The 60,948-nt window shown below is 38.6% G+C and overlaps 3 protein-coding genes and 1 long non-coding RNA gene across 6 annotated transcripts; all 4 read left to right on the top strand.

The window, feature by feature from the left end:
* The first annotated feature begins 5,600 nt into the window (after positions 1 to 5,600).
* Positions 5,601 to 20,684, top strand: ptchd1 (patched domain containing 1). Its single transcript, XM_053612015.1, has 3 exons — positions 5,601 to 6,462; positions 8,769 to 9,435; positions 17,552 to 20,684. Exons 1-3 carry the CDS (start codon positions 6,115 to 6,117, stop codon positions 19,201 to 19,203), a joined length of 2,667 nt encoding a protein of 888 aa, XP_053467990.1. The 5' UTR covers positions 5,601 to 6,114; the 3' UTR covers positions 19,204 to 20,684.
* Positions 20,685 to 23,859: 3,175 nt separating this feature from the next.
* LOC128599890 (integumentary mucin C.1-like) lies at positions 23,860 to 32,931 on the top strand. The gene is made up of 5 exons (XM_053611921.1): positions 23,860 to 23,928; positions 25,571 to 25,674; positions 29,185 to 29,772; positions 29,847 to 29,909; positions 30,427 to 32,931. Exons 2-5 carry the CDS (start codon positions 25,614 to 25,616, stop codon positions 31,497 to 31,499), a joined length of 1,785 nt encoding a protein of 594 aa, XP_053467896.1. The 5' UTR covers positions 23,860 to 23,928; positions 25,571 to 25,613; the 3' UTR covers positions 31,500 to 32,931.
* Positions 32,932 to 33,787: 856 nt separating this feature from the next.
* On the top strand, positions 33,788 to 40,699 carry LOC128599891 (uncharacterized). Its single transcript, XR_008384481.1, has 6 exons — positions 33,788 to 34,052; positions 34,660 to 34,707; positions 38,266 to 38,394; positions 38,568 to 38,684; positions 39,141 to 39,164; positions 39,750 to 40,699. It is a non-coding gene; the product is annotated as an uncharacterized LOC128599891 (long non-coding RNA).
* Positions 40,700 to 43,624: 2,925 nt separating this feature from the next.
* On the top strand, positions 43,625 to 58,580 carry LOC128599681 (adhesion G-protein coupled receptor G4-like). 3 transcript variants are annotated; one of them, XM_053611554.1, is made up of 6 exons: positions 43,625 to 43,932; positions 47,556 to 47,653; positions 54,740 to 55,321; positions 56,231 to 56,296; positions 57,178 to 57,219; positions 57,443 to 58,169. In XM_053611554.1, exons 1-6 carry the CDS (start codon positions 43,910 to 43,912, stop codon positions 57,454 to 57,456), a joined length of 825 nt encoding a protein of 274 aa, XP_053467529.1. In that variant the 5' UTR covers positions 43,625 to 43,909; the 3' UTR covers positions 57,457 to 58,169. The 3 variants fall into 3 exon arrangements, with proteins under 3 accessions (XP_053467529.1, XP_053467532.1, XP_053467531.1); XM_053611557.1 differs by lacking the exons at positions 43,625 to 43,932; positions 47,556 to 47,653 and adding an exon at positions 47,660 to 48,311 and having other exon boundaries at positions 58,080 to 58,580; XM_053611556.1 differs by lacking the exons at positions 43,625 to 43,932; positions 47,556 to 47,653 and adding an exon at positions 53,509 to 54,272 and having other exon boundaries at positions 54,373 to 55,321; positions 58,080 to 58,580.
* The last annotated feature ends 2,368 nt before the right edge of the window (positions 58,581 to 60,948 follow it).

Below are 60,948 nucleotides of genomic sequence, written 5' to 3'. Positions count from 1 at the left end.
TCTCTCTCACACACACACACACATTCTCTCTCTTTTAAAAAACACAGCTTGTCATTTTACCAAGAAACTGGAAAGTGTAAACTCCTCTGTCCTGAAGACTTTCCTGTGCTGGGAAGCTATGCAAAGCACACCCAAGATTATTTCCATGAATTAAATTCAATATTATTAAATATACAATTAAATAAATGCCTTCTAGCAAAAAAACATCGCCACAATAACAACTACACATTATTCTTTCTTAAACAACACCACATTGTTAAAAATCTGTTTACTGTTAGTCTTAGATTATGCGGAGCGTCCCCCGTACCATACAAGTCCCTGTGAGTGAGCTGTTACTATAGAAACAGTAACGTATTAGAACGAGCACATTAATATAAATATAAACTGTCGTTCATGTTACAGTTAGAATGACTGAGCGATCTGTAATGTCATATAAAAATAATGAACACCTTCTATCCAATCAGATTTGAGAATTCAGCTGGGACGAGGTATAAATATATAACTTTTAAACTAAACTTTAGAACCAAAGTAGCGATGTCACTGGTCACCTGGGATATCTGTTTTTAATCAAAATGGAGGATTATTTCAAAATGGCTGACTCATGAAGGGAATTTCTATCTTGCAAAAATGTCAAATCAATAACTATAGATGTTTATGTATTTTTAAAAAGTAAATGTAAGGTACAGGGCTTTTAAAAAAGTTGTTGACATCTAAAGTACCAAATAACAGATAACAAAGATTATCAAAAAAAAATAAAAATAAAAATAAAAAATAAATAAAACAGGGAATGTATCAGTTTACCCTTCATCCTTTTGAATTACCTCCAGTCCTCACACTGACCTTTTCACACAGGAAGTACTTCAAAAACACACTGGCAACACCAATATTTTGGGACAGACATTTTTTAGGATGTTTTATAGTATGTAATTTCCTCATTATTCATTATATATATAAAAGATCATTGTTCCAAACTATTTCATGATTTTGCCTGTAATTAAAGATTAAATAAAGATAAATCATAAAAATAAATATTTATTTTCTGTATTAAGACAGATACAGCTTATTTTACACTAACACCAAGTACACAAAATATATTTTTAAAACTAAAAGCAGATAATTTATATAACTGATTTAATTACGTTACTTCAACATCATATTCCCTTAAAATGTACCATAAAAAAAAATATTAAAAAAAAAAAAAATATATATATATATATATATATATATATATATATATATATATATATATATCTGTTATGTTTTGCCCCGGAGATATTGGCCCGGAGATATTGGCCCAGAGGAAGGTTGATAGGTATAGTAGAGCGGTAGAAAGGAAAATGACTGAAAAAGAAAGAAAAAAGAAAGAAAATATCATTGTTAAATGATTATTAGTGAGGAAAGGAACCTGTAGAACGTTGTTTTTTTTTTTAAACTATATTTCCGGGGACGTTCCACAACATTAAATGTAACTATAAATGGATAAAAGGATGACGTGTTGCTATTTGCTGAATAAGAAATTGTAATTGTTGGTAAATTGCTGTGGTATAAGAGGAATAAAACATGCTGGGACGTTCATCACGCCACTTCATCACTCAGTATTCAGTGTTTTATTTATTATATAGACTCTGTACCATGTATTAAGTATTAATAGAATAATTAATTTACCTAAACAATTGAGCCCTGCATGTAAGCTACATGGACCTCAGAATGAATATTACACTTTAAAATGTACACTTAAATGCATTTAGATATATAGGGAAAAAAATAAAGGTCGTTTTTCCCTGACACCTGAAAATATTTTTCTGAACATACTGACAGAAAACTTCATCCACGTTATTCTCATTGAGTTATCATAAGGAATGAAATCAGGAATGATAGAAATCATAGGAATCACAACCACAAAACAAAAGACCAAAGAAAATTGCACTTCCATTGAAATCCTAGCACCTGAAACTTGTAGGTAACCATGGGAACCATATTTTTTTTTGTCAGTTTGCTGGACTGGCATGGAGAAGCACGTGCTGCAGAAAAGCAGAGGAAATGGTTACCATGACTATAGCTCTGTGTAAGTCTGGTCATATACACGGGTCAAAGGTCAGGGAGAGAAAGCGGGGGGGGGGGGGGGGGGGGTTGGGGTTGGAGAGCGATCCTATTGGACCTGATAGTGCCTGATTGCACACTGATGACAAAAGCACTCTTCCATTATTAAATGTGTGTTTACGGATAGAACAGGAGTGTGTGGAGTGTGTAGAGAGGAAGGACGGCAGTGCGGCTCTCGTCTCTAACGTCACTTTAGTCGTTAGCCACGCATGGCTGAGTTTCCTCGCTCCCACCAGCACTACGGGCTCCCGTACGCTAATAAAGGTCCTGTACTCCGGAGTCCAACTGCCTACCAGCCGAGCCATTAAACTCGCACCGTGGGATCTCGAAATGTTTAACCATTTAACCTGATCTCAATACATGACTCTCAATACTAAGGTGGTATCACTAAAATCAAGGTTGCTTGGGAGGGTGAATTGGGGTTGAGCTTACATGAAGCCTGGTGGGACGTCGCCCTTAACAAGATCCACACAAGCTCATCTTGTGCTCGTCTCTCTTTGATACAGTTCAAGGTATTGCACAGGATTAATTTCTCCAAAACGCGTCTGTCACAGATTTATCCCGCTGTCACTGACAGATGTGATAAATGTCATGCCTCTCCCTGCAACCTAACACACATGTTCTATTATTATTGCCCATTATTATTCTCCTTCTGGCAGAAGTATTTTGATAGCATCTCAAAAATACTGTCTGTTACTGTTAAACCCTCTCCCCATATTGCCATATTTGGGTATCCGGAGGATTATGACAGGTACAACTCGAACCAATTAGATCTCTTGGCGTTCACCTATATGTTAGCAAGACGGCACCTTCTTTTCCATTGGAAATCCATAAAGCCTCCCTCCAGCACTCAGTGGCTCAGGGATGTAATGTCTTTTCTAAAATTGGAAAAGATTAGGTACTCTCTGGGTGCCAACTCCGATGAGTTTTACAGGAAGTGGCAGCCTTTCTTAACCTTCTTCAAATCTCTGCCATTTTTGTCTTCTGATTGAGGGAACCCCCCTTTTATTTATTTAAATTTTATTTAGTTTATTTATTTATTTTACTTTTTATTTAGTTATTTCTATTTATTATTATTATTATTATTATTATTATTATTTTCTTTTAGTTTTCATTGAGTATGTACGGATGTATGATTGTGTGTTCTAATCTGTACACAAAACAAGTATGGCTCTCAATTTGTTGATTCACTGAGATATACGAAATAATGTCTGTAACTTTTTTTTCTCCTTTTATAAATGTGGTTCTCAGTGTACTGAAGTTTTTTTTCCCCAATGTGCCATATCTTTCAATAGAAATATTTTTTTAAAAAAATAAATAAATAAAAGTCCAGGTGGTTCTTTTAGGAGATGGTCAATATTTGAACACAAAGTAAGTGAATCAGGCGTCTACCAGATTTAGCCCAATTAATAAATTATGTCCAGTAATCGGACGGGAAGGAAGGTACGATCCAGAGCTCGGGTTCCTGCAACGTAGAGTCCTCAATCCACCAGTCAGCATGTTTTTAAGCAGCGCGAGGAAACTGGAGAAGAACATGTGGAGAACATGTGCAGAAACACTGCACAGACAGGATGGAACCCTGGAGCTGTGAGGAGGCAGCAGTTCTCACTGTACTGCCTGTACGTACTGTAGGAGCTGATTTCTTTAAAAGAAAGAAACTTCCTTAAAGAAGCTAAAAGGATTTGAGTAGAGGACAATATCACGGTTACGTCACTGATCATTTCTAACTCCATACAAGTGGAGAAATTTTGAGGAATTTCGCAAAAAGACACAGCTTTAAAAGTAGCAGTCACATAGGATGCAGATAAAAAGGCGCTCACTGTTTCTTTTTCTTTTTTTAAAGCAAACATCAACAAAAATGAGGATATCATAGACAATGTAAACAATATAAACCAATCAACAACAAATAAAGACCAAGGAGCTTAAGTAATTAAGGAATGAATGAATGGTTAGCTCGGTGGTACAGCAGGTAGCTTTACCACCGTGCAGCTCCAGAGTTCCCAGTTCGAGCCTGAGCTCCGGTTACTGTCCATGTGGAGTTTCACATTTTCTCCTAGTGTCTGTGTGGGTTTCCTCTGGGTTCTCCGGTATCCTCCCAACTCCCTAAAGCATTCCAATAGCTGTATTGGCAATTCTAAAGTGCCCCCTAGGTGTGAAAGAGTATATGAATGTGTGTGTGTGTGTGTGCGTGTGTGTGTGTGTGTGTGTGTGTACAAAAATAAAGGTTCTTCATTGGTTCTTTACAGTACCATTTTTCATTGTATAGGCTTCTTGAGTTGAGTTATATGGTTCTTTGGAAATTAAAGACTTTCTTTATGTTTCATTATTCGTTCTTCAGAGCAGTGCATTGGTTCTTCAAGGTATCGTCCCTTAACAGGTTAAAGTGAACCCTATAAAGTTCTTTCTGGGGCTGAAAAACATTCTCCTGGCACCAGTCTTAAGAAGGTTCCTTAAAGCAGTGACGAAGGTTTTTTTAGAGAACTTAAGATAGCATGCTTCCTTGTGGCACTGCTGTGAAGAACCATTTGTGGGTTTTTTTTTTAAAGCAACCATAAATAGATGGTTCTCTAAAAGAACTTAACCATTAAAAGGGTTCTCCTATGGTATCAGGCTTGGTTCTAATTGGAACCTTTATTTTTAAGAGCGAAGGGCTGAATACCAAACTGAGAGTATTGCACTATGCCAATGGAGGAAGATTGGAAATGGATGAATGGGTTCTTGGAAATCTTACTTTTCCTTCTCACTGCGGTGGTACCATCAAAGTCCAGTTATGTATCTTCAGTTATTTTAAAGATGCACCCTTGATGGTTCCACCCCACTGACAAGGAAAAATACAGTTTGGTGTCTTTATTTCCCGAGTGTATATTACACCTACCTGTTGGAAATGAAGCACTTAGTTGCTAAGCTCCTCTCCTGAATCTACTGATGAGAGAGAGAGAGAGAGAGAGAGAGAGAGAGAGAATGCGCGCGCACTCGTTATATCCGTGCACGAGCCACGTAAAGGCGGAGACAGCCTGCTTCACCTCTCCTCTTCATTATGAACTTCTCAGTCAATTCGCCATCGATGCAGTGCCACATACGCATCCGCATCCGCTCGTGCTGAAGCCGAGTCTAGCAAACCGGGATCCACGAGGGCTGAGATCCAAACAAGCGATTATGTAGGCTACAGAGCGGACATGCCCAGACCACCACCACCACCACCATCATCATCATCATCATCACCGCCTCCTCCTCCTCCTGTTCTTGTTCCTGCTGCTGCTGCTGCTGCTGCTTGGTCCCGGTGTGTGTTCACCTTCAGCGCGACACACCGAGCGGATGCCGAGGATCAGCGAGACATGATGGAAAATAGCCTCACACACCTGGAGGAAATACGCACCCCATTTCGGATTAAAAATACAACTCTTAGCATTTTGCACCTGCGCGGTTTATGAATACGCAGCGTTCACAAATTTAAGATAGGAACTTTAAGGTCTGCTAGCTTACCTCTGATTAAAAAGGGGAAAGATTGACGGCCTGAGGACGGAGGCGTGTGTGTCTCATTTCGTTTAGGATGCATCGGAGATGACGCGCAGTTTCCAAGACGCATAAGTTTCTGTTGTAAAGCGCCTGCATGCCGCATAGACGCCGGCTCAGCGTGTTTCTCCCTGATGGTGTGTGTGTGTGTGTGTGTGCGCGCGTGTGTGTGTGTGTGTGTGTAACAGGGGTGTGTTACAGCTGCATATTGCGTAACTACAATCCCAAGACTTTTTCCTTGGTCTTCTCAGCCTCCTAGCTTCACGCCACTGGATGCTCACGTGCACGAGCAAGGCATTCATATACAGATTAACATCATATCGCTGCTCCATCCGGACTAATAGCTGGTACGTCATTCATTGCAGAGACCCTGGTGTCAAACCACAAGTTGATGCTGGGGACCCCTGATTATGTTGATGATGATGAAGATGATGATGATGATGGTGCACACGTGCTCGAAGAGGCCCGCCGCCCTCATGCCTTCTCCGCTCGCGCGCTAGGATGTTGCGGCAAGTGGTGCGCGAGGGGCTGCGGGCGTCCTTCTACAAGCTGGGCCACTTCGTCGCCAACCACCCGGTGTTCTTCGCCTCGGCGCCCGTGCTCCTCTCGGTGCTGCTCGGCGCCAGTTTCAGCAGGTACCGTGTGGAGGAGGAAGTGGAGCGCCTGCTGGCCCCCAAACACAGTCTGGCGAAGATCGAGGGCAACCTGGTGGACAGCCTGTTCCCCGTCAACCGCTCCAAACACACCCTCTACTCAGACCTGCAGACACCCGGCAGGTACGGGCGTGTGATCGTGACCTCGCGCAGGGGCAGCGTGCTCGAGCCTCACAACGTTGACCTCGTCCTGAAGGTAAGGAGGTTGTGGAAGTTTTGTGAGATGATCTGTGTGTTCCTTGGTCCACTGGTTCTCAGAGTGGGGACAGAAATCAGACATTAACTCTTTTATTTTTTTATTTTTTTTTGCCGAGTTCTTCTTTAACGTGTCACCTAAATTAATCCAAACCTCACCAACGCAAAAACGAGTAGGTCTTTAAATCATTTCAACTTGGACCTCATTTATTCTCTTGGTGAAAATTTCAGGAATAAAAAGCTCCATGGTGCCAATAAATAGCCCAAATAACGGGACAAATATTTGAATAGATGGATTATGTTTATAAAATAAGTCTGTAGAATTTATTGTACAGTTAAAGGGATCCCTGGCTGCAAAAAGTTCCCAATCCCGGAGAACCCCCTGTCCTTCACATTTGAACGCTTTCCTGCAGAATAACTAACTATTGTTTTGATAATCCATTACCCCCCCCCCCCCCCCCCATTAATCAATCTATTAGTTGGATTATTTAAAAATGTATGTATATATTCCAAATACCAAAAAGTGTTTATTAAGGATTAAGTAAGTTAAGTCTGTCGGTTACTCACTACAATATAATATTACTGACATTATCAGAACATCTGTCATGTCATGAGGACATCCTCTACTGCTTACTGTCTGCTGAACACACATTTTCAAATCAGACAAAAACTAATGTAGGGTTCTGCACAACTATACATCCATGTGACCAATTGAACAGTGGAGTGAATCGCTGGGAAAGGTGAAATCTTACCTGCATTTCAAGCGCTGATTTGTTTGATTCTGAAGATTTGTTCAAATTCAGAACAAAAAACCGACCGTCGTACTAACTGAGACAATCTGATGCTAAATTCACGTTCCTCGCCTTTGTGTTCCCGCGAGGCGAGTCATTTTCAGTGTGTGGAATCGACTCGGAAAGGTTCGGTGTTGACGCTTTAGTTTTTAGTGCTTGGAATCAGGGAATTGACTCTCGGCCTCTGTGACCTGATGGAAAAATAGAGTTTGTGTTAAGAATGTTAAACGCTGTGGTGTTTATCACTGGATAGAAAACCCATTGTAATGACTCAGAACGGACTAAAATAGTTTTGAAATGTGTGACACGGATTGGCACCCTGTCCAGGGTGTACCCCGCCTTGTGCCCGATGTTCCCTGGGATAGGCTCCAGGTGCCCCGTGACCCTGAAAATGATAAGCGGTATAGAAGATGGATGGATGGATGGATGGACGTGTGACACGGCATGATGTAGTGTAGTGTGTGATGTAGCGTGTGCTTCGTGCCGTCGACATACCACTCTGTAATTAAATTTGTTTCCAAATATTTGTATTGATTAGTCGAAAGAGCTGTTGCAGAACTGAAAAAAAGAAAAACAACAACAACAGAGAAATACGTGTAAAGGAAAGTCACATATATTCCGTGCACATGTTTTCATAACATTCCTTTTTTTTTCCTTGTATGGTGAGTAAAAGAAAAAGAAATAAAAGCCACTTTAAAAGGTTTGGATCCGTTCCAACGTGTAGTAATAATTTTGTTTGTTTGTGGTCCCTGCGCTATGTGTATTTAATCAAATGAATTTTAAACAGGAAGTAAAAGTGAATGTCCTTGGAGCTGTGCCATGCTTCCCTGTTGCCTAGCAACGGCGACCCTGCGGGTCTCGACGGTTGTATGCGAACGCTTTTAGGACTTGATATAATCGCACACTCTCACAGCCTCAACACCAGCAATTTCTCTGTCGGCCGAACAGCAATCTTTTTAATTGCCTTTGTGGACAGCTGGGCAACATGTGCCTCTTTGTGTTCAGCAGTTGGAAACACATCTGTTACACACGGTCCGCCTCTAATTACACGTTATATCACGGGCATGGAAAATCCTCGCTTCTGATTGGCTGGCTGGTGTACATTAAGTAAGGACTAAAACACTGTGTGTAGTGCTGTTATAGTGACTGAATTAGTGTTAGCATTGCAAAGTTGATTATTTTCATATAACAGCACGTCTCAGGTGTCACACGTTTTATTCCTCTAACACGACGGTAATTTGCAGACGATTACAATTTTTTATTCATGAAAAGATTGACACGTCATACTTTTCATCCATTTATAGTTACAGTGCATTTACTGTTGTGGTGAAACAAGTCAGATCTTGTTCTCCTGGTCTGAAGTTCTTGTTCTGGCTTACGTTATAGCAGCTATAAAGAATCGTTCCGTCACCACCAGCCTGTCTTTATTCTCTCTCTCGAAGTTAATAAAAAATGTATAAAATGTATGTTGAGATAAAATTTGGTGGTGTATGTGATTGTGTATCCTTCTCATCAGCTTCACAGTGCCATCACCCACATCCAGGTTCCGATGCTGGGCTTCAACTACACCTTTGCTCACCTCTGCCTGCTGGACGATAGCAAGAACTGCATCATAGACGACATCCTGCGAATGCTGGAGGAGATGCGAACAGCCCGCGTCTCGAACCGGACCGTTCCGCTGCTGCGCTACCCTATCACACGACTCAAGGATGGGCGAGAGGCTTACGTCGGACACCAGCTCGGCGGGGTGCAGACGGTGGGCAGTGGTCGAGAAGGTGTCCGCGCTGCCCGTGCTCTCCAGCTCACCTACTACTTGCAGGTCGCCAGTGCGCTGAATGAGGTGGTGGCGACTCGCTGGGAGCTGCTGTTCTGCCGTGAGTTGGAGAGCTTCAGCGCAGCACACCCCGAGCTCGGGCTGTACCCGTTCACCTCGTCCTCGCTGCAGCGGGACTTTCAGAGGACAAGTCGCGTATCCGAACGCCCACTGCTCTTCAGCCTGGCTGCATGCCTCTCGCTCGCTGTTCTTTGCTCTTCTATGAGAGACTGCGTACGCACCAAACCCTGGTTGGGAATCCTGGCGTTGGTCACCGTCAGCCTCGCGACTCTCACCTCCGCCGGGATCTTTAACCTCACTGGAGGAAAATACAACTCCACGTACCTTGGCATTCCTTTCATCATGCTGGGTAATACACCATCACGATCACTAACCATCCTTCCATTCTTATAATACACTAGCTATGATTACATGTACATGCTATTAAATTAAGACTGAATAAGTAACACTGGGGCTTTCAAACTGACCCCATGTGGAGTTTAAATTATTTAGAAATGGGGTCGTGAGAGAAACTCTTTTGATTTATTCAAATTCTAATTATGATGGATTTTGCATGCTACTATTACGATTTAGGTCTTTTTCATATCTTTACACGATTCACTAGAATAGGAATTCAGCAATTTAATAAAATGGCTAAATTTCTCCATCAATCTACCTTCATTAGTTCCCCAGCAACTCTGAGCATCTATGAAAATGAACAAGACGTTTATTCGACATGGATTTGCACACGTGACCGTTAGTAAAGAGGAGAACCCAAACTGCCGAGACCTGGGGTCACTGAAAACTTATATAGTCCAAGTTTTGGGAACCCCTGAAGTGGTGTGTCATGTTTAAAGCCCTCTGGTGGCTTGGAGGCAAATAGCAATCTCTCTTTCCCTCCTTCTCTGTCTAAACATATTCCTCATGTATTTTTATTTCATGTTAATTTCAGGCCCAGAAAAATATCAACAAAATCCTAATATATGAAAACTATCCAGATTGATTCCACAGCAGTATTTCAAATCACAGTTTGTCTTTAAAAGTTTTTTTTTTTTTTTTACAACATTCTCAGAACAAAAGGGTACTAAACTGTACCTGTCCTTGTTGCTGGAGTGGTACCCATATTCTTGTACCCTCATCTTGGTACCCATACTATGTCTAAAAAGGAAAAAATTTAAAGCTTTCTTTTAAAGGCTAAAGATAGTACTAAAGGTATAAAAGGTGTACTTTTGATGGTACCACCAGAGTGACACGGAATGGTACCGTTAATACCCATTTTTTGTGAGAGTGTACAGTTTTAAACAATACAAAAAGCACCTTTAAATCACATGCAGTGAAACTAAATGGGGAAAGTGAGCACTCCTATTAAACAATCATCACCACTTGTAGAGCTGCTTTTGTAATCTCATTAAACATTAAAATCCAGATCAAAGATGCAGCACAGAGCATCAGTGCACTCTCAGCGGGATCGTACGCTCCCATTTTCTATTCAGTTCATCCTTTAGGAACTGAATAAAACCAAACCATGAGATTCTCTCGGAAAAATCCAGACCGACAAACACGCGAACAAATCAATGTACGTTGACAGATCGCCTCCATCTTTATCCGTTCTCTTGCTCCTGCTATTGTTCTCTATCGTTCACACACTCTGTAATTAGTGCCATGTGTAGGAGGGGGTTTCTGGTAACTAGAGCACTCGGTGGAAATAACACGATGGAAGCATGACAGAAAGAGAAGAACGCTTGAGAGGTTAGGAGTGCACTCAGGAGGAGGTTTGTCATGGAGAATGGCACCTCAGGCAAGAAGATATAAAGGTACAGAGAAGATGCATGGCTTAAAAGGTCCAGATATCTAATACACGTCCTATTCAGCCAGACATTTGCCTTTAGGCAGCTGTGTTGACAAATAGCCAGCAACTGCGCCGTCTAAAGCCAGCGTTACACCGGACGATTTTCAGCCTGATGTAGCTGCAGAACACAAAAATCCAACAATGTCAAAAAAAATAATAATTGTGTTCATGAGTCGAGATCAAGAAATTTCTACGAGGCTTTTTTTTCTAATAATCCACCAATAGGACCACGGCAGACTCACAGGACAGCTGTGAGTCATCTCATTATTACCTCTAGCTCAGGCGCACGGTGGCTTCGTTGTTAGCAGGTTCGCCTCACACCTCCAGGGTCGGGGGTTCGATTCCTACCGTGGCCCTGTGTGTGCGGAGTTTGCATGTTCTCTCTGTGCTGCGGGTACCCGGGTTTCCTCCGGGTACTCCGGTTTCCTCCCCCAGTCCAAAGACATGCATGGTAGGCTGATTGGCATGTTCAAAGTGTCCGTAGTGTATGAATGGGTGTGTGAGTGTGTATGTGATTGTGCCCTGCGATGGATTGGCACTCTGTCCAGGGTGTACCCCGCCTTGTGCCCGATGCTCCCTGGGATAGGCTCCAGGTTCCCTGTGACCCTGAAAAGGATAAAGCGGTATAGAGGATGGATGGATGGATTACCTCTGGCTCTTGCAAGGTCGTTTTTGCACAAACTGATTTCCAGATCAGATTTCATCTAATATTATTTATTTTAGTTTTAGTATTTAGTTGTTTTTTTTTTCATAGTAGAGCACATAGTAGATTCACACTGCAAAAAATGTCATCTTAGCAAGTGAAAATACCTTTAATATAGTGAAATATATCTAATATTCCTTTATTATAAGATTACAGTAAACCAAATATAAGATCATTAAACCGATTTCTGGACATTATTACTCATTTCAAGCTTGTAGTTTTCTTATTCTGTTGGCAGATCATTTTCCAAGAATATTTCAAGCTTGAAATGAGTACAAATGGAATGATATAGGTTGAATAATCTTGGATTTTGTTTATTGTAATCTTATAATAAGACGTATTAGATACATTTGACTATATTCAATGTATTTCCACTTGCTAAGATAACATCCAGAGAAAGACAAAAAAAAAATCCTAGTCCTTATTGACTTAGCAAAAGTTTTCATAAATATGTAGCTATGTTTCAAAGTGAAATGCGTTTGCTGTGATATTGTGACCTTGCTCGATGCTAACACGCATTACACCCTCTGAATCCCACCTGCTGCACTACACACATCGGCCGAGACGTGATCTAGCTGACGGTGGACTTTTATAAGGCAGATTAATAAGCGTGCATGGACGACAGACGAGCTATTCGGAATCATTTAGCTTTCCTGTTTACCACATGAATGATTAAACACACATTGTATGGCCAAAATGATCCATATGTTATAGCATTACAGTTTCCCATCACCGAAACTAATCCCTGACCTCAACCCCACTGAACACCTTTGGGATGAACTGGAACTGGAGCCTCCTCACCATCACAACATCAGCGCCTGACCTCAACCTCACTAACGCTCTTAGAGCCGAATGAAGACAAATCCCCACGGCCACGCCCTGAAATCTAGCGGAAAGCCTTCCCATAAGAGTGGAGCAAAGAGGTGAATAAATCTGGAATGAGATGTTCAACGACACGTATGAGTGTCACACTCATAAGTGGTCAGGTGTCCACATACTTTTGGGTGTATAGTGTATCAAGACAAAATCAAGATGCTCGGCAAACTCGAGTAATAGCTTTCATAAACTTGTTTGTGTACCTTAATTTATATTAATGCACTTAATTAGCTAACAAGCTCACCATAAGTTATTACATTACGTTACATTATCTACCACTTTTTTAACAATTATGTTTCAAGCCCAAACCACTGGAGCGTTTACTTGCCCAGTGGTCTCGCTAAAAATGTTTATGGTTTCTCTGTAAAATAGAAAGATCAGGAGTCAGACTCTGAGGTCAATCACTGCTTTCATCTGTGCTCGAGTTCATCCATTCTTCTGCGAGGGAAAATAGAAACATGTGACGTGGTAATTACAGCATTACAGACTTCTTCCAGCACAACGAGCCCTTATCTCTGTGCTCCACCAAAAAAAATTAATTCTATTACAGAGACATCAGCCATTGAATGGGCTCATTCGATAATCCTCCAACAATAATGGAACGACTGACAAAGGAGGTATGATGGGTCGTAATTGCCGGGATTAATATTACATTTATTGGGAGGAAGAGCTGGTTGTGTGCTGCCTAATGTGCTGGGAAACACCAGAGTGGTTCTAAATATCCATATGATAAGTTTTGTGATGCTCGTGATGTGCAGAAGGAGAAGAAGTACGCGATCTTATCGCTGTGTTTTTTTTTAAACTGTGGGTTGATTTAGCAGGACAGGGTCTGGAGGAACTGTAGCAGCTTTTCTCAGAGAATATAAAACAGGTCACAGAAAGAAAAAGAAAAAGAAAGAGATTGTCTGAAAGATAGATAAGGAAGATAAGCGACAGAGAGAGTGCACTGATTAGCAGAAAGCCAGCTAAGAACGGAAACAACATCTGTATTCTGTTGATGAGTTTTCTATAACAGCAGCTCTGACATTAGTGCAGACATTATATTAAGGCGCTCATTCTAATACATCATCGTTTCTATAGTAACAGCTCGTTCACGGGGACTTGTACGGATTAAAAAGCATGAGAAATCAGTGATACGGTGAAGGTTTCTGCAGGGAGACTTTTCTTTAACATTTATGGAAGGAGTCTCCAGTGTCAGAACTTTGTAACGGCTGTAACTTTAATCTTCAGTAATAGCAGAGTTTATACAATGGATAATAAATGTAAAAAATGGCAGACACTGGAAAATTGCCGCGGTGTAAGACGAATAAAACACTTGGGGACATGCTGTTAAAGGAAAATAATCACTTCAGCACCAGAACAACACACAGTGTTTTATTCCTTACATATCAACCCATCTGGAAAACGTAGCTTTGCCAAGGATGCTGAGTCATCCTCATGTATTTTTACCTCCCTCTTCCCTGAGTAATCTTTCTCAGCATGTAATAATTCACTCCATCCTGTGGGGCATTTTAGAAGTAATAACTCATTGCTTTGATCTGGAGATGATCCTGGTACAAAGTCTGCTATCTCTTGAGTCCAATGACATGAAATTGCCTAAAACAATGGAAATGGTAGAAACAGTTCTCAGATCAGAGTAGAGTAGTTATGACGAGGCTGGGGGATTCTCCGTCATGGCCGATGAGTCACCGGTGTCCTGGCAACCCTGGAGGTGAGAGCCATCTGCTCCGACTGTGCACTCAGCCCGATAAAGAAAGAACTAAAAGAAGAAAGAAAAAACAAAAGAGAAGCATTTGACTTGTGTGTACATGAATGGCCCATTGATAACAAAAAGAAAGAGCTAAAATGTTTAAAATTTTAAAATGCCACTCTGATCTGTTCAAATGTCCATCCTGATTGAGATGTGAGGGCTAGTGCTATAGCTTGTGGAAGTTTCTAAAAGTAGCATGACCCAGTTACTCCAGCGTCTCAGACTTATGCAGAGTCCCTGAGCAACAACGTGAAGCTCTTACCCAGCACGGTGTGTACGAGATCTCTCCTCACATCACGTCAATTATACATGAGTGACTGGTCTACATGCACTGAGAAAGTCTCAGCTACATGTCAAAGTCTGGTGCTGATTTGCGATTCCTATAATGTCATTACAAATCTGATTCTTTAGGCTTAGCCACAAAGAGATTGTTTTTGCAGACCTTTCTTACATATATATACATATATGCTTATCATAACCATGTGCTCAAGTCTCAACAACTGGTATGAATGATTCCTCAGACCAACCCTATGGTGAGTGTGGTCCTACGTTTCTAGAGTTGCCCGCTCACAACTTTAGCTCCTACCTGCAATTGGTTCTTCAATGAGTTATAACCTTGTTTTCATCTTATCTTGTCATATACAATCTCTCATTAAATGTCTATAGAGACATTCCGAAGAAAAATAAAGTTGTAAGAAGTATCAGAGATTGTTGGTGTCTCTGTTGAGTGTACTGTATGTATCTAGTAAAGTTAGCTAGTTGCTTTGATAATCTGAGAATGAACAAAAGCAGTGGCTACAGCTTACTACAGTAAGTCACTTACCGCTTTTATCACAGGAGAAACAACATCACAGATCTGTTCATGACACTGTTCATTTGTAAAACACCTAACTGAACACTGTACTTCCATATTTGGATAAAATCTATTCCTGCATATCAACTGTACCAACACGATTCCGGCTGATTCTTCAAATCTGGCTCTCGAGGTCTACTGTCCTGCAGAGTTTACCTCAAATCTCAAACTCAGAATTTCTACAGCAGAATTCTACTATAGAGGAGTTATTTCTGTGAAAATTTCAGGTACGTATCTGGTCCCCCACCCAAGATATTCAACCCGAAAGTGAGGGGATTTTTTTTTAATTGCACTTTCTTGCCACCATAAAAAAAAAAACATTCTCAAGTCTCAAACCTGAAATGTTCTGCATGCACACTATACTTACCTAGGTACCCTCTAAAAAACTTAAGACTGAGACTCAAACCCTTCCCATTATAAATTGACCCTAAAAATGGAACTTTGAGCAATTTTGAGCATTACATTTGGACTTAAGTTCTTAGTCTAAGGAACATGAATATGCAAAATGTTTATATATGTCCATGTATCTTGTAATGTGCCCTAGAGATCAGTTATTGGTCCAAGGAGATATTGAGGTTTCCGTAAGCAGCTATATAACCAAAATTTGTTGTGTGCCTTGACACAAAGATAGCCGTCGTAGTTAAACCAAGTAAAATAAAATAAAAATAATAATAATAAATGGTGGTTTAGCAATGCCAATACATAGAGGTAATCAGTCAAAATAAAAATTAGGAAAATTAAAAACAATCAAGCAAAGAAGAAAGGTTGATTCATAGTGAGAGATTAAGGATTATGTTTTGAGTATAAGGTCCAGAGAAAAAGCAGGTATAAGAGACAGACACGAGTCCAAGTGTGGACCGGTAAGCACTTCCTGTAGTAGGTTGTTAGCATGCTGGTTAAATAGAGCAGGAACTCAGCCACCAATAACCTTCTAACCTTCTGTTCTTCCATTCATCCATCTTCTCAAATCAGTACATCATAAAAATCTTCACTGCCTGCGCCTGTTGAATCAAATCACCTCTGACAAGGACACCTCAGGCAAGTTTGGGCTGTTATTTTTGGATCATTCAAGAATTCTGACACTGCTGCAGGGTGTGTCAGTGAGGGAGGAATGATCTGTAAGCAGACTTGTTTAACAGTTAAACTAGGTGGTGCACTGCTTCTTAATTTGGTGTTAAAGTTATACACATTAAAATATGTACAGTGGATCTAAAAAGTCTACACACTTTAAAAATCTACACCTGTTAAAATGGCAGGTTTTTGTGATGTAAAGAAATGAAACCATGATAAAAGTCAAAACATTTATTTTGCACAATACTGTACAATAACCTGGTTGCATAAGTGTTCACACCCCTAAATTAATACTCCGTTTGGCATCTTGACTTAACAATATTTTGCCATTTTTCCTTGCCTAACTCTGTCAGATTGTCTAGACATCGCCTGTACACTGCCGTCTTCAGGTCACCCCACAGATCTCTGATTGGATTTAGGTCTGGACTCAGGCGGGGACGTTCTAAAACATTGAGCTTGTTTTGGTGAAGCCGTTCCTTTGTTGATCTGGAGGTTTGCTTTGGGTCATTGTCGTGCTGAAAGCTGAAATTCCTCTTTATCTCAAGAGTTTTAGCAGAAGATTTAAGGTTTTGTGCTAAAACTGTCTGGTATTTGGAGCTGTTCGATATTCCCTCCACCCTGATTAAAGCCTCGGTTCCAGCTGAAGACAAACAGCCTCACAGTATGAAGCTGCCACCATCGTGCTTCACCGTGAGAAAGCTGTTCTTGTAGTCATGTGCTCTGATTTCTTTTGTGCCACACATATCTTTTGGTATTATGGCCAAAAAGTTCAACTTTGCTCGCATCAGACCATAACACATTATTCCACATGGTTTTGGGAGATCTTGCCCCCATACCCCACAGCCCAGAGATATAAAGAATTCAGTAAATTGTTGTCACGTGTAGGGAGTAACCAGTACTTACCAGAAACTGCTGCAGTTATTTTATGTTGCTGTAGCTCCTCTCGGCAGCCTCCCTGACCGGTCTTCTCCTAATCTTCTCATCAGTTTTAGAGGGACGTCCTGATCTTCGTAGTATCACTGTCGTGCCATATTTTCTCAGCGTGTTGAATATTCTCTTTATTTTCTTCCTTTTTTCTTAATAAACGTTACGAGTATGTCTACAGGCAGGGGAAAAGATCAAATATAAAATCTACCGAGAGACCTCTGACATCCATTTGTCACTGATGTTTTAGTGCAGAATTGCCATCTTGTCAGGCTTTTAGTCAATTATTTATGCTTCTGCTTTCCCAGCAGACACTTTGGTCACTTTCGGTGAAAGGCACAGAAACCTGAACCAGTTCAAGATTTAAATAAGTCTGAAAAATGTCTAAATTTTGTCTAAATCGTTCTCTCTCTCTCTCTCTCTCTCTCTCTCTCTCTCTGTCTGTGTCTGTGTCATTAAGGTCATGGCTTGTTTGGCACATTCGAGATGCTGTCTTCCTGGCGACGGACCCGTGAGGACCAGCATGTAAAAGAGCGAGTGGCTGCTGTATTCTCAGACTGCATGCTTCCTTTCACAGCCAGCACCGCCCTTCACCTTGTCACCTTTGGCATCGGTGCCAGCCCGTTCACGAACATCGAGGCCGTGCGCCTGTTCTGCCGCATTGCCTGCATTTCCATCCTCTTCAACTACCTCTACATCCTCACCTTCTATGGGTCTAACCTGGTTTTTGCAGGTTACCTCGAAAACAGCTATCGTCACAGCCTGTTCTGCAGGCGCGTACCCAAGCCTGATTTACTGCAACAAAAGCCAGCTTGGTATCGCTTCCTGATGTACACGCATTACAATGAGGACGCGTCTGAATCCGGTGACCTACGTGTCTATGAGAACCATCTCCTGGTGGCCTTCATGAAGCGCTACTATTGTGACTGGATTACCAACACTTATGTCAAACCCTTTGTAGTGCTTTTTTATTTAGTATACATCTCCTTTGCATTGATGGGTTATTTACAGGTGAGTGAAGGCTCAGATCTCAGTAACGTTGTCGCTACAGAGACCAGCACCATCGCGTACACCCGGGCACAACAGCGCTACTTTAGTAGTTACAGCCCTGTGATTGGTTTCTACATCTATGAATCTATCGAGTACTGGAACACCAGTGTACAGGACGACCTCCTTGAGTACACCAAAGGGTTTGAGCGAATCTCCTGGTTTGAGAGTTACCTAAACTATCTGCATGGTCTAAACATAACGACCAGCCTTTCGCGCAGAAACTTCACAGAGCATCTGCGCTCAGGCTTCCTCCGCCAGCCCCGCTACCTCCATTTCTCAGACGACATCATATTCGCCAAGCGGACCGATGGAGAGTTCGACGTAGTGGCTTCCCGGATGTTCCTGGTGGCCAAGACGACGGAGAACAAGCGAGAGGAGATGTCTGTTTTGTTAGACACACTGCGCAAGCTCTCACTGACCTCCAGGGTGAAGTTCATCATCTTCAACCCTTCTTTTGTGTACATGGACCGCTACGCATCATCAGTAGGTGCGCCGTTGAAGAACTCATGCATTGCTGCTCTGTTCTTGCTCTTCTTTTCTAGTTTTTTGGCGGCCGATCCTCTGGTGAACGCCTGGATAACTGTGACGGTGGCCTCTGTGGAATTTGGTGTGGTGGGGTTTATGACACTGTGGCAGGTGGAGTTAGACTGCGTGTCAGTGCTGTGCCTGATTTATGGGGTTAACTACGCCGTGGACTCAAGCGTGCCTCTAGTGTCAGCCTTCGCTCTGGGACGGGAATCGACGCGTACGCGATGGGTCAAGGTGTCCCTGGAGCGGCACGGGGTCCCTGCTTTGCAGAGTTACATGTGCTATGGGGCAGCATTGTTGCCTTTAGCAGCTGTTCCATCAAACCTTACTCACACGCTATTCAGGTGTTTTTTCCTCACTGCCCTCATCACCGCCTTCCACTGCCTGGCTATCCTTCCAGTCCTCCTGACATTCTTACCCCCCTCCAAGAAAAAGAGGAGGGAAAGGAAAAGCATGGCTGAGCACCAGGAAGAGATTGAATGCGTCGAGATGGCAGACAGTACCCGAGTGGTCGATCAGATTACCACCGTCTGAGCAAAATGACAAAATGTGAAGTGTGACAAAGAGTAACAGCAGGGCTTGGGCTCACAGGGTCCATCAAGCCCTGGAAGAAAAAGTCACGTCACCTGAGCAAAAGAATTTGAGCTCTCTTGTTGGAACTAGGGTTTGTTGTCATGGTAAAAAGTGCTAGAAAGGTCTTGCCATTAACACGAGGCTAGGTTGTCATGGTGAAAGTCCTACGAAGGTTGTGCTGCACATCTTCCATCCCTGGGTGGATGGTAAGAGAAGGTCTTTGTTCAGTCAGCTGAATGAGCCAAATTTTTTTTTTGGCCAGCTGTGGATAATTACAGAGCAGCTCCAGGATTAGCGGCTGAATGCTCCCAACGAGGTTTCGCCTTAATGCAGTTTAGACGCACATATATGCTATACAAACCATTGCAACATTACTGTGATATTAAAATATAAAAACATAAACCCCACCACTCGTATTTACAGGTGGTCAGGGAGTCCTCATTGCTAAATCAAGGCAGCCGTAGTTGTTTTATGAATAGCCATGTCATCTTTATTAGCCATATCAATTCAATCTCTTGCTAATGTGTCATTTCAAGACTTCATTTGCCAGCCCTGATTTTTTCTTTCAGTATTAGATGGAATAACAGTTGATCTCTGGTGGAGAGAGATGCAGATGCGCACTCGCAGGTCATGGTGAACTGCATCGCTTCCATGGTAACCCCTCGTATCTCCACGCCTGTCACAATTTAGTGTTAGATTATACTGTAAATACATAATTTCATTACCCTCGAGCATTCAGTCAGTCCATAATAGCTCCTAATGGGAATCGATGGCTGATTAAATTATGCAGGCTTGTGGGTTGTAAATAACCTACAAATGAGTTCATCCCATAGTTTCTGGAGTGCGTTTCTCCTCCTCAGAAAGAAACAACAAAAAACATTGAACATCACACTGTTACACACATTGCTCCTCATCAATATGTATGAGCCAGAATCACTCTCTTTGTCTCCTTGCCCTCTCGGTATGAGAGGCACAAAGGAAGGAGAAGATAAGGACAGAGAGTGAAAGAGAGACAGACAGAGAATAACAGAAATCACAGGTTTATATGAATGCGCTCGGTCTATTATGGTATAATTTCTACAGTAACAGCTCGTTCACAGGGCCTCGTATGGCAAGACACTCAACGCAAACAGACGAACGAGCACGTGTAATCGCTGAGATGGTGAAGTTTTTCTGTGAGACGTTTGTTTAACGTTTATGGAAGGAGTCTCCATTGTCGGCGCTTTGTAACAGACAGAGGTAACATCTTCAGGACAGAGGAGTTTTTACGCTTTCTCAGTAACACGCGAACCAAGCTGCGTTTCTTGTCTTGTTAACTTCATGAGAGAGAATAGAGAGAGGGCTGGTGAAGGTAAAACTGTTTATAGCTGCTATAACGTAAGTGAGAACAGGACCTAACTCTTTTCATGGATGTTCATGGACTCTTTTCATGGATGTAACGTTATGACGTTAAATGTAACTACAAACTATAAACGGATAAAAAAAAGTATGTCATAAAGTCATTTGTAGGTTAATCATTTTCAGATTGCTGTGGTATTTGAGGAATAAAAGACATCAGGATGTGCTGTTAGAGGAAAATAATCAACTCTTAGAGAGGTAGCAGTAATTCTGTCACTTCTAATTTTACTATAACAGCATGTAAACATGCCGTTATTGTAGAGCGCCATGGAAACGCAGAGCCTGGGGTGTTGTGAATCTGTTCACAGCTCCTCTGGCAGGTCACCAACAGCTGCTCTTCTTGTTCACAACACCGCTGGAGCTCATCATGGAGGAAATCCTTGTGTGAAAAACAGAAAAAATAAAAATCGAGCTGACGCAGTTTTTATACCTGCTGCTGGCTGTTCTGAGCTCAGCCACAATCTGCTTTACTGTTTTTACATTTACAACATCACTAAACATCTCATCTCCTAGCGTATAGTATCTCATATCTCTCTCTACATGTTTGGTATTTAGGCTGGTGAAAGCATTTCAATCACTTACACCTTCTCAGTCCAGTTCTAGGTCAGATTGTACCATTATACAGTTAATCTAGGCTAGGCTGAACCCAAAACTTCATCAGGTTATACCATTTTATTTCGTACTGTAGAAGTGAAGAATGATGCCATTCTGTGTGTAACGACCTAAATTTATTTCACTCTGTCCCGATATGAAGAAACTGTACTTGAAGAACGTGTTACCCTTTAACAGATAATCTTGTTTTTTTTTTTTGTTGTTGTAATATTTATTTTATAAATGAATCCATTTTCAGTTCAGTTTTATTTATATAGCACTTTTAACAATGTCCCAAAGCAGCGTTTCAGAAAGATATCAATTCAGAATATAGATTTTTAAATGTATGAAATGATCTATTTTACATCACGTGCTCTGTTTGTCAGCGTAGCCTCTGATTTTAGCTGCTGATTTTAAAAGTATAATGCACATCTGTAGTAACGTACCTCCGTCTCGGTTCCTGAGCAAAGTACAAACACACCGGATTAGGGGGCACAGGGTCTCCGAGACTGAAAAGGAGAAATCCTCAGAAACCCTGCTGTAGAAAATAGACTAATCCTGGAAGATTTAATCACATTGATCATGCCCTTGATTGATTTTTGTTTGGTTGGTTGTTTTTGACTGAACTTGATATTTCACACAGAGAACACAGGATATTGATGAAAAGGAAAGATAGATCGGTTTTGTATCTATTTGTATAAAATCCAAACTATTAAAGCAAAGCGGAGCATTTAAGTATTTAGTAGTGTTATTTTTGATTGTGTGTGTGTGTGTGTGTGTGTGTGTGTGTGTTCATAAAACACAGTAATTCAACATTATTGCACACTGCCATCATGTGGAGAACTGAAGCATCATGTGGTTTGACTGCACATCATTTTTTTTTTTTTGCAATCCATGAAACGTATTCATGTAATGTAATCCATGTAATGTTGTTGTTGATAGTTTTTGGATTTTAACCTCCAATGTAACATCACGACTATCCTATTACACATCTCTACTGTTTAAACTTCTTTTGATCAAAAGTGCACATTTCAATGCTTCCCTTACAGTATAGACAAACTGTGCATTATAATCAAGTCACTGTATGGTATGTCTGTCTTTTAAGGAAATAACCCTGTACAATTAAGAAATATGCATTTGCACAGCATGAAACATTTCTCTCAGGACAATTTCGCAAATTAGCATACATCAAAACTCTAATGATGAATGCAAACAATCCAAAGTGACCTGAAAGTAAGGGTTTATGTGTTTGCCCAGTCAGCAGGATTGGAATATAAGATTATAAAAAAAAGAACACATATGGCTATACATTGGATTGTGTAAGTATTCACTCCCCTGTAGGTTTCTGAAACTGAAATGGACTAAATTAGGATTTATTGTCATGAATCTACACAAAATATCCCATAAAATTGAAGTGAAGGAAAAAATCTATATTGTTTGTCAAATCAGATATACATAAAAAATATATCTATAAAATTAGTCACCATCAGAGATGACAGAATTAGTTGAACGGAGTCGACCTGTGTGCAAATTTAAGTGTCACGTGATCTCAGTATAAATACCTGTTCCTGAGAGAACGTACCTAAACAAACATCATCATAAAGACCAAAAAGCTATCAAAATATGTATGGGCCTAACGTTTTAGAAACGTATCCATCAGGGCTTGGTTATAAACTTTGAACATCTATGTTCATTATTAAAAATGGAAAGAATAAGACATAGAAAAAGTGAGTGAGTGGGTAAAGAGAGGTATAGAATCACCCAAGAGGTCACCATGCTTCAAAGTGGAGATGGTGTTCTCAGGTTATGAGTAGTGTTGGGTTTTTACCTTCTTTTTTGCACATATTTTTGCAAACTATATTATTCACCTGCCCCACTTCAGTATTATGGGCTATTAAATGAATTGTAGTGTTTTGGGTCCTACTGAGAGTTATTATGAAGGTGTGAACACACAGACAGGGACTTTACATGAATACCTGAATACATGAATATGTAAATATGTCCAAAGGAAAAGAATGGTAGTGCGAGAGGCACATAAATATCAAGCAGCATTTGATACGAGTTTTTAGTCACCTTAATGTGTGTGCAGATAAGTTCATTCAGAACCATTTTTGGGGAAAATAAACAGATCTTTTGTTCACAATGAACAGAAACTTGCAAATATTCTGATGCATGGCTCACCATGTGGATGCAGAAAATAACTCACAATAAAAACTAATAAACAAATCAATAATAGTAATTAATTATTTTATTATTAATATTGGAACTAACCTGCACGTGAACTCAGGTGAACACGTGACATCATAATATGTGATCGTGTGAACAATAATTATCCATGTGACAGCAATGACAAAACCAACAAATGTGAAATGTTAACAAATGAACCTTCAAATCACGTGAAGAAGAAGAAAAAAACACATCCTCAAGCGTGTAATTATTTTATTTCTCAAAATGTTGTGTTGATTTTAGCTCCTACAGAGTCCTACAGAAGAAGCTTCCTACAGAAGGTGTGCCAAATATCACACCTCTCTCGTATTAACCAATATTAGGGCGGATACATAGGCTACATGTCACGTCATCCTCCTAAATTATAGGTGTTAATAGCGCGCGAGTTTACATACGCGCACATTCACTTCACCTACCGCGGACCGAACTGCCGGTCCAATTCCGTCAAGAGCTGATTATTCCGACTGTCAGGTATGACATATCTATCTATCTATCTATCTATCTATCTGTATGTCTGTCTATCTATCTATCTATCTTTATGTCTGTCTATCTATATATATATATATATATATATGTCTGTTTGTATGTCTATCTATCTATCTATCTATCTATCTGTATGTCTATCTATATCTATCTATCTGTCTATCTATCTATCTATCTATCTATCTATCTATCTGTCTATCTATCTATCTATCTATCTATCTGTCTATCCATCTATCTATCTATCTTTATGTCTGTCTATCTATATATCTGTCTGTCCGTATGTCTATCTATCTATCTATCTATCTATCTGTATGTCTATCTATCTATCTATCTGTATGTCTATCTATCTATCTATCTACCTGTATGTCTGTATGTCTATCTATCTATCTATCTATCTATCTACCTGTATGTCTATCTATCTATCTATCTATCTATCTACCTGTATGTCTATCTATCTATCTATCTATCTATCTATCTATCTATCTGTATGTCTATCTATCTATCTATCTATCTATCTATCTATCTATCTATCTACCTGTATGTCTATCTATCTATCTATCTATCTATCTATCTATCTATCTGTATGTCTGTCTGTCTATCTATCTATCTGTCTATCTATCTATCTATCTATCTGTCTATCTATCTATCTACCTGTATGTCTGTCTATCTATCTATCTATCTGTATGTCTGTCTGTCTATCTATCTATCTATCTATCTGTCTATCTATCTATCTATCTATCTGTCTATCTATCTATCTATCTACCTGTATGTCTGTCTATCTATCTATCTATCTGTATGTCTATCTCTCTCTCTCTATCTATCTATCTATCTATCTATCTGTATGTCTGTCTATCTATCTATCTATCTATCTATCTACCTGTGGATAGAGTCTGCTGGTTCTGATTTCGTTCTGTGTTTAAACAGTGTTGACTGTTTTGCAATATTTTAAATAATTCTGATAATAAAAGCAAGGTATTAGGCCAAATTAGGTGTCAGGTGATCATTACATCAATTCAACTTTGAATTTTTGCTTTCTGTACACACAAATATGGGGAGGAAAACCTTTAGAAAAAAATAGTTTCATGGTTTTACATATTAGCTTGGTGAATCAAACAGGGGCCGCTAGACAACAAATTCCCGGGCTGCTGTTTATTGCCAGTCCGCCTCTGAGTACAGAGTTAGACAAAAAAACAAACAAACAAACAAAGGATCATAATTTGGCACATTAAGCAAATATTAATCTTAATATTTTAATTTGACACATACAGTGCCAACACTGTACACTCCTCTTCAGTTCACCCCACAGGTTTTCTATGGGGTTCAGGTCAGGGGACTGGTATGGCCATGGCAGGACCTTGATTTTGTGGTCAGTAAACCGTTTTATTTCCAAAAATCTCTATTTTGGTTTCATCTGACCATATAACTCGATCCCATTTGAAGTTCCAGTAGTGTCTGGCAAACTGAAGACGCTCGAGTTTGTTTTTGGATGAGAGTAGAGGCTTTTTACGTTATTACCCTCCAAGCATGTCAAAATTTCTAACAATTTAAAACACTGAATTTCTCTTAATGTTCATTACTACTGGATTTAAAACTGTAATATTTTCATCACTGATATGTTTCTCTCTTACAGAAGGACACCTCAAAATCACAGGAAGTGCTTGACTAAACAAGAAATGGCCGCACATCACTTCCAACATCTTCTCTGCCTTTGTGCTCTACTTCTCGTTCCTCCAGGTACAAACACAAATTTCAGGATCTATTTGATTAAGAAGTTAATATGATGCATAGAAGACAGACAAATGCACAAAAATTTGCAAGTACTGTATGACATAACAGATAGAAAAGACAGAAAGAAAACATACAGCTACTGGAGACTCTGTCCATAAATGTTAAATAAACAAATCCTTATAGAAAACAATTTTTAACATATAACTGCAAGCAGCAATTGCGGATTCCTCCTCAAGATTGCGGACCATTTCAAAATTGAGTAGAGAAATGTATATGGCAGATTTTGAGTTCATTGTTGTAGTTTTCCACAAATGATCATTGTAGAGGAAAATCAGGAGTCAATGAGAATTTTGGAGAATTTCTTTGTGCTGATACATTACTTTAACATTATTTTGAATTTATTCCTGCTGCTATAACATTAATTTTATTTAATCTGAATGAAGTGCACTATGGCTAGATCAAAGACAATCTTTATCGAGTGTCTAGTGGACGATAAAGATATTGTTAAACATAATATAACAGATATTATCAAAGATAATAGTCCTTTTAAAATCATTGTTTTTGGAGATATGTGGTTGCCATCGCACACAGTAACATACTGTAGTGATCAAGTCCATATTTTAATGTTCCATTGATTTATGGACACAAGAAATATGTGCAACAGTCGTCAATTCAGCAATATGTAAATAGTTCGGACAATTTTAATTTGATTCCTTATTGCTTATCACCCTATAGAAAGGCATGTATCCCACACATATATGTACCACAGTTCAAGTCAATCGGACCTATGGTTCATGAGGAGAACATTTTTGTAGTTTTGGACAAATTTGGAATGTACTGGAAAATGTATCATGGCAGACTTCAAGGAATCCTAAAAATGTTTATTAATCATAATTAAGCTGCCACCATACAAGTTCCTGTGGATTAGCTGTTACTATAGAAATGATAACGTATTAGATCTAGCGCATGGGTAGGTCCACTATTGTTAGAGCGCTGTTGTAGAGAATTTGGTCCTTCAACATATTCTGACTAATCAGACTACATATTTAAAAGTAATTTGGTATGACATTTCCTCAAGTAGTGTCTATGTGTTGATGTGTAAATTCCTCAAACGTTAATAATGTTGCAAAGAGTTAATTATGGTTTCTGGTGAAACAATTTTAATAATTCAGCCCCAGGGAAGAGAAATAAAGGTATGATATGTTCCTATAAATATCACATATATATATATATATATATATATATATATATATATATATATATATGTGTGTGTGTGTGTGTGTGTGTGTGTGTGTGTGTATATATATATATATATATATATATATATATATATATATATATATATAATTTTATTTTTCTTCTTGTTGTTGGTTTGTTTTGTCATAAATAGATTTAATGGTCAGCCTCCTATGAATATATTAATGTCTATATTGGAGAAAAGTCAATCAAATTAAATCAACATCAGATTAATCTGACCTGTTAGAGTTTACCAGCGCTGTGGTACAAATGTTCATACAGACTACGTTTACATGGACAGCAGTAATCTAATTATTGACCTTACTCTGATTAAGATAATAATGTGATTAAGGTGTTTACATGAGTCGCTTTTAGAATACTCCTGTCATCTATCCGTTTTACATGTTTTAGAACATAATTAGATTAACAGCCCGCATCATTACGTCACCACGCCACGCCGTCCGACGTCCATCCAGAATTTCACGTATCAACATACAGTTCGTCTTCATTATGGGACCGTATACAGTTTTGGGTGTTTTTATTTAATTTTTTTTACAAACGCTTTAAGTGAAGTTAATTATTTGTCATGCTGTACATACAAATAGACAACTGCTTGAAGCCGTGGGCTGTGTCCCAAACCGCATACTTACCGTCTATATAGTAGCCGAGATACATGTAATTTTCCCCCACTACAGGCCTATAGTAGGTAAGTACGCGGTTTGGGACGCAGCCGAACTCTCTTGTTCACCGTAAAACGTAAAACTGCCGTGTGTGATCGTGTCCTGTCGTAAAATGCGGTGAAAACTGTCACACGACATTCATAATGTGATTAAGGTGTTTACATGTTTGTAATACACGTCCATAATGCGATTAAAACAGGAGTACTCCACCTGTCTTAATTCGATTATTGCTTACTTTGAGTATGATCTTAATCAGATTAAGGTCATTAAAAATTGCTGTTTACATGGTAGTTTCTTAATTAGAGTATGGTCTTAATCGGGTTAAGAGTGGATTATTGTTGTCCATGTAAACACACTGACAGTCGCTTACAGTCACAGATCAGTTACTTCGCCTTAGCACAATTCTTGAATGTGTTGAGAAATAAAGTAATGTTATGAGTCTAAACCTCTTTAAAAAAAAATAAAATTCTGCACTGAAAACACTCTCTAGCCTTCACGGTGCTTGATTTGAATAGAAGTGTAGGTGTATAGCATGTGTGAAGGCAGAATGAATGCCCAAGCTGATTTGGGCTGATCTGTGAATGAGCATTATTTAGTTAGTTAGTTAGATAGTTAGTTAGTTAGTTAGTTACAGTTACATTTATATAGCCCTTTTCTAGACACTCAAAGCGCTTTTTACATTGTATGGGGGAAATCTCCTCAACCACCACGAGTGTGTAGCATTCACCTGGATGATGAAGCCATAGTTTGCCAGAAAAAGAAATAAGACATTAAAGAGTCTCATGAACCAGGAAATGGTGCAGAAAAATATTTACGGTAGTCATTAGCCTATATGAGGGTGTAGACCGGTATGATTCTTGGAAGGAAGAGAAATAAATAGTTCTGTCATTACAGAGACAATGACTCCAGCAGGGTGGATGAGATTATTTCTAAATTGTATTTTGATATCTGATACACAAATAACCCAAATGTATTTTGCAGTAGTCTGGGGGTTTGGAGTCTAGGTGAATTCGAGTTAACGTATAAGAAGTTAACTAGAAAGAAGGAGGTTGTTCTCATGCATGGTCTTTCTTCCAGTCTTCAGTTATTTCGTAACTCCATATCCGTAAACAAGGGAGAAAATGCTAACCACGGAACGTGGTATAGTAATACTTTAAATATCAAGACTTTTGATTCGGTTTCATAATATCTAGCATTAGCTATCGACCACCATATCCAACCACCATATCTGTAAGCAAGGTGGTCGATAGCTAATGCTAGATATTATGAAACCGAATCAAACGTCTTGATATTTAAAGTATTACTATACCACATTCTGTGGTTATCATTTTCTCCCTTGTGTTTGTAGCCACAAGATCATATCATCCAGCTCACTAGCTAAGGAAAGTATAATGAAAATGAAAGAATGTTACTGGCCATGTCAAATGGCCGTTCATGAACCAGTTCATGTTTTTGTTGAATGCTGGATAAAAGTGCCATGTTTCTCTTTCTACCTTGATTATTCCCCTGAGTATTTTTCAAATGCAAAAATTCAGAAGGCAAAACCTTTGACTCTTTCTGGCTTTCTCTTTCCCATGGTTTTCTCTCGGTCTCTTTCCAGGACACAGTTACTTCATGATTGATTCCAAGGCCGTACTGCAAGGATTCATGGACCGGTGGACCCTGAAGGAAAACCAGCAAGTGCCAAAGCTCTACCAGATGACCGTGTGCTTGGATGTGCGCTTGTTGACTGCGGGAAGGTGGATGGCCTTTAGCTACACAGCGCCTCGCTCACCGTACTATGACCTGGCACTGCAGGGTGACAGCTATGCTGTGTACATCTGGCTCTTGGGTGTGCAACACCGCTTCCGTGTTCCGATGTCACTGGAACGTTGGCACCGGCTGTGTCTGCGCATTGACTCATTACAAAACAGCTTCAGCCTCACCGTCAGCAGCAGTCAGGATGTGCACCAGCGTACAGTGAGTATTAACGCCGTGCGACCCAATGGCAAGCTACAGCTGGGATTTCATCCTTGGGAAGTCTCTCCAGGAAGCAGTATGGCCACCATAGAGCTCTACCTGTTCAGAGTGTGGGGGGATGTGAGAGAACATTCAGCATGTGAGGATGGCACAATTGTGGGCTGGGACTCAAGTATATGGAGAATCAGTCAAGCCCAGACCTGGGTCCAGGATAACACACTTTCCTGCAGTGAGTACAGTAAACAGAAAGTGGCTGGTTTTGAACTGTCATTTGTCATGGTACTGAAATCTTGCTTTCTGTAGGCATGGTCTTGGGAACTGTACGTGTCAAACATAGCCAGGAACAGACTACAAATACTGCAAACAGTGAGTGCCACCTTATTTTCATAGCAACTTTATGGTGTGTTAGTAAGGTGTTGGGCCACCACAAGCATCCAGAAGTTAGCACAGTTTAGCATCAGTTCAAGCCTCTGGAACTGTACCAGAGTGATGGAACACCGTTCTTCAAAAAGATTTTGACTTAATCTGTGTTTTGATGATTGTGGTGCAGAAACTGGTAAATAATCTCAAAACCTCCTGAATGGAAAGAGGTGTGTTAGTTAGTTGAGTTGAGTGTGAGTGTAGTAAAGCTCGGGCTGGATAGTGATTGGCATGGAGAACTGTGACTCCTGGATTTCAGGAACTCTCTGCATCAGTGCGTAAATTAATCTGTTAATACAAATGTGTCTATGTGTTTTGCTGATGCTCTCTCAAACTTCATATAACATTCATATAGTACCATACACCTTTAGTAAACATTTTACTCACAGTTGTGCTGTTGAGATTGTACATATGTTTCTATCTAAACTTCATTTAAATGCAATTCTCTTTGTTATTCATACAGAAAATGGTACTGCCATTACAACCAGAACTCCAATTGCTGCTGCTTCTGCTACCAGGGCTATCATCACTACTATACTCAATTACTATAATCACACTAACACAAATAACACACCTGCCAAAAAATCTCCTATTATGACCAGATCTGTTAAAGCTACTATTCTTACTGCCAAAGGTCCTATCTCTTCCAAAACTTTTTATACTATGAACAAAACAATTAAAACCACTATTCCTATTATGAAAGGTACTACCCCAAATGAAATTCATACTCCTACAACTACTATTCCTTCGACAGCCGCCAGAGATGTTATAGCAAATACATCTCCTATCAAAAATACTACTGTAAGTACTAACCATACCAAAACTACAGCACTTGCTAAAAATGGTAGTGCGATTACTACCCAAGCCATTACTCGTAGTGCCACCACCAAAGATCCTATCGTAAATATTACCCTTAGTAGAACTTCTAATCCTTTTACTACTACCAAAGCTGTTACAACAAGTAATGTCACAACCAAAGATACTATAAGAAAAGGTCCCCATGGTACAGCTCCAAATCCTTCTACTACTATCAAACTTGTTACAACTAGTAAGGCCACCACCAAAGTCACTACAAGAAAAGGTACCCATAGTACAGCTTTTAAACCTTTTACTACTACCAAAGCTGTTACAGCAAGTAATGTCACAACCAAAGATACTACAAGAAGAAGTCCCCATAGTACAGCTGCAAATCCTTCTACTACTACCAAACTTGTTACAGCTAGTAATGTCACAACCAAAGACACTACAAGAAAAGGTGCCCTTAGTACAGCTTCTAATCCTTCTACTACTATCAAAGCTGTTACAACAAGTAATGTCACAACCAAAGATTCTACAAGAAAAGGTCCCCATAGTACAGCTCCAAATCCTTCTACTACTACCAAACTTGTTACAACTAGTAATGTCACAACCAAAGATACTACAAGAAAAGGTCCCCATAGTACAGCTCCAAATCCTTCTACTACTACCAAACTTGTTACAACTAGTAATGTCACCACCAAAGATACTACAAGAAAAGGTCCCCATAGTACAGCTTAAAATCTTTCTACTACTACCAAACCTATTACAACAAGTAATGCCACCACCAAAGATACTACAAGAAAAGGTACCCATAATACACCTTTTAATCCTTTTACTACTAAAAAAACTGTTACAACAAGTAATGTGACAACCAAAGATACTACAAGAAAAGGTCCCCATAGTACAGCTCCAAATCCTTCTACTACTACCAAACTTGTTACAACTAGTAATGTCACCACCAAAGATACTACAAGAAAAGGTCCCCATAGTACAGCTTAAAATCTTTCTACTACTACCAAACCTATTACAACAAGTAATGCCACCACCAAAGACACTACAAGAAAAGGTACCCATAGTACAGCTTCAAATCCTTCTACTACTACCAAACCTATTACAACAAGTAATGCCACCACCAAAGATACTACAAGAAAAGGTACCCATATTACAGCTTTTAAACCTTTTACTACTACCAAAGCTGTTACAACAAGTAATGTCACAACCAAAGATACTACAAGAAAAGGTCCCCATAGTACAGCTGCAAATCCTTCTACTACTACCAAACTTGTTACAGCTAGTAATGTCACAACCAAAGACACTACAAGAAAAGGTGCCCTTAGTACAGCTTCTAATCCTTCTACTACTATCAAAGCTGTTACAACAAGTAATGTCACAACCAAAGATACTACAAGAAAAGGTCCCCATAGTACAGCTCCAAATCCTTCTACTACTACCAAACTTGTTACAACTAGTAATGTCACAACCAAAGACACTACAAGAAAAGGTGCCCTTAGTACAGCTTCAAATCCTTCTACTACTACCAAAGCTGTTACAACAAGTAATGTCACAACCAAAGATTCTACAAGAAAAGGTCCCGATAGTACAGCTCCAAATCCTTCTACTACTACCAAACTTGATTACAACTAGTAATGTCACAACCAAAGAAACTATAAGAAAAGGTGCCATAGTACAGCTTCTTATCATTCTACTACTACCAAACTTGATTACAACAAGTAATGTCACAACCAAAGATACTACAAGAAAAGGTACCCATAGTACATTTTCTTGTCCTTCTATTACTACCAAACCTTTTACAACAAATAATGCCACCACCAAAGATACTACAAGAAAAGGTCCCCATAGTACAGCTGCAAATCCTTCTACTACTACCAAACTTGTTACAGCTAGTAATGTCACAACCAAAGACACTACAAGAAAAGGTGCCCTTAGTACAGCTTCTAATCCTTCTACTACTATCAAAGCTGTTACAACAAGTAATGTCACAACCAAAGATACTACAAGAAAAGGTCCCCATAGTACAGCTCCAAATCCTTCTACTACTACCAAACTTGTTACAACTAGTAATGTCACAACCAAAGACACTACAAGAAAAGGTGCCCTTAGTACAGCTTCAAATCCTTCTACTACTACCAAAGCTGTTACAACAAGTAATGTCACAACCAAAGATTCTACAAGAAAAGGTCCCGATAGTACAGCTCCAAATCCTTCTACTACTACCAAACTTGATTACAACTAGTAATGTCACAACCAAAGAAACTATAAGAAAAGGTGCCATAGTACAGCTTCTTATCATTCTACTACTACCAAACTTGATTACAACTAGTAATGTCACAACCAAAGATACTACAAGAAAAGGTACCCATAGTACATTTTCTTGTCCTTCTATTACTACCAAACCTTTTACAACAAATAATGCCACCACCAAAGATACTACAAGTAAATCTGCCCATAGTACAGCTTCTCATCTTTCTACTACTACCAAAGATTTTAAAACTAGTAATGCCAGCAACAAATATACTACAATAAATACTTCCAGTAGTATAGCTTCTAAACCTTTTACTACTACTAAAGCTCTTACCACAAGTTATGCAATCACCAAAGATACTACAAGAAATACTACCCATAGTACAGCTTCTAATCCTTCTACTACTTCCAAATTTGTTTAAACTAATACTGTCACCACCAAAAAAATACTGAAAGAAAAGCTACCCATAGTACTAGTAATGTCACCACCAAAGATACTACAAGAAATACTACCCATAATCTTTTTACTACTACCAAAGATGTTACAATTAGTCATGTGACCACGAAATATATTACAAGAAAAGATACACATAGTATGGCTTCTAATCCTTCTACTTCTACCAAAGATGTTATAACTAGTAATGCCACCACCAAGGATACTATAAGAAAAGATCTTATAAGATGGTATGGCTCATAATAAATAAAGACACTGCAAGAATACCATTGATATAACATCTTCTAATCCTTCTACTATTACCAAAGGAGTTACTAGCCATAATACCATTACAGTGCAAGTACTACCTCTACTACATCTGTTGGACTGAACCCTATCATCTCTCTCATCATCATCACTTTATTTTACCTCTTCAAACACAAACATCACATCTGACTCCATTACTACCGCCCTGTCTCAATCACAAGTCCCAAAAAATTCCATGTCAAGATCTTCAACTGCGCTACTTCCTGCCGCTGTCACAGCAACACAGAGCTCATTCCTGCGTGCAGCTAAATCCGTAGCTTTCTTTCCAGGTATCTTTGTTATTCATAATGCTTTTATTTTTTGTGCAGACACAACTTAGTTACGCATAATTTAGTTAACTTGCCTGAGCAAAAAAAGGTGTTTTTTCATGGTCAGAAATATAATTTCCTATGCTGATAAGGAATCTTACATTTAAAATCTGCTAGTAGTTGTAAACCAAATATATTGTTTTCCGAGAACCAGTATTATCATGTATGCAAGGCTAACTTAAATACTTTTTAACAATATTACAATAATGCCACTCTTCACCAGATTTACGCCAATGTACACAAAAATACAGAAAATATGCACCATATTTATGTGATGATGTAGATTTTTCTCATAGACTTGTTAGTCGTGGAAATAGCCAACTAGCTGACGTAAACTGAGAAATCTGGAGAGTATAAAGACATACATGATACATTAACTCCATTGTACTTAGTTTTGTGGCCGTATGAATTTTGTGCGGAAGTGATTGTATTTTACTAAAATGTATTGTTGTTTTTGGACTCCTGGCTGGCTTACTCTTGAGTGACTGGCTGATCTGGCACAAATAAAGTTTCAGAACACTGAGGCCTTAAAATCTTTTTTAATTATTTGCTTTTTTCCCCATTTCAGTGCCAGTTGTTGTGAAGTGCAACTGTTTGCAGTTATGTGCTGACAACAGTAAGCAAGAACATTCTTTTACTGCTAATTTTACTTTTGCTCTTTATATTTTTGTGTTGTTTCAAAATGACTTCGATATTCCTTTATATTCTCTTTCTGTAGCATGACATTACTGGATGTTTTTCATTATCGAGGTAGAAGGAGGCGCTAAAATTATACAAGATTATACAGGTATAACAACATACCTGGTTATGTACCCACATACCGTATTTAATTAGCATTAGCGTTAGAGTTTAGGGTTTAGGGTTTTCTTACCATAAATTTAAACTTTCTGTAATTTAATTTGAATAAAAATGGTAAGAGTGTAAATATATATCAATGGATTGAACTGGAAAATACTGTCAGTCAAATCTGATCTAATACTAATCCAATGTTTAAGGACAGTATCCAACCCGATACCAAAATTCAGTGTTGGATCATCATATAGACCAAATAGACACTCTAAGCCCTTCTTTGTGTTGCTATGTAAAATATATTGGCACCCCTCTACCCCATCTCCCAGCAGAAATGGACCACCACTGAGCCGATCTGGTTGGGGGTTTATTCTCTACGTGTGTAACAATCCAACAGTTGAAATGGGTCTAGTATTATTTTACATTCTTTTATAAATTGTATATTATCACAACTGGTTTAGAAATAGTTCATTTTTTTAAACCGACATGTAAATAATTTTTAGCTGACTAGCAGTGTGATTTGCCTGTAACTCTGAAACATTCCTTTTGTACGTCATCATCATTTGCAAATTAACATTAGTCCTACCCCAGAGTCTGAATAAAGTTGAACACATATTCTGAACACAGCGGATACTAAATAAAATAGTAGCGTATTGTATTATATCTCCTTGTGTCATAGCCAATTCAGCGGTATGGAATTGTTGCCCTTACCTGAGATATTCTTAGTACGCTAACCCCTTTTGTGGTGTGGTGCTGGTATGAGTGTGTTGTTATTGCTGTTGCTGGGTTTTAATTGCTCACAATTGCTAGAAACTCCAAACCCGTCATTAGTGGGACAAAACAAACAAAAGAATATATTAATATAATTGTATACGGTATACTGAAAACTACACATACATTTCAAACCGCAATTACTACCAATGAGAACAAGACACAGATTAGTAAGCTATGGCCAGAATACCTTCTTGGATTCTACACTACTAGTGGGGGAAATAAGTATTGGACACGTCAACATGTTTTTCAGTAAATATATTTCCAATGAGGTTATTCACATGAAATTTTCACCAGACATCAGTATTAACTCGAGAAATACACACATATAATGAAATCCAAACATTAAAGACTATAAATAAGGTTGTGTGTAATAAAGCGGAATGACAGAAAAAGTACTGAACATGCTAACTGAAATGTATTTAATACTTAATGGAGAAGCCTTTGTTTGTAATGAAGCTTCAAGACGCTTCCTGTATGAAGAAATTAATGGGCCGCAGTATTCAGGTGTGATTTTGGCCCATTCTTCTAAACATATTGTCTTTAAATCTTGTTCAGTTGGATTCGAGTCAGATGATTGACTGATTGACTGAAATTGAGAGTTTCCTTTGCTTTAAGCTTTGGATCGTTGTCCTGCTGGAAGTCCACCCACGTCTCATCTTCATCATCCTGGTGGATGGCAGCAGATTCTTCTCAAGAATCTCCCGGTAAAGGGCTCCATTCATCATTCCTTCAGTTATATGAAGTCTGTCAGTATCATGTGATGAAAAACAGCAACAGCATGATGCTTACACCTCCAAACTTCACTGTTAGTATGGTGTTTTTAGGGTGATGGTGTGTAGTATGACAGCCAAAATGATAAATTTTGCTCTCGTCTGACCAGACTACACTCTCCCAGTATTTCATAGGCTTGTCCAGATGAGTTGTAGCAAACTTTAAACAAGCTTCGACATGCCTTTTCTTTAGTAATGGAGTATTGTGGGGTGAGCGTGAGCAGTGGAGTGCATTCCCTATCGTTTTCTCTGTGATGATGTCACCTGCTGCCTCCAAGTGTTTCTGGAGCTCTTTCTGATGGTCCTTGGCCCTTGAGTTACTCTTCTGACTATTCTTCTGACTCCCTGGTCAGAAATCTTGTGAGAAGCTCCTGTGCGTGGCTGGTTGATGACGGAGTGATGTTGCCTCCACTTGTGGATAACGGCCCTAATGATGCTTACTGGAGGATTCAAAAGTTTTGAAATACATCTGTATCCAATTCCATCAATATGTTTCACAACAATAAGGTTGTGAATGTCTTGGGAGAGCTCTTTGCTTTTACACATCATGAGATGTTTCTTGTGTAACACCTTGGTAATGAAAAGCCTTTTTATAGGCCATCAATTTACTAACCCAGCTGATAATAATCTGCACAGGTAGGAGGTATAATTACTTACAGATTTCAGCTGGTTCCTTGCTTTCCTTGGAGAACTGGTTTTTCTTAGCATATTCAATACTTTTTCTTGTGTCATTCCACTTTATTACACATAACTTTATTTATGGACTTTAATGTTGTGAATTCTTTATATTTCCAGAGTTCTTGAGTTAATACTGATGTCTGGTGAAAATTTCATGTGAATAACATCATTGGAAATATATTTACTGAAAAAAATGTTGACACGTCCAATACTTATTTCCCCCACTGTAGAACGGGGAGAACAAACTCTGCGCACACAGGGTGGAGACAGACGTCATTACATTTAGTAATTACAGTAATTGCTTCGAGTCATTGTACCAGATATCTGGAATTTTGTTATTTGTGCATGAGGTGTAACCATAATCTGTGCTAGCTGATAGTAATTACAGATTAGGAACACCAGCCAGTAACCTATAACATCAACAAATTCTACACTTCTATACTCATGGTCATTGACATGAAACAAGATAAAACACTAATTTGGGCATCCCTCTTTATATCAGTTCTCAGATCTTTTCAGCACCCGTACGAATTGCATATATATGCAATGCAATATCCATATATGCAAATGAGATGCCTAATGTAACTACAGCTGGCACAGATAATGGTTACACCTCATGCCAAAATAACTTCACAACAAAATTCCAGGAAGGACTTAAGATATCAAATCAGATACTATAGGTGTGGTTGTGGCTCAGGTGGTTGAGCGGGTTGTCCACTAATTCACTAATCGTAGGGTTGGTCGTTCGATTCCCGGCCCACATAACTCCACATGCCGAAGTGTCCTTGGGCAAGACACTGAACCCAAAGTTGCTCCCGATGGCAAGTTAGCGCCTTGCATGGCAGCTCTGCTACCATTGGTGTGTGAGTGTCCTTGTGATTGGGTGAATGAGACACAATGTAAAGCGCTATATAAGTGCGCCATTTACCATTTACTATAGCTAGAATCTGATGCATTTACTAGAAGCAATTACTGTAATTACAAAATTGAATGACTATATCCTGAGTCATGTTGCTTTTTTTCATTTCAGGACATTAACCTGGACGGTGAAGATGCTGAATTTTACGTCAATCTCAAATATTCTGCTAAACGTAGACCCAAATGCGATTGCTTTTATGATTACATAAATAATAACTAATTAAGTGCCATCTCCTCCATCACAGAAGCACTACCTGCACAGTGCTGCTTCAGTTAAGCCCATGTAGACCCGTGTTCGATCCGGCAGCTCCTACATCAGAAAAGCAGTAACAGCACATTATGAGTTCAACTAATCGGGGAGGCGAAGAGAGTGGGTGAGTGAGAGACCAAACCGGATTTCATTATTTATTTCATTATTGATTTCATTAATTATTTACGGAGAAGTTTATGAAGTAGGACGGATAAGAAGTGAAATATCTTCTAGTAACCTCCGACAATATCTCTGGAATTTGTTATGCACTGCTCTAGCACTAATTTGTCTCTGTAGGAAAGGTCTGTGCTTGGACGATGCCACACTGCCACCTGGAGATGATATTGTACATTACAGCTCCTCCATACTCTTCTCTGAAATTTGCCAGGAGGAGATGATGGGCAATGTCACATGGTATGATGTCATATTTACTCATTTTACTGTACAACTATGATATTCTGGTTTGGTTAGAAATGTTTCTCAAGACCTTCAAATTCCAAAATTATTCTAAGTTATGGGTGGTATTTAGAGCACTCATATGTAGAGAGTAGGAATTCTGGATACTGATTGGTATACTAACTTGACCCCGGAGTAACCGGAGTAAACCCCTGAAGCACAGAGAGAACACGCAAACTCTGCGCACACAGGGCAGAGGCGGAGGCAGATGTCATTAAATTTAGTAATTACAGTAATTGCTTTTAGTCATTGTACCAGACATGCGATCTGACCTCACACAGTGCTAATTAGCTAATGAGTTTAATCAGGGGCGTTGTTTAGACTAACAGTGACAAATAACACACTATATTGTAATGTTCCTATAATATATATATTCTCTCTCTCTCCCTCCCGCTCTGTCTTATAATCCACTAGATGCAACTAAACCATCATTCCACAGTGAGTATATACATGCACGCACACACACAGACCATTTAATTGAAAAGATTTCCTCTGTTTAGGTCATTTTTTCGGTATTTATAATGTATATAAATAGACACACATAAATGGTATACCCTTCCTCATACCCTTCCTCATACTGCTCATACTTTCTGCTCCTTTAATATGAAGTCCATTCAATGAGTCATTTGGTAGAAAGAGAAAAAGCTACTGTGAAGTTTTTGGAGGCTACAATGAACAGATAACTTAAGGCTTGTAAATGAGCGCCTTCAGCAGTGTCACTAAACTTTTGGTCCTGGTTACAAATAAATAGGAAATTCCTTCCTCTAAATTGTGTAATAGTTTCACCCTAGCCTTCGCAGATTATTCTATGAAACCAGCTACAGCTAACGTCTTGATTAACCCTTGGTGCAAGTTTAACATTTGATTCCCATATAGATTTTCCTCACGTACACTCTAGCTGGAAAGTGATGTCATCAGATATAATGGTGTCACTTAACATAGTGTCATTTCTGGTAATTAGCTGATTATCTATCACACAGTATCTCTAACCATTATTCCTTTTCTTTTCTTTTCTTTTTAAAGTGCCCAAGGTCAAGTACTGGCTTTACTGCTACATGAAAGCTGTACAATTCCACCTTTTCAGACCGGTCCGAACCTGCAATTTAATAGCACAGTCACACCCCTCCCACGAATACAACATCCTCCCTCCCTCGTTAATGTTGCGTTCAACATCACAATAGCAACATAAATATTGCCACAGCCGGACATGACAGGACTGCAAGAAAAGTCTACACAATAAAATCCAACACTGGCAGATGGGACACAAGAAACCACAACAGCGTCAGTGTCTGCCAGCGACACGACAGAATCATAACGTTACAGGACCAAAAACACCACACTATACATTACAAATACATCATCATCATCATCATCATCACTACGTATCTGAACAGAATCAAACACCACACTATACATTACAAATACATCATCATCATCACTACGTATCTGAACAGAATCAAACACCACACGAGACATAACAAATACAACATCGACATCGCTCCGTAGAAAGATCAAATCAAACACCACATGACGCCAGCCTACGTCCTTTCCATGAAAGCTTCAGCATATCCTGAGCACCTAACAGCTGAAGCTTACTGTAAATCCAGTGGATCACTTTCAGATCTCCTCTAAACTCAGGAACCGAGTTCCAGAGAACTTTGGGAATACAAAAACTGTAGATGTTTTGTTTGAAGTTTTGAAATGTGAAAATTTAGCTTATTTAACATATTTCTAATGAATTTAGTTTTCTATGTATGTTTATATTTAATGCGCTTGATCACAAATATTTAAATGTTTTATTTAACATACTTATTTAACTCACACTTCTTGCATCGTTTATCTTGTTAATATTTCCCTGATTTGTAGTAATTCTCATGAATGTATAGTTTCACAATTAGATTTCTGATTTATAAATGTTACATTATTAATAAAATCAATGTATTATTATTATTAATTGAAGAATTGTTTCACTAATGGACTTTATCATAAATACTGATTTTTTTTTTTTTTAAATTGGTGTACAAATAAACTATATCTACACAAACTCTCAGTGGCCATTTTATCAGGTACATCCACCGTTTAGGATCACTTTTTAATTAAAATGACAGATCTAAATGATAAATATTTATTAAAATAAACATTAAGATTGTCAGTCCTATAAAGAACTGTACACACACCATAAACAGTGCAGTCCTAACAGCTGATAACTGAGCTGATGAAGGCACATGATATGAACATGAACATGCAAATATGTTGGGAATAAAGCATTGTTGTGCTGTAATAGAAAAATAAGCAATGACAGGATGGTGTGATGAAGTGGAGATACCATTTCCACCTTGAATTCGAGTATTGTCCACGGTGTTTTGTTCCTTATTAAAGAAAAGCAACAACGCATACTTTTTATCTGTTTATAGTTACATTTAAAATCAATAGCGTAGTTCCTGTTCACGCTTTACATCTTATCAGCTTCTTTCAAGCGTAAACTCTTCTGTCCTGAAGATGTTGGAAAAATTACAGCTTTACCACTGACACTGGAGACTCCTTCTATAAATGTTAAGTAAACTTTACCACATCAGTGAAGTCCCTGTATGAGGGCATTGATATAGAGTAAATCCTTGATCTGCTGTCTGGGCTGTTGTAATAAAAAATAAATCAACACCTTCTAACCAATCAGAATCGAGAAGTCAAGAGCGCTGTAGTATAAAATTAATTAACAACGGACTTTATAAGGTTTATAAGGCCTAATTACGTGTGGATGGTGAAGTTGTTTCTCTTCCAGTTTCAACAATGTCAGAGCCACAGGCATGTGGAACAATAGATTTACTGACAATCCAGCCTCAGGGGGAAAAGTATTCAAATCAATATTTTTTTATTTTGTTGTGATTTTATGAATATATTAATGCAAATCCTACAATGCATGTCACACAGTGTATGTAAAAGTGTATAGCATGTAAATAAAGAATTTAGGTTTAGTAATTAGCACGTATTTTCCACGTCTCTTCCTCAAAAATAAACATGAAAAAAATCCACATTTTTTTAATTTTTATATCTCAGTTAAATCCGGCAATCAGTGACATGATTCACATTTACCCCCCTGTCTTGGTAAGACTCACGGACTCATAAGAGACTCATAAGAACATCAACAAACCAGGAAGAGATGTACGGCAGTAAACATGAATACATAAAAATAAACCCAGAGATGCTAAACCGGTCTGCACACCTCCATACCATCTCACATGTGCCAGGGACATCAAAAGCATCTGAACATTATGTCCTCTGGATCTTTTATTGGCTCCGTCACCTCGCTAAAGATCTCACTTTTCTTCACAATCTTTACGGATCACGCTCTTTTATCCACATGTTTCATCACAGCTCCATGTACTTGCTCTATGTAACTATCTTTGAGTTGTCCTCGTTCCAGTCTGATCTCCTTGCACAAAAACACAACACCACAAAGCCCAGAGATTAATATGTGCTCTTTGTAATCCTCACAAACAATGATTGGGTTAAATTTTTTGGCAGCCACTGCACGGACATCCTGGAACTGCTCGGATCCTGACCACATCCTGATCCTGATCCCAGAGACTTGGATGCAGGAACAGTCGCTGCATGAGCTCCTTCATCTTATTAAATCCACCACAGAGGCACCAAAATCTCTTGGAACCACAGTGATGAGGAGCACAAAAGTGTTTTGGTTGTAGGTAAGATCAAAGATAAATATAAAGGTTGCATTGATGGAAAGTTTAGTAATTACTGAGAGAAATTATTAAAATACAAAATTTCTGTTTATCTTTAATTTATTTATTCATTTTCATATGGTTCATTTACATGTGATTCATTTACATGTGATTCATTTACGTCTGAATTACCCCACCCCCCCACCCCCCAGTAACTGTTTCTACATGTCTACATACATTCCCCTCCGAAACTATTGGAACAGCAAGGCCAATTCAGTTGTTTTTGCTGTAGACTGAAGATGACATTTGGGTTTGAGATCAAAATATAAATTTAGAATTTCAGCTTTTAGTTCCTCGTATTTATATGCAGATGTGTTACACGACATAGAACATAGTACCTTTGTGCACAGGTGTGTCCTGTTAGAGTGATTGCTTAAACAATAAATAGCTCTGAACTTGTACTCTTGATTTAAGCCTTCAGGTTCACCTGTGAAGACTGCATTTGTTGTTAAACCAGCATAAAGATCAGAGAGCTGTCTATGGGTCTTCATGTGATGTCTACATCACCAATAACCTCCACAGGGCAGGGGTGAAGGTCTCACAATCCACCGTTCAAAGAAGACTTCCGGAGCAGGAATGTAGATTCACAAGATTCAAACCACTCATCAGCAGTAAGCATCAGAATTCATAAAGAAATACAGAGATGATCCACACACGTTCTGGAACAATCTCACTAATCTGTATTGATGATGGAATGGAACTCTTGTGTGTGTGTGTATACATATTTTTCCACCACTTTGTTATTTTAATATTCATAGTAACTATCACATATTAAAATAGTGACCAGCATATATTTAAATATATATATATATATATATATATATATATATATATATATATATATATATATATATATGTTATATAACAAATATTTATAAATATCTTTCATTCTTATCATTCGAATCATTTTATGCTGATGATGCCACTATCCACTGGCGTGAATAGTTTGCTTTCTGATTATCCATGCCCTCATAAAGGATCTGATCTTTATGTTAATAGAATGTATTTCTGGGAATATGCAGTTAGTGGTAATATTGGTATTTATTATTATTATTATTATTATTATTATTATTATAGTTTCTGCTCATTCTCAGTCACACAGTCATATATAAAATATCTGATCTGAAGAACCCACGCCAGGTTTGGGGAGGGTGTGTCCGGTTCTCATCCTGCTGACAGAAACCTCTGGTGAAGGAGCAGCAGATTTGTAATGTTCTGCTGCTCCACCTGCGGCTGTGACTCACGTTACAGACGCAACGAGCGCGAGACAGATATTTGCGTTTAGACGGGCGCGTTTTACTGCACGAGACGAAAACGAACCGCACTTTCGGTCCACCCGAACGAGTTTTGTCGGCCCGAGTGAGTGGAGCACATGAAGAACCGCGGAGGGTTCTCCCGGAACAGGGGCGCGCGCGCTGTTCTCACGACGTAGGATGTGCGACTTTGATGAAGGACAAATGCGGCACCAGGTGAGCGCGAGCGGGGTTCAGACACTGTAAAGTAAAGTAAAGTAATTAAAGTACACTGAGACATACAGGTACCGAACTTTCCTTGTTACTGAGATGGAACTATCAAGGCTGCACCTTTAGTACCTTTAGCGTGTATGTTTTAACCTGAAAGATGCATGTAGTGTACCCTTAAAGCTTTAAAAACTAATTTGTTTAATGTACACTATATCCACTTTTCCAGATGAGATTTACATATTGAAGATACAGAAGGTTTAATAATGATGGTCTGTAATGGTACAGCTTGGTAATTTGTGTTTTTCTGCTGTACTTTTCCTTGCCTCTGGCATGGTACTGTCAAGGGGTCAAGGGTACATATTTAGCATCTTCAGTAAGTTATTAGCTTTTTATTAAAGCTAATTATGTACCATAAATCCTTTCTAAAGCTCACTATATATACAGTTCCAGGTGGTGTTTTTATGTATTCAGGACTTGACTAAGAAAGGTACAGTTTAGTACTAGATTCTTTTATAAAGTGTATAAGTATGTACTACGTTTTTATTTACCAGCAGGAGAAGTAAGAGTGCTCTAAAGGTAGACAGGAGGCTCAAGGAGATTCTCTGGAACCAAAAGTTCTACTAGTTCCCCCACAAGTTGTATGCCTTGTACGTCTGTATATAATCTACTATACATGAGGAATACAGGTACCAAACATTCCCTGTAATTTTATCATCAAGGTGGCATCTTTTGTATCTTTAGTGTGTATCTTTTACCTACATATAATAGTATCTATACCTAATGTGTATCTTTATACTTACACTAGTACCACACTATACCTTTCTTTGTTGCTGGTTTGTGTACCATCAAGGGTATCAAGGTATCTTTTGTACCTTTTAATATGCATCACACACCTGGAAAGCAATAGCTCATAGCATACCTTTAAAAAAATATTTAAGGAGTGTAACTGCACTGTAATTCATTTTTAGAGCTTTAAATGTATACTACATGCACATTTCTACGTAAAAGATACACACTGAACGAAAGGTACTAAAAGAAGTACCCTTGATGGTAACGCTGCATGGACTGTGTGTAGTCTCGGGGGGGATGTACCAAAGTGTATCTTTGCTTTTCCCTTTTTTGTTCCTTTTGTACCTTTAATAGCCTACATACTGTACATTTCACCTGGAAAGGTGGATTGTACCTTTAAAAATAAATCATTTAAAGCACATAATTGGACCGTAATTAGTTTTTAGAGTACAATCTTTCTTAAAGGTGGATATATGGATGTTTCTAAGTAAAACATTGACGGTACAAAAAAGTGTACCCTTGTTGACAGTACCACCCCAGCAGCAAGGAAAGGAACTAAACTGTACAAGTTGAAATGTTGACCACTGGGGTTGAACCTTCATTAAAATAACATCATAGAACTCGGTGCTAGAAATAAAGGTACCAAACTGCCCTCGTGCGGTACCATCAAGGGGACATCTTTTGTATTTTTAGAATGTATGTAAGTCACACAGACGCTTCGATTTAATCCTCGGCTTACACTGGAACGCTTACTCATCTTGTCTTTCATAAACAAAATCACCTAAATAGTCCTGACGCACCAGTTCCACCAGTTTAGCACGGCACACTGATTCCTTCACACGGTCACATACACACCCTTTTTTAGAACGTTCGGTTTGAAGTTCCTGACACCAAACAGCAGTCATGTCGTGTTCTTCTTTTTCCACTTACATCAGTTTACATTCAGCTCTCACGTAACACAAATGTTACTCACCAACTGGGATTCAATTTGCATTCACCTTTAATGGGGAAAATGTACCTTTTCCCAGGAACTATACCGGAAATACGTATAAATATAAATTTGGTTAATAGTTAATGCTGAAGCTAAATCCACTAAAATCAAGAACAGAAAACAGCAAGAGCGTCAGGTCCTACCCGGTAAATGTCCAAATAAATAAATAAATGTTTAAATAAATGTGTGAATTAACAAATAAATATTAAAATAAAACGTTAAAACGTCTAAATGTCTACATAAATGAATTAAATAATTTTAAAAAATACAAAGAACAAAACAAACATCTGCAAAAATGACTGCTTTCTTGCGATGCCTCTAGGTAAGGCATAAACCCTGTGGATGGATGGAGAGAGTTTCCATCAGAGAGTTGATTATTTTCCTATAACAGAATGTCCCCAAGTTCCCTACACCACAGCAATTTAAAAACAACTGCAATTTTTTATTTGTTAAAGAACAACATGTATATGGCGACGATGTTATACATGGTAAGCTCTGCCCCGGCCATATAATTTATAATCGGCAAAAAGTACTTCTTATACATCAGGAACAATGTATTTCACCTGAGCATGACAGCTACGTGAAAGATTTGTTAAGCAAAGCAAACCAACTTCCTGTAAGTCATTGAGAGACAGACTGAATTTGAATAATATATTTATTTTCAAAAGGTTACAAACAAAAACCTGTTATTGAACCTGTTATAAAACCAGCAGCATCTCCCTGTAACACTCACGAAAAAATAAAATAAAAAAAGATCAGCTGCTGTTTCAAACTCTTTTGTAAATAGAGAGAGAAAGGAAACATGAGAAGGAAAGGATATGAGCCAGAATGATGGAAAGTGCTTCTGGCTATTTGGAGATGATATTCGTCACACTGCAGGGTGCTTTCAATGCGTTCTTCTCCACTAAACTGCAGCCCACCTCAGTGAACATAAAATGGTGCAGTTTTTATTTTTTTTTAAATCCACTTTCCTTCAAAGACACATCTTTCCCTCGAGTCCACCCGACAAAAAAATAGAGTTTATAAACAAGGTCATGAAGGTTTTTGTAACAAAGAGAAAAGATCTCATGAATTCTGCATCGTGATTAGTCAGAAGCCCTGACAGTAGTACAGCTGCAAATCAGAGGTTTAATTATATTTATAATAATTATCACACTCGTTCTAATACGTTATTATTTCTACAGTAACAGCTCCTTCATGGGGACTTGTATAATCCTTGACATGGTGTTGATATAAGTTTTCCTTTTTCTTTCCTGAAGTAAGGAGATGTTTAAGTAACAGTTATGGAAGGAGTCTCCAGTGTCAGAACTTTGTAACAGTCAGGGGTAAAGCTGTAAATTTAAGTTTTTCGACATCTTTTACGCTTCTTTGTGGTTTCTCAGTAACATGACAAGCTGTGTTGTTGTTTTTTTGTCTTATTAACTTTAAGAGAGAGAATAGAGAGAGGGATGGTGAGGTAACGACTGTTTATAGCTGCTATAACGTAAATGAGAACAGGAACTTCAGGAATTTCATGGACGTTCCACAACATTAAATATAACTATAATCGCATAAAACATACCATGTGAAGTTCGTTAATATATATAAAGATATAACGATATAACGATTTTTAAGTCTAATTGTTGGAAAATTGCTGTGGTGTAAGAGGAATAAACCACTTTTAGACATGCTGTTGTGGGGAAATAATAAACTTGCGTGGTCACAGCACCAAACAACAGTGTTTTGGGGTTTTTTTTACTAAATCTAAAAAATCTAAATCTTTTACTAATCTAAAAAGTTGCTTAATATTTATTAAGTTATTAGACAGTGCATACAATTTTTATGACTGACATATTTGTCTCTCTTACAGAAGGATGCCTCAAAAATACAGAAAGCTTTTTTCCGGACGAGAGAGGACGTCCACTTATCTCCTCAGCCTTTGGATTCTGATCCCTCTATTAACTCAAGGTACAAACGCAAAATCTATGCGATTAGAAAACGAACGCGAACGCGAACGCGCATTCTGATCTTTAACGCCAGTCTAAAAATGTCTCATTCTCTTGCAGAGAGATAAATATGATAACAAATAACAAGCAGATTAACAATACAGCTATTTAAAGATATGAAGATATCTTTGAACGGTTATGAATTTTGGCACATGTTCCCACGCTAAGGAAGAAAAGATTAATCTGTTTCTGCCATCTCGGAAAGAATCCGTGTATTTTATAAAATACGTAAAAGAACACATCCTGGGTTTAGCTTTGAACCTTTTCTGATAAACATCAGTCTGGAATTTGGTGTAACATGACCAAAACCTAATGTGCACACCACATCATCACACACACCTACACTGAAATTCTTTAGACATGTTGCAACAATGGAATTTGTTACCATAGCGACAAGGATTATGAAAAAAACATGGCTGTCATTTTAAAGCTCTCCAGCTTTCACAGTTAAATAGCACTGGAGGTGTGTGGTGAGCGTGGACTGAAGGTGGACTGAAGGCCTGAGATGCTTTGAGTTGAGACAAGCATTAATGTAGAAAACAGAAGCATTAACCGATTGAAGAACCCTTTGAGGAACTGTTCCAACGGAGTGTCTAGGGTCTAGCTTTCAATTCTGTTCCGTAAGTGAAATTTTTCTGCCGAAACCATTAAGGTCTGAGACATGCCATCGTTTGATATGTGGTAAATGTGGTCCAGGAAGCGTACAGATCTCTGGGATTTATTTAATTTGTTTAATCTCACATTGGCTAGCAGAGGTGAGAACGTGGCATTGCTATGGTTAACCAAGGAAATTAATCTGGTATTAAGCAGCAAACTTTTATCCTATAATCTTTTCACTGGGCTGGAATTACGTGAGATCAGATGATTACGTGTGATCCTGGTGTGATATGTTTATGAAGAAAAAACAGTTCTTCAGTGAGCTGCTGACCTTAAGCAGATAGCTATGTGTGAGTTATAATAGACAGTGTGTTGACTGAGGAACAGAAGGAGCAACTCTTCTCGTGATAAGAAGAACTGTTGCGTTTTCCCAGAAAGGCCACGCCCACGTCTTCTCGTATTCGGCTGTTTTGCCGGGTGGATTTTATTGGCCTCTGGTGTTATCGCTGCTTTATATCATCATTCCTTCTGAGAGACACCAACAGCCAGTGACCATAGTTCAAGGAACAGAGAGACCGTGTTATCATTAAAGCGCCGAGCATTTCATACACACAAACGCAAACACAGGCACGCCCACATGCAGACCTTTTTTGCATACAATTCTCATCCTATGTCTTTCAATCACGAGCTTAACAAAACATTGCATGTCATGGCGGTTCATTGCTGTCATACAATTATTATAAGCACAAGGAAGACAGTAGAATTAAGACGGTGGAATGCAGTCTGAGCCGCTGTGGCAGCCCACATGCTTAGAAATGTGAGCGAGAAATTCATTCTGATTGTTGCACAGATGTTATTATCATGATCAGAAATGGGTGACGTGCCACAACATCGGAGGAACATTCAGAATCCGACCAGTTATTTCAGAAATTCGTAATTTCTGCAGCGTTCTGAGATCCAGACGCAAACAAAGCCTTGAAATGCCGGTTTTATTTCTTACAAATGGTTTATTTCACCTCAAATGTTTTGGAATGCCTGTATTTTAGCATTTTTATTTAACAAGCTTCATCTTAAACACTCAAAATACGGATATCTTGACAAGGAAGCTGAGCGGACGGAGAAATTATTATCATTAAATGTTTAGTTCTAATCTAATCGTTCCCTTGATAAAGCACTTATTGAGAGTTTAGAGACTCACAAAGTTTTCGATTTCTTTATTTAATTTGGTATACAACTTTTTATAATGTATGTATATTTAAAAAACAAACAGCTAATTAAATACTATACTAGAGATAAGGAATTAGCCGATAGCAAGACTCCTGAGAACAAAAGCACCAAAGGCCAAAATAACACGTCAGCTTTGTTGTTTGCTTTAATGAAACGGAAAATTTGGGGCGTGTCTACTAAAAAGTGCAATATATGTTCATGACGGCGGTGTCTATGTAAATAAATTAATTTATCTAATGAACTATGATGCAAAGTCATCTCAGCAAGTGAAAATATCTTGAATATAGTCAAATTCATCTAGTATTTCTTATTATAAGATTACAATAAACCAAATATAAGATCATGGAACCTATTTCTAGACTCATTGAAATGATTAATTATTATTAAAATTATTCGATTGGCCGCCAATTTAGCTTCTTTCTAGAAATAAACACTTAAAATGAGAAAATTATTTCAAACTTCAAATGAGTACAGAAGACTTGAAATAGGTTTAATAATCTTATATTTGGTTTATTGTGCTCTAATAATAAGAAATGCTCGATAAATCTGACTATATTTAAGGTATTTCTACTTACTATGATGTCATGTTTTTGCAATGTACAGTGACTGGATGCACAAATTAATACAACTAAAAGGCAGGTATTACATTTGCATAAACAATTTTCTACTATTTACTGTAAAGACAAAAAAAGATCATTATTCTGTTATTGTTTCTGAAGGGTGAAGGTCTGTCTCAGTGTTTTAAAATAGTGAGAAGATTCTTAAAATGTTTGTTCAATTTCAATTCAGTTCAATTTTATTTGTATAGCGCTTTTTACAATAGACATTGTTTCAAAGCAGCTTTACAGAAATATCAACACGGTATACAGATATTAAAGTTGCGAATTTATCCCAACTGAGCAAGCCACTGAGTGGCGATGGTGGCAAGGAAAAACTCCCTAAGATGTTTTAAGAGGAAGAAACCTTGAGAGGAACCTGACTCAGAAGGGAACCCATCCTCATCTGGGTAACAATAGATATTGTGAAAAAGTTCATTATTGACTTATATGAAGTCTGTATGGTCTTAGAAGCAGTCGTAGTCCCAGCAGTCTGGAATTGGAGTAGATTAGAGCTCCATCCAGAGGCAGGACATCCGAAACGGATCAGGATCTCTACTATCTCCATAAAATCGTGTGTGGCTCGGCAGAAGGAGAGAGGGAGAGAAAAGATTATTAGGACAGGGAATTAGCATAATAGAAAGTCTAGTCAGGGTAGACTTGAGTAAACAAATACTTTTTAAGCCTAGACTTAAACACTGAGACTGTGTCTGAGTCCCGAACACTAATTGGAAGACTGTTCCATAACAGTGGGGCGCTATAAGAGAAAGATCTTCCCCCTGCTATAGCCTTCACTATTCTAGGTACCGTCAAAAAGCCTGCATCTTTTGATCTAAATAGGCGTGGCGGATCATAGAAAACCAAAAGGTTGCTTATATACCGTGGTGCGAGACCGTTTAGGGCTTTATAAGTTAATAAAAGTATTTTATAATCAATGCGAGATTTCACTGGGAGCCAATGCAGTGTGGATAAGATCGGGGTGATGTGGTCGTATCTTCTAGTTAGGACTCTAGCAGCTGCATTCTGGACTAACTGGAGTTTGTTTATGTTCCTACTGGAACATCCAGCCAGTAAGGCATTACAGTAATCTAATCTAGAGGTGACGAATGCATGAACTAGTATTTCTGCATCATGTAGTGACAATATATTTCTTATCTTAGAAATATTTCTGAGATGAAAGAAGGCTATCCTAGTAATATTATCTACATGAGCATCAAATGATAGGCTGGAGTCAATAATCACTCCAAGGTGTTTTACTACTGTACATGATGGAACAGAAAGTCCATCCAGAGTAACCATGTGATCAGAAAGCTTATTTCTAGCCACACGTGGTCCTAATACAAGTATTTCTGTTTTATCAGAATTAAGTAAAAGGAAGTTAGTTAACATCCAACGTCTAATGTCCTTTACACAATTCTCAATTTTACTAAGCTGCTGTCTGTCCTCTGGCTTTGCTGAAACATACAACTGAGTATCATCAGCATAACAGTGGAAGCTAATTCCATGTTTACGAATAATTTGACCCAGAGGTAGCATATATAAAGTAAAAAGCAGTGGGCCTAAAACAGAACCCTGTGGAACTCCAAAGGTAACCTCGGTATGTGTGGAGAAGTCTCCATTTACATCTACGAATTGATAACGATCGGTCAGATAAGACCTGAGCCAGGAGAGGACTATTCCCTTAATGCCAACAACATTTTCTAATCTATGAAGGAGAATAGTATGATCTATAGTATCAAAAGCTGCACTAAGGTCGAGTAACACAAGCAGCGAGACACAACCCTGATCAGAGGCCAGTAGTAGGTCATTTACTACTTTAACTAACCCTGTCTCTGTGCTATGATGAAGTCTAAATCCTGACTGATACATTTCATAAATGTTATTCCTATGTAAGTACGAGCATAACTGCTTTGCTACAACCTTTTCTAAGATCTTAAAGATCTTAGTTTGTTGAATTCTGGATTTTGATTGGTCAGAAGGTTTGGACATTAGTTGTAGCTGAAATACAGACTCATTCTCCCATTTCAACATGACACCCAGAAATTAATTTTCCCATCTAGTCAGCACTAGAGTCTCACAGAAAGTTAGCAACCCTGTTGACACTTCTTAATAATCCGTTCGTTCTAACCCTGACATTTTTTTTGTAGTAGCATCTATCTTAGCCTGGTTGCCACCTGCAGCGATAATCAGAGACATATAAAGAATATATTTTGATCTCACTGTGATCTCCGCTCTGGAAATACGTTCTTACTCTGACGTTAGTTTAGATTACAGGTAGAATTAATCCCCCACCTCTCACCTCATCGTGGTTACAGAAGATCTGTGGTTAGTGTTTGTATACAACCGCAGGGCGAGTCCTGAGATGTGGGAGGAGATCAGGGCTATTTTTAGGCTAATTGACATTTCCACCCTATTGTAGTGCGTTTAGTGAAGAACGCAAAGAGACATTAAGCAAATGAACTAAATAAAGTTGAAGGTCATATTAAATTTTGACTAATTGCTAATTGAAAATAAACAAACTGCACCATAATAATGCAAAAGGAAATCAGCATTCCAGAGAACCTTTAAAAAAAAAATAGCTTCAGTTATTTTAGCGAAACAAGGTTTGAACTGGACTTAAACTATGTAATGCTAGTCTAGCTAGCTATCTAATATTTCCTAGCTAGTCTGATATTTTACATATATAACCCACGTTATATATTTCTTTCTTTATTTCCTTCCTCCTTGTCGGATTATCATTGTTCATTTTTAACAAGTTCGTAGTGTATAACCTGATATTTTATGTTTGTGCTTAGCTGAACTGAACAAGGTTTTTTTTAATCATTTTGACGCTTTCACATTGGCAATAAAAGATTAAAAACACAGTATAACTATAACTATAATATATGTATATATCTAACTAGAAAATTGTAGCAGCCCCTTTTACAGTAGTTTATTACTACCAGTAAGTTCTCCTATAAAAATAATCCATACAGTCTGCTATTAGTGTAAATAAATATTACTGTAATACAGCTTTAAATATTTCAAAAGTTAAGTTTTGTTTAAAAAACAACAACAACATAGCTTCAGTTATTTTAGCAAAACAAGGTTTGCATGAATTACAGTGATGATCCAGCTATAATTGACTTTATATTTACAAGAGAATTGTTTTTAAGGTGGGTGAACATTCTAAAGAGACGTTCCCAACCAGAGGAGCGCAGAGTCCTGGAGAAACCGGAAAAACTACTCGCTATGTCATCATGTTTTTTTCTGATAATACGTTTCTATTACCTTTTGAACAAAAGTTCCGAAATGTTTCTCAGGAACATATTTAATAATAATAATAATAATAATAATCATAATAATTATATATATATATATATATATATATATATATATATGTGTGTGTGTGTGTGTGTGTGTGTGTGTATATATAGAAGAGAAAGAAAAGAATAGAAACTGTGCGAGATTAGATCTCATAACTTCCTCAGCATTTCAAATACAGCATTTTATCTCCTTTCCACAGATTTACATGCACATTTACATTTATTCATTTAGCAGACGCGTTTATCCAAAGCGACTTACAAATGAGAAAATACAAGCAAAGCAATATATCAAGCAGAGAACAATACAAGTAGTGTTACCATACAAGATCCATTAATTGAGTTCCAGAAGAAGCAAAGTGCAGAGTAGAGGTGTAAGTGCAATAATTTTTATTTATTTATTTGTTTGTTTATTTATTTATTTTATGAGTTGGTTAGGTGTTCACAGAAGAGGTGGGTCTTTAGTTGTTTTTTGAAGATGGTGAGAGATTCTGCAGTCCAGATTGAGGTTGGAAGTTCATTCCACCACTGAGGAGCAGTTAGTGTGAAGGTTCTGGAAAGGGACCTTGAACCACGCTGAGTAGGCACTACTAAGCGTCGGTCGCTAATCGATCGCAGAGTGTGTGAGGGAACGTAAGCCTTCAGGAGAGAGTTGAGGTAGGAGGTGTTGTTCCAGATAAGGTCTTGTAGGGGAGCATCAAGGCCTTGAATTTGATGCAGGCGGCTACAGGAAGCCAGTGGAGGGAGATGAAGAGGGGTGTGACATGGGTTCTCTTGGACTGGTTGAAGACGAGGCGTGCTGCAGCGTTCTGAATCATCTGAAGGGGTTTGATGGAGCTGGCCGGGAGGCCCGAAAGTAGTGAGTTGCAGTAGTCCAGTTTTGAGATAACAAGAGCCTGGACTAGTATCTGTGTAGCCTGTTCGTTGAGGTAAGGTCTGATTTTCTTGATGTTGTACAGGTTGAACCTACAGGACCGTGCAGTTGTTGAGATGTGGTCTGTAAAGGTCAAGCTGTCATCAAGAATCACCCCAAGGTTCCTGGCTGTCCTGGTTGGCTTGAGTGTGGTTGAGCTGAGCTATACGGTGAGGTTGTGGTTGATTGAGGGACAGGCTGGGATGACGACAGCTTAAGATGGTTTTCCCTCATCCAGACTGAGATGTCCGACAGGCAAGCAGAGATGCGTGCAGAGACGGATGGATCGTCAGGCTGGAATGACAAATAGAGCTGGGTGTCGTCAGCATAGCAATGATATGAGAAGCCATGATGCCTTTCATTCTTTCTGGTTTTGTCTCTTATCCGTTCTTTGTTTGATTGTGTCTTCTCAGTGGACAGTTACTTCATGAGCGATACCAAGGCCGTGCTGCAGGGATGCACGGACCGGTGGACCCTGCAGGAAACTATACCAAAGCTCTTCCAGATGACTGTGTGTGTGGACATGCGCTTACTGACCACGGGAAAATGGAAGGCTTTCCACTACACAGCGCCTCGCTCACCGTACTATGACCTCGCACTGCAGGGTGACAGCAATGGCGTGTACGCCTGGCTCCTGGGTGTGCAACACCGCTTCCCTGTGCAGCTGCAGCTGGAACATTGGCACCAGCTGTGTCTGCGCATTGACTCATTACGTAACCGCTTCAGCCTGACCGTCAGCAGCAGTCAGAAGACATATGAGCGTACGGTGTTTGCTCACGCCATGCAACCCAATGGCAAACTACAGCTGGGATGTCAGCCCTGGGAAGTCATCTCAGGAATAAGAATGGCCACCATGGAGCTCTACATGTTCAGAATGTGGGGCGATGTGAAGGAGCATGCAGTCTGTGAGGACGGCACGATTGTAGGCTGGGAATCAAGCATGTGGAGAATCAGTCGAGCCCAGGCCCTTGTCCAGGACGACACACTTTACTGCGGTGAGCATGATAAACAGGACTATTATTGCATGCACTGTTACAAAAGCAGCCCGATAGCAAAACTGAAAATCTGCCAAAACATTCATGCCTTTTCCTAGCTAGCAAGTGATAAGATTGGTAAACCATCTCCCATGCTGGGAAGTTTTGGTATAGGATTTGCAAAATGTAAATTAGGTCATTAGACTGTGGATATATATATATATATATATATATATATATATATATATATATATATATATATATATATATATATATATATATATATATATTGCTAAAGTAAATAAAATGCAAAACACCTAACACCCAAATTCACGGATAAATGGATGGAACATCAGGATTAGATGCATGAGCATAAAAAAATTTCACCAAATATGCATTTAAAATGAACTTCAATCCAATCATCATTGATTGGATGTGTGTCATAACACACAATGTTCATGAGTCCATGGCTACCAAAGTTGGTCATATAACAGTAATATATAACATGAGGCATTTAAAATGGAAAATGAAGAATAATACAAGGTGTATATTATGCATGATATAGCAATCTGAATACCTTCTTGCTAACTAGACATATCTGACTACAGATGTAAATGCCTGTGCTTATCAGAATACAATCAGGATATAAAGAAAAGTACAGGTGAAAATGTGCAGTTTTAGTCTCTAGAACACACACACGCCTGCTTTCTGTGTCTTTCACCATTTCATTACTTTCTGTGTCTTTCACCATTTCATTACTTCATGCTACCACATTCTGCACGAAGCCATTTCATGTAGCTGCACATACAGTTAACGTATGAAATGCATGAATGTGTTGCATATTTGTGCTTTGTTTTTGTCCGGTCCAAAGCTTTCATCCATTTTTCAAAATGGATGTGATTCTTATCTTTCTGCATGGCTTTCCTGTAGGCGAACTCAGTCTTTCAGACCTTGTATGGTTGAAACGCAGTAGTGTACCGGGAAATAATGCAAATGGTAAGTGCCACTTCAACAGCATGTCATTTTAATGAGTATTGCTAATCTGTCCGTCTGTGGTCTTGGTAATACATATGTGTCCAATAAATGTTCAGAATGAGCTACTGTGTTGATATTTTAAACATTTTATAATGTGTTGTAAAGCGTGTGACATGAATGCAGTGAGGGGAAAGTGGACTTTTCTCTGCTTTCTCTGGAAAAACACACATTACAGGTGTTTATAAGCCTTCATGCCACAGTACTGCTGAATTCTGGATTCTGATTGATCAATAAGGTGTTGTCAGAAGGTCATTTTCAGCTCTGACAACAGTACAACTGCAAATCAATGTGTTATCGTTTCTATAGTAACAGCTCGGATTATAAATTGTACAGTAAAGTCGTCGATATGGTTGGAAAGGAGATTTGGATGATCTGATTATTTAACATTTGTAGAAGGCGTCTCCAGTGTCAGCACTTTGTACAGTATCAGTCAGAGGTTAAGCTGTACCTAAGGTTCTGACATCTACGGGACAGAGTTTAAGCTTTGCGGTTTCTCGTTAACAATAAACAGATCAAAAAGTAAAACATGTTCTTTAATAAATAAAATTTCTAGTCGTTGGGTTATAAGAGGAATAAAACACTTTGTGAAGTACTGTTATAGGAAAATAAACTTTGCGGTGGCAACAATAGCCACACAATCACACCACCTCATTGTTTTACTCCTTATACAATAATTTGTCGTTTCAGGTGACACATTTTTTCATTTAATGATTCCGTTTATATTTTTCTACCAGTATAAAGCTCTCTCAAACTGCTCAATCATAACCACAGTGCTTTTCTTGGAGAATAGTTCTCTCTCATGTGGAATTGTTAGTGACCTTTGAATTTCAATTCTCTCACAGATGTAATCAGAAGGAGTATCAGAAGTTCCTCCCTGATGACCGGTAAGTGTATAAACTGTTCTGACGCAGCTTAAGTTCTCTTCACATATGCATATTACCATCCTACACTAGGAATGTAACTCAATGCTGATGTCTGTATCTGTATCTATATCTGTTTAGTGTGACAAATATACATATCTGTATTGGGTTTGAGCTGGAAATGGGCATGGTCTACACCAGAAGTGTTTTTTTCCTCATTACCCCTTCAAATGTGTAATAATTGCAGAACACAACTCCTGAAATTGTAGAGTTCCTCAGCGCTTCAGTGCTTCAGAATCAGGCATAATCAGCCAGTTTATATAGATACAGGGACAGTGGTGGCTTGACGGTTAAGGCTCTGGGTTGCTAATAGGAAGGTCGGGGGTTCAAGCCCCAGCTCTGCCACTGTTGGGCCCTTGAGCAAGGGGTGCTGTATCATGGCTGTCCCTGCACTCTGACCCCAATCTCCCAATATGCTGGGATATGTGAAGAAAAAAGAATTTCGCTGTAATGTATATGTGATCAATAAAGACTCTATCATTTTCATTATACAGTATGGGCTACTAGAGCAACCCACTGATGACAGACAAATACTGTGCATCCTATTTATATCTATATTTGTATCTGTTTAGGATTCATTATCTATTCATTTCAAATTATGTGCTTGTATTTGGTTACAACCCTACTGTACACCAAGTAAACCTCAATAGAAAGTTCATCAGTTGTTGCTGTGTTTTAGTCCCTTATGTATAAGATTCTTTTAATGCCATATCCTAAACCTTAAATAGCCATGTTTCCATTCAAGCTGCGAATTTAACTTGTGCGAAAAATTGGAATATTGCATAAAACATTTGCGAATAAATCACTGTTTCTATCCCAATGAGAACAAAAGAACAAAATCATCACTTCTGGGGAAACTGCCGTAAAATATCAATACAAATGGAAGTTGCTGCAACCGGAGAAGACACTGTGGCTCTTCTTTCCAATGTATTATAAATGACTTGCACTTTCGAGCGCGCAGATGAAACGCTATCAGAAACCTCATGTTATCTTGCGAACAGAGGCGGATGCCTGATGTTTGGGAAGGGAATCATGTGAGACAGTTCTGGGAGGTAATTATTCAGAATCATTTAGATGGCAGATTTTGGCTCAGGCATTTCAGAATGACACAACCAACATTTCAGATGCTGTGCAACCGACAGAAAAGCGCACTGCCATTGCACTGTATAAGGTGGCCACATGCTCTGAATATTCACATCAGTCAGTTATCCAAAACAGGTTTTTCTGAGGCAAAGTCACATGATTTTATTTGAGGAATTTATTCTGTAAATATGTTTTCAATGTATTTTATGTGCATGTCTTCTAATCAAATAAAAAAAATGATCCACCTCAATTGAGTACATAAGTATTTTTATGCACATTCTTGTTAATGTGATATCTCAAAATTTGCAGAAAAATATGTGGATGGTAATATGGCTAATGTTGTCATTCACATTTACATTTATAGGAATGGACTTATTATTCCTATAAAACCTGTTTAAATGAAATTTTTCTTTTGTTGTTCCCTATACAGAAGCTACTACAGTCATTACTACTACTACTACAAACACAACAATTACATCATCCACTAACACTACAAATTCAAACACTAGTTCAGACCCTACAAAGACAACATCATCCACTAACACTACAAATCCAAACACTAGTTCAGACACTGCAAACACAACATCATCCACTAACACTACAAATACAACCACTTCTCCAGACACTACAAACACAACATCATCCACTAACACTACAAATACAACCACTTCTCCAGACACTACAAACACAACATCATCCGCTAACACTACAAATACAAACACTTCTCCAGACACTACAAACACATCATCCACTAACACTACAAATCCAAACACTAGTTCAGACCCTACAAACACATCATCCACTAACACTACAAATACAAATACTAGTTCAGACCCTACAAACACAACACCATCCAATAACACTACAAATCCAACCACTCCTCCAGACACTACAAACACAACATCATCCACTAACACTACAAATCCAAACATTAGTTCAGGCACTACAAACACATCATCCACTAACACTACAAATTCAAACACTAGTTTAGACCCTACAAACACAACACCATCCAATAACACTACAAATTCAACCACTCCTCCAGACACTACAAACACAACATCATCCACTAACACTACAAATTCAAACACTAGTGCAAACCCTACAAACACAACATCATCCACTAACACTACAAATTCGAACACTAGTTCAGGCACTACAAACACAACATCATCCACTAACACTACAAATTCAAACACTAGTTCAGGCACTACATACACAACATCATCCACTAACACTACAAATTCAAACACTAGTTCAGGCACTACATACACAACATCATCCACTAACACTACAAATTCAAACACTACTTCAGACTCTACAAACACAACATCATCCACTAATACTACAAATTCAAACACTAGTTCAGACAGTACAAACACAACATCATCCACTAACACTACAAATTCAAACACTAGTTCAGGCACTACATACACAACATCATCCACTAACACTACAAATTCAAACACTAGTCCAAACACTACAAACACAACATCATCCACTAACACTACAAATCCAACCACTCCTCCAGACACTACATACACAACATCATCCACTAACACTGCAAATTCAAACACCAGTTCAGGCACTACAGACACAACATCATCCACTAACACTACAAATTCAAACACTAGTTCAGACCCTACAAACACAACATCATCCACTAATACTACAAATTCAAACACTAGTTCAGACAGTACAAACACAACATCATCCACTAACACTACAAATTCAAACACTAGTTCAGGCACTACAAACACAATATCATCCACTAACACTACAAATTCAAACACTAGTCCAAACCCTACAAACACAACATCATCCACTAACACTACAAATTCAAACACTTGTTCAGGCACTACAAACACATCATCCACTAACACTACAAGTTCAAACACTAGTCCAAACCCTACAAACACAACATCATCCACTAACACTACAAGTTCAAACACTAGTTCAGGCACTAAAAACACAACATCATCCACTAACACTACAGATTCTAACACTAGTTCAGGCACTACATACACAACATCATCCACTAACACTACAAATTCAAACACTACTTCAGACTCTACAAACACAACATCATCCACTAATACTGCAAATTCAAACACTAGTTCAGACAGTACAAACACAACATCATCCACTAACACTACAAATTCAAACACTAGTTCAGGCACTACAAACACAATATCATCCGCTAACACTACGAATACAAACACTACTTCAGACACTACAAACACAACACCATCCACTAACACTACAAATACAACCACTTATCCAGACACTACAAACACATCATCCACTAACACTACAAAGTCAAACACTAGTTCAGACTCTACAAACACAACATCATCCACTAACACTACAAATTCAAACACTACTTCAGACTCTACAAACACAACATCATCCACTAATACTACAAATTCAAACACTAGTTCAGACAGTACAAACACAACATCATCCACTAACACTACAAATCCAACCACTCCTCCAGACACTACATACACAACATCATCCACTAACACTACAAATTCAAACACTAGTTCAGACCCTACAGACACAACATCATCCACTAATACTACAAATTCAAACACTAGTTCAGACAGT

Source organism: Ictalurus furcatus, chromosome 23 (genome assembly GCF_023375685.1).
Source record: "Ictalurus furcatus strain D&B chromosome 23, Billie_1.0, whole genome shotgun sequence".
NCBI classification, from domain to species: domain Eukaryota; kingdom Metazoa; phylum Chordata; class Actinopteri; order Siluriformes; family Ictaluridae; genus Ictalurus; species Ictalurus furcatus.
The sequence above is the reverse complement of the archived record's forward strand: the minus strand, read 5'-3'. Positions and strand labels throughout refer to the sequence as shown.

What these genes read in the sequence shown, in the direction of transcription:
- LOC128599890 (XM_053611921.1), top strand. Translation starts at nt 25,614, where the DNA reads ATGGCCGCACATCACTTCCAACATCTTCTCTGCCTTTGTGCTCTACTT. An exon ending in TCTACTTCTCGTTCCTCCAG is followed by an intron (nt 25,675 to 29,184) that starts GTACAAACACAA and finishes GTCTCTTTCCAG; the next exon opens with GACACAGTTACTTCATGATT. An exon ending in GGATAACACACTTTCCTGCA is followed by an intron (nt 29,773 to 29,846) that starts GTGAGTACAGTA and finishes TGCTTTCTGTAG; the next exon opens with GCATGGTCTTGGGAACTGTA.
- ptchd1 (XM_053612015.1), top strand. Translation starts at nt 6,115, where the DNA reads ATGTTGCGGCAAGTGGTGCGCGAGGGGCTGCGGGCGTCCTTCTACAAG. An exon ending in ACGTTGACCTCGTCCTGAAG is followed by an intron (nt 6,463 to 8,768) that starts GTAAGGAGGTTG and finishes CCTTCTCATCAG; the next exon opens with CTTCACAGTGCCATCACCCA. An exon ending in CATTCCTTTCATCATGCTGG is followed by an intron (nt 9,436 to 17,551) that starts GTAATACACCAT and finishes TGTGTCATTAAG; the next exon opens with GTCATGGCTTGTTTGGCACA.
- LOC128599681 (XM_053611554.1), top strand. Translation starts at nt 43,910, where the DNA reads ATGAAGGACAAATGCGGCACCAG. An exon ending in AAGGACAAATGCGGCACCAG is followed by an intron (nt 43,933 to 47,555) that starts GTGAGCGCGAGC and finishes TCTCTCTTACAG; the next exon opens with AAGGATGCCTCAAAAATACA. An exon ending in GATCCCTCTATTAACTCAAG is followed by an intron (nt 47,654 to 54,739) that starts GTACAAACGCAA and finishes GTGTCTTCTCAG; the next exon opens with TGGACAGTTACTTCATGAGC.